We start from the raw sequence: 72,089 nt of genomic DNA, 5'->3' as shown, positions 1-72,089 counted from the left end.
ACTAACCCGGTATGACACCATCTTAATTTAACTAATTATATCTGCAAAGACCCTATTTCCAAGTAAGGTCACATTCTGAGGTTCCTGGTAAATATACATTTATAAGGACATTATTCAACCCACCACACTAAGTATTTCATTTTTTACATAAATAATTTTTTAAAGAGATGTGTAGTTTAAAGATGTATAGAGTTTATAGAGTTTAAAGATTTAAAGAGATATATAGATATAAAGATTTTGTAGTTTAGGGATATAAGTTTTGGGAACAAATTTTCTGAAATTTTTGGAATGTTTCTCATTCTTAAAAAAATATATGTATACATGTATGTGTGTGTGTGTATATATATACATATATATATATATATATGATTTTGGTTTTTTCAAAAAAGCAGATTTTTCCTCTGTAGCCTGAGTGTACTCTTTCCTTTCTCTCTGCTCCTACATTGTTTCCCCAGGCTCCATGCTGCTTTTTTTCTGTTCTTTTGGCATGGAATCATTGGAAAGCTGGTCAGGCCTGGCTTACCTGGGCACAGGTGTGGACTGGCCATGGTTCCCCTCACTGTCTACCTGAATGCTGTCAACATCCTCCCCTCAGATCTTAAGGACAGAGAATGAGTACCGTGCACCTCACTTGGCCGAAATGGTGGCCCCATGTGAACTGTACTGGAATCTTCTCTCACTACAAGGATGGCTGAATAACTACATACAGTTATAGCGTTGGGTCATACCAATGAATCTGTCATAATTCTTGTGTCAGCAATAGTAAATATATAATTGCAGTCTTCGCAACACCCTTCTCCAATGGTCATTCCTGGCTCAGTCTCATTTCCAAATCTCTCCTCTAGGAAGTGATAATTTACACTCCAGCTGGTGATCGATCATCTCAGAATGGTGCATGAGGTGAGCTGACAACGGCAGCCAGGGGAAGGAACGCGAGGGCCCAGGATGGAAATGAGGTAGTCTAAATTTTTACTTCTTACCTATTAAAAAATTTTAAAATATTCAAATAAGAGTTATGTAAATATTTGTCTTCATCATTTCAAAATTTCTTGGCCTCAGTTTTCAGAAGGCTTCATGGTTAAAGTTGGAACATAATGGCAATTCTAAAACTGCTCTAAAGAGGTTTTCTTTAGGTCTAAGGATGTGAAAGTGTCCTTTGCATTTATTTTTTGTCTTTATTTACTTTGGATATATATATTCAAGCACACACATATTCTTTTCTAGCTATTGAATTAAAAAAATTTTCAATCTATGTCATATAGCAGTAGTTTCTCATTTTCATTGCAGTATATTATGTATATTACTCAATTTTATGTACTATGGTTTGAATGTGTCCCCAAAGTTCATGCCTTGGAACTATTTTTTTTGGTGTTCCATACAAATTTATTGAATGAATACATAAATGGTCCAGTTGGAACACGATTTTGAAATCACAGTGGATGCCATGTTGCCCTACCCTTATCTAACCCCACCCACTCCCATTTAGTATGCAGTACTTACACTCCCAACAGCTTACGGTTTTCATGGGCTTCCCGTTTCCAGGGATTGCCCATGCCTGAAGAGGGATGCCTCCCCACCAAGCTCACACTCCCTATTCAGGGCCCACATCTCCATGACTGGCCAACGCAGAGGTATAAACTGTGGCCTCTTTCCCCCAAAAGGGACAATTCAGCAGAGTTATCATAGCTCGGAAGCCCTCAGTGGGATTGGCAGAGGCCTTTGTTGTGACTGCCTCAGAGCCCACTTCTCTCGCGGCTCAATCACATTCCTTTTGCCCCCTCTGAGATGTTATTCCCAAGAGCACCAACATGAAATTCACTGAACACAACTCTCCATCTCAGAGACTTGTCCCCAGAAACTCAACCTGCCACAGGGGTGCATAGTTTCCAGACTTAACATGATTTTTCATCTAGTTTCTAGGATAAAGGTCAGACTATGAGGTAGAATTACAAAGTAGAAGGAAGTGTCCAGGCTGGGTGCAGTGGCTCATGCCTGTAATCCGAGCACTTTGGGAGGCTGAGGCAGGCGGATCACCTGAGGTCAAGAGTTCCAGACAAGCCTGGCCAATATGGAGAAACCCCGTCGCTACTAAAAATACAAAAATTAGCCGGGTGTGATGGTGGGCACTTGTAATCCCAGCTACTCGGGAGGCTGAGCTAGGAATTCAATCTGAGGGGCTCAATCACTTGAACCCCAGAGGTGGAGGTTGCAGTGAGCCAAGAGCGAAACTCCGTCTAAAAAAAAAAAGGGTCCATTGATTGGTACCATTCTATTTTTGTGCTTCTCATCCATCTACTGTCATTTTTTCACCCAACCTTCTAGAATAACGACATCTTCCTACTATCCAGAGAGTCCCAGTCCCTTGAAGCACCTAGAGTCAGTTTTCCCACAACACCACAGACTCCTATGTCACAAGTATTAAAAAGGCAATCAGATTCAACTCCTTCATGCTAACATGCTAGTGAAAACCCACTCCCTTTCATCTTCCCATGGAATCTAAGGAAGGAGGAATTGAAGGATTTCAACAGAAAGTGAAATGTCTCTCCTGATCCCCTGATAGAAACAAAGATGTTGGGTCACCTAGAATCAGGAAGATTTTAAAAGAACCTCACTATGGCCTTTCTTCCCCAACCTTCTGTGACACTGGCCAACCCATTCCTAATCTCAGCCTCTTCACCTCAGTTGTGTTCTTTTGGGTTTGGAATGATGGTAGAAACAGTGACAAGGGCAAATGTGTTCTCCAAGGTAAGACCAAACCATTCATTCCAAAAGTACTTGGGTGTATACTATGTGTCAGCCTCCACACTAAGTACTCATGAGGATATCACAGTGGCAACAATAAACAAAGCCCTAAGGAACAGATAGAGTCTGGTTGAGGACAGAATTAAGGCTGTGAGCCTCAGGAGTCATGTCCTGAAATGGGCTATCAAAGTGATAACAGGTGCTACAGGATCAGCTAGCAGGGTCACCTAATCTAGCTTTGGGTAAGAGAAATTTATCAATTAAAAAATAATTTAAGTTCTTTTTTTCATCACAATTCAGTCTTTTTTTTCTCATATGTATTTGCAAAATAATATTTACCTTTTTATGTGTGATATATGCTAATACTTTCTATTTTTTATTTAACATATATTGGTTGTGGCCAGGTGTGGTGGCTCACGCCTGTAATCCCAGCACTTTGGGAGGCCAAGGCAGGCAGATCACCAGAGGTCAGGAATTTGAGACCAGCCTGGCCAACATGGCGAAACCCCATCCCTAATAAAAATACAAAAAAATTAGCTGGGTGTGGAGTTGCACTCCTATAATCTCAGCTACTTGAGAGGCTGAGGCAGGAGAATCGCTTGAACCCAGGAGCCGGAGGTTGCAGTGAGAGATCACACCACTGCACTCCAGCCTTTGTGACAGTGACAAAGTATGACTCTGTCTCCAAATATACATATATTTGAATCACAAAATTAAGTAAATCTCAACATATATATATTAAGTAAATCTTATATATATAAGTAAATCTCTCTCTATATATATCTATATATCATATATATCATATATACATATATGATATCATATCATATCATATATACATATATGATATCATATCATATCATATATACATATATGATATCATATCATATCATATCATATCATATATATGATATCATTAATTTTGTGATTCATTAAAGGATTGCAATCCATAGTTTGAAACAGTCTTTCCTCTTTTCCAGCCTTTGGAGTGGGAAAAGGCCCTACAGGTTAACAATTCAATAAAATGTAGAGAATTGTTGAGGGCACATTCATTAGTTCTTCAGAATACTATCCTACTACACCATTTAACATTTGGAAAAAGATGAGAAATTTTTGAAAATGATTTCTGTAAAATTATGTGGCTTAATCACACTCAATGGCTCAGTTTATTAAGAGAGGTGAGACATTTTTCCTGAACTGATGATTGTTTACAAACCATACTTTCTCACATGGCAATGTGAAAAATATTTTCTGAAAATTAAGAAAAAGTGATAAATAATAGTTATATTAGTCATCTGTTGCTGTGATAATACTGTGTGACAACTCTGGAATCTTAGTGACTTACAACAACAAACATTAGTTTTCCTCCTCGGTAGATCTGCAGGGTGGCTGGAATGGTTTGGCTTTAGGCTATGGCTTAGGTTTTCTGGGGAGGTCATTAAAGGCCTCTGCTCTGTAGTAGCACACTCTTACTTCATCTGCATCCGTTGGCCAGGGCAAGTCGTGTGGCTGAGCACAACATCAATGGGTGGGGAACTAAACTTCTGCTGAGAACAATAGGAAGGGTGAGGAAGGAAGAATCCTGAGCCAATAATACATTCTATTACACTAGCCAATAGTTCCAGAACCCTGTCTCTATTGCATTCACTTATTTCTGAGTCATGACAGTCACTGCTCAAAATAGGAAACTGGGCCGGGTGCAGTGGCTCACGCCTGTAATCCCAGCACTTTGGGAGGCCGAGGCAGGCGGATCACGAGGTCAGGAGATCGAGACCATCCTGGCTAACACGGTGAAACCCCGTCTCTACTAAAAATACAAAAAAATTATCTGGGCTTGGTGGTGGGCGCCTGTAGTCCCAGCTACTAGGGAGGCTGAGGCAGGAGAATGGTGTGAACCTGGGAGGCGGAGCTTGCAGTGAGCCAAGATAGCGCCACTGCACTCCAGCCTGGGCGGCAGAGCGAGACTCCATCTCAAAAAAAAAAAAAAAAAAGAAATTGGCTTTTTCTTTCATTACAAAACATTGTTCCTTGATAAAAATAATTCTTTTTTTAAGAGGTTGCATTTGCACTGTGCAGTATATTCAGTTGAAAATTGTACAAAAAGAGACACAAAATAGTTAGGGAAATGTACCTTTTGATAATTTTGTACATTGCATATTGTGGCATCAGTGTGTGCTTCACATCTTGTAGTAAATAACCAGCTGTGGATGAACTCAGAAAAATATGACAGCACTCACTTAGGAAAAAAGCACCTCTTTCTTAATTCCTTTATGATGAAGTTCTTGCTTTGACTGTATCATTTCTTTCCCCTTGGAGTCAGCACAGTTGTTTAATTCATAGAAGTTCCAAAATTGCTGAAATTATTTTATTCTCATGTTTTGATTCCTGTTCTGAATGCAGCTGTAGAAAAATTTTTCAGAGTAATGAACAATGTGTACATGAATAAATGAAGCTGCCTGGTGAGGGAAATTAGTACAGAGTCAATTTTGTTTCCTCTTCTGTGCTCTATACCAGGGGTTGGAAAACCATGGCCCATGGCCCAACACTTAGTTTTGTAAATAAAGTTTATTTATTATCTATGATTGCTTTTGTGCTATAACAGCAGGATTGAGTGCTTTTAACAAAGATCATATGGTCCAGAAAGGCTAAAATATTTACTATGTGGTCCTTTATAGAAAAATTTGTTGTCTCGGATTCAGAGGAACATGGCAGATGGGAGGCAGGACTAGATTGAAGCTCTGGACAGAGCAGCATGCGGGGGCTCACATTGTGAATTTTAGCTCCAGATCTCTGCAAGAACAAACCAGCAATCCAGAAAGGACCCACAGACCCTCTGAAGGAAGTGGACTGCTTCTGCAGGACCGGGGAGACACCCCAAATAGTGGGAAAGGGAGACCCTCCTCTTCTGAACACACACCCCAACTGGGGAAGCTGAAGGTCTGTTTGGGGGAGAAGTTTCTGACTTTACCTGGAGCTCTGTCAAGTTAGAGAGCCGACTGAAATACAGGGGTGGAGGAAGCAGCAGAAAGGCCCTGGGAGCTCGCTGGGTTCCCATGCAGCCCATTCCTCCCTGGCACCACAGGGATCCATTGGGAGGGTGGCCAGAGGAGCAGGGGGTAAAACTCCACAGGGAGAAGGAATTCTTTAGCTGAACTTGGGGGAGGGAGCCAGTTGGTAGTGCAGACTTCATAGGCAGGGAAAGAACTAAAGCCCCTTTCTTTCACAGCTGGGAGGTGAATAGCCTCAGGCAAGTTCTCAAGCCCATCTCACCCTCCACGTGGAAATAGACTCGGGGCTGTTGGGGTGGTTGGTGGGGAGGCACTTGGTGTGGAGGCACGGTGGAAGTGAGACAGGTCCTTTGGTTTGCGTGGGAGCTGGGTGAGGCCTGTGACTGCCGGCTTTCCCACTTTCCTGACAATCTGCATGACTCAGCAAAGGCAGCCATAATCCTCCTAGGTACACAACTCCAGTGACCTGGGAATCTCATCCCCATCCCCCACAGCAGCCACAGAAAGACCTGCCCAAGGAGAATCTAAGCTCAGACACGCCTAGCCCCACTCCCACCTGATGGTCCTTCCCTATCCACCCTGGTAGTGGAAGACAAAGGACATATAATCTTGGGAGTTCTAGGGCCCCACCCACCGCCAGTCCCTCTCCACACTACTGCAGCTGATGCTTTCTGGAGAGTGCCACCTTTTGGCAGGAGGCCAACCAGCACAAAAACAGAGCATTAAACCACCAAAGCTAGGGACCTTCATGGAGTCCATTGCACCCTCCACCACCTCCACCAGATCAGGCATGGGTATCCATGGCTGAGAGACCCATAGACAGTTCACATCACAGGGCTCTGTGCAGACCTGCACTAGCCCAGAGCCAGGTAGACTCGTTGGGTAGCTAGACCCAGAAGAGAGACAATAATCACTGCAGTTCAGCTCACAGGAAGCCACATCCATAAGAAAAGGGGGAGAGTAATAAATCAAGGGAACACCCCATGGGACAACAGAATCTTAACAACAGCCTTCAGCCCTAGACCTTCCCTCTGCCAGAGCCTACCCAAATGAGAAGTAACCAGAAAACCAACTCTGGTAATATAATAAAACAAGGCTCTTCAACCTCCCCCCAAAAATCACACTAGTTCACCAGCAACAGATCTAAACCAAAAAGGACTCCCTGATTTGCCTGAAAAAGAATTCAGGAGGTTAGTTATTAAACTAATCAGGGAGGGACCAGAGAAAGGCAAAGACCAATGCAAGGAAATCCAAAAAATGATACAAGAAGTGAAGGGAGAAATATTCAATGAAATAGATAGCTTAAAGAAAAAAACAATAAAAAGTTCAGGAAACTTTGGACACACTTTTAGAAATGCGAAATACTCTGGAAAGTCTCAGCAATAGAATTGAACAAGCAGAAGAAAGAAATTCAGAGCTTGAAGACAAGGTCTTTGAATTAACCCAATCCAACAAAAGAAAAAAGAATAAGAAAATATTAACAAAGCCTCCAAGAAGTCTGGGATTATGTTAAATGACCAAACCTAAGAATAATCAGTGTACCTGAGAAAGAAGAGAATTCTAAAAGCCTGGAAAATATATTTAGGGGAATAATGGAGGAAAACTTCCCCAGCCTTGCAAGAGACCTAGACATTCAAACGCAAGAAGCACAAAGAACACTTGGGAAATTCATCATAAAAAGATCTTTGCCTAGGCACATTGTCATTAGGTTATCCAAAGTTAAGACAAAGGAAAGAAGAGCTGTGAGACAGAAGCGTTAGGTAACCTATAAAGGAAAACCTATCAGATTAACAGCAGATTTCTCAGCAGAAACTGTACAAGCTAGAAGGGATTGGGGACCTATCTTTAGCCTCCTCAAGCAAAACAATTATCAGCCAAGAATTTTGTGTCCAGTGAAACTAAGCATCATATATGAAGGAAAGGTACAGTCATTTTCAGACAAACAAATGTAGAGAGAGTTCGCCATTAACTAAACAACCACTACAAGAACTGCTGAAAGGAGCTCCAAATCTTGAAACAAGTCCTGGAAACACATCAAAACAGAACCTCTTCAAAGCACGAATCTCACAGGACCTGTACAACAAAAATACAAGTTAAAAAGCAAAAACAAAAAGCAAAAATCAAAGTACACAGGCAACAAAGAGCATGACAAAAGCAACAGTACCTCAAATTTCAATACTAATATTGAATGTAAATGGCCTAAATGCTCCACTTAAAAGATACAGAACCGCAGAATGGATAAGAACTCACCAGCCAACTATCTACTGCCTTCAAGAGATTCAACTAACACATAAGGACTCACATAAACTTAAAGTAGAGAGGTGAAAAGGGCATTTCATGCAAATGGACACCAAAAGTGAGCAGGGGTAGCTATTCTTACATCAGACAAAACAAACTTTAAAGCAACAGCTGTTACAAGAGATAAAGAGGGACATTATATAAAGGTAAAAGGCCTTGTCCAATGGAAAATATCACAATCCTAAACATATATTCACCTAATACTGGAGCTCCCAAATTTATAAAACAATTATTAATAGAGCTAAGAAATGAGATAGACAGCAACACAATAAGAATGGAGGGCTTCAATATTCCATGACAGCACTAGATAGGTCATCAAGACAGAAAGTCAACAAAGAAACAATGGATTTAAACCATAACTTGGAACAAATGGACTTAACAGATATATACAGAACATTTCATCCAGCAACTGCAGAATACACATTCTATTCAACAGCACATAGAACTTTCTCCAAGATAGACCATGTGACAGGCCATAAAATGAGCCTCAATGAATTTAAGAAAATTAAAATTATATCAAGCACTCTCTCAGACCACAGTGGAATAAAACTGCAAGTTAACTCCAAAAGGAACCTTCAAAATCATGCAAATACATGGAAATTAAATAACCTGCTCCTGAATGAACATTGGGTCAAAAATGAAATCAAGATGGAAATTAAAAAATTCTTTGAACTGAATGACAATAATGACACAGCCTATCAAAACATCTGGGATACAGCTAAGGTGGTGCTAAGAGGAAAGCTCATAGCCCTAAATACCTACATCAAAAAGTCTGAAAGAGCACAAACAGACAATCTGAGGTCACACCTCAAGGACCTAGAGAAACAAGAACAAACCAAATCCAAACCTAGCAGAAGAAAGGAGATAACCAGGATCAGAGCAGAACTAAATGAAATCAAAACAAACAAACAAATACAAAAGATAAATGAAACAAAATCTGGTTCTTTGAAGAGATAAATAAAATTGATAGACCATTAGCAAGATTAACCAAGAAAAGGAGAGAGAAAATCCATATAACCTCACCAAGAAACTAAACAGGAGATATTACAACTGACACCACTGAAATACAAAAGATCACTCAAAGCTACTAGGAACACCTTTATGCACATACACTAGAAAACCTAGAAGAGATGGATAAATTCCTGGAAAAATACAACCCTCCTAGCTTGAATCAGTAAGAATTAGATACCCTGAACAGACCAATAACAAGCAGAGAGATTGAAATGGTAATTAAAACAGTACCAACAAAAAAGTCCGGGAGCAGACGGATTCACAACAGAATTCTACCAGACATTCAACGAAGAATTGGTACCAATCCTTTTGACACTATTCCACAAGATAGAGAAGGAACCCTCCCTAATTCATTCTGTGAAGCCAGCATCACCCTAATACCAAAACCAGGAAAGGACATAACCGAAAAAGAAAGCTACAGACTGGTATCTTTTATGACCATAGATGCTAAAATCCTTAACAAAATACTAGCTAACCAAATCCAACAACATATCAAAAAGATAATTCACCATGATCAAGTGAGTTTCATACCACGGATGCAGGGATGGTTTGACATATGCAAGTCAATAAATGTAATACACCACATAAACAGAATTAAAAACAACAATCACATGATAATTTCAATAGATGCAGAAAAAGCATTTGACAAAATCCAGCATCGCTTTATGATTAAACTCTCAGCAAAATTGGCATACAAGGGATAGATACCTTAATGTAATAAAAGCCATCTATGACAAACCCACAGCCAACATAATACTGAATGGGGAAAAGTTGAAAACATTCCCCCCGAGAACTGGAACAAGACAAGGATGTCCACTTTCACCGCTCCTCTTCAACACAGTACTGGAAATCCTAGCCAGAGCAATCAGACAAGAGAAAGAAAGTGCATCCAAATTGGTAAAGAGGAAGTCAAACTGTCCCTGTTTACTGACGATATGATTGTTTACCTTGAAAACCCTAAGGACTCCTCTAGAAAGCTCCTAGAACTGATAAAATAATTCAACAAACTTTCTGGATACAAGATTAATGTACACAAATCACTAGCTCTTCTATACATCAGCAGTGACCAAGTGGAGAATCAAATCAAGAACTCAACCCCTTTTACAATAGCTGCCAATAAAATAAATACAATACAATACAATACAATACAATACAATACAATACAATACAATACAATACAATACAATACAATACAATACAATACTTTGGAATATACCTAACAAAGGAATTGAAAGACCTCTACAAGGAAAACTACAAAACAATGCTGAAAGAAATCATAGATGACACAAACAAATGGAACATGCTCATGGATGGGTAGAATCAATATTGTGAAAATGACCATACTGCCAAATGCAATCTATACATTCAATGCAATCCCCATCAGAACACCACCATCATTCTTCACAGGATTAGAAAAAAAATTCTAAAATGTATATGGAACAAAAAAAGAGCCCACATAGCCAAAGCAAGACTAAGCAAAAAGAACAAATCTGGAGGCATCACACTACCTGATTTCAAACTATACTATAAGGCCATAGTCATCAACACAGCATGGTACTGATATAAAATAGGCACATAGACCAATGGAAGAGAATAGAGAACCCAGAAATAGACTCAAATACTTACAGCCAACTGATCTTTGACAAAGCAAAGAAAAACATAAAGTGGGGAAAGGACACCCTTTTCAACAAATGGTGCTGGGATAATTGGCTAGCCACATGTAGGAGAATGAAACTGGATCCTCATCTCTCAGTTTATGCAAAAATCAACTCAAGATGGATTAAAGAGTTAAACCCAAGACCCGAAACTATAAAAATTCTAGAAGTTAACCTTGGAAAAACCCTTCTAGACATTGGCTTAGGCAAGGATTTCATGACCAAGAACCCAAAAGCAAATGCAATAAAAACAAAGATAAATAGCTGGGGCCTAATTAAACTAAAGATCTTTTGCATGGCAAAAAGAACAGTCAGCAGAGTAAACAGAAAACCCACAGAGTGGGAGAAAAATCTTCACAATCGATACATCTGACAAAAGACTAAAATCCAGAATCTACAATGAACTCAAACCAATCAATAGGAAAAAAACAAGCCCATCAAAAAGTGGGCTAAGGATGTGAACAGACAATTATCAAAAGAAGATATGTAAATGGCCAAAAAACATATGAAAAAATGCTCAACATCACTAATGATCAGGGAAATGCCAATGAAAACCACAATGTGATACCACCTTACTCCTGCAAGAATGGCCATAATAAAATATAAAAAAACAGTAGATGTTGGCGTGAATGTGGTGAACAGGGAACACTTCTACACTGCTGGTGGGAATGTAAACTAGTACAGCCACTATGGAAAACAGTGTGGAGATTCCTTAAAGAACTAAAAGTAGATCTACCATTTGATCCAGCAATCCCACTACTGACCATCTACCCAGAGGAAAAGAAGTCATTATTCAAAAAAGATACTTGCACACACATGTTTATAGCAGCACAATTCACAATTGCAAAATCATGGAACCAACCCACATGCCCATCAATCAACGAGTGGACAAACTATGTTATATATGATGGAATACTATGCAGCCATAAAAAGGAATGAACTAACAGAATTTGCAGTGATCTGGATGAGATTGGAGACTATTATTCTAAGTGACATAACTCAGGAATGGAAAACCAAACATAGTATGTTCTCACTGATATGTGGGAGCTGAGCTATGAGGATACAAAGGCAGAAGAATGATACAATATACTTTGGGGACCTGAGGGGAAGAGTGGGAGGTGGGCCAAGGATAAAAGACAACATATATGGTGCAGTGTATACTGCTCAGGTGATGGGTGCACCAAAATCTCACAAATCACCTCTAAAGAACTTAGTCATGTAAATAAATACCATCTGTACCCCAATAACTTATGGAAAAATAAAATAAAATAGAAGAAAAATTTACCATCTCTTGCTCTATGTAGTTATTATTTAACAAAAGAATTGTTTCAAAAATGCAAATGTTTTCAAATGTAAATACTTCTAATTTCTTAAAAAGTGAAATGCATATTTTCTATCCTCACATCCACTGGGGGATTATATTTTGATTGAGGAAGATCTGGCAACCCTAGCTTAGGAGATATGAATGCAAGTCAGCATGGGCTAGGTTATGCTGCAGTAACAAACAAACCCAGCTCTCAGTGCCTTAACATGATAGATTTATTTCTCACTCCTGCTGAGTGTCCATCATAGGTGAGCAAGGTCACTCCAAGACCCAGGTGGTTGGAGCAGCTGCAATCTGGAGAGCATCTGACCACTTTAGCAGAGGGAAAAGAATAAAGGTACTCATGCACTGGTGTTAAAACTTCTTTCCAGAAGTGACACATACCACTTTTATCTGGCCAAAGCAAGGTATATGGTTATACATAATCTTAAGGTGGTGAGAAGTTTAATTCTGTCATATGCTTAGGGGAGAGAGAGAGAGAGAGAGAGAAATATTTGGTAGATAGCACTAATTACTACTAAAGTAAGAAACAAACAATAGCCATTTCAGAAAGTGGCTTCATTACAGCAGGAGAGTGGCCACAGCTTTACAGGCAGCAAAGCCTGTAATGTCTCTGAAATGGAGATTTGCAGTGATGGGAAGTGGTACAGAAATCCCTTTTAACTTCCTTTCTCTGCTCTTCTGCTCCAGGGCTTCATCTGGAACAGATGCTCTGGTTGGTATAAATTCCTCCTGGAGAATGTTAGATTATTAATTTTCTGTTTACAGTGTTACTGTAACTTTGGATATTTTTGCTTTCATAGGTATTTGATTTATTGGTTGGGACCGTTAGATCTAATCACCAGCTGGTTTCCAACCTAACTTGGAAATTCTGCACTTTTTTTTTTAAGTGAACATTATGCCAAACTAAAAATATTTTAAAGTGCGTAGAAAAAGCAAACCAACAAAATCTACCATCTAGGTGCAAATTTTCAAGCTGGTACCACAAATGAAGCTTTTTACTTATTTTTTTTAATCCCAAACTATCATTCGTGGATAGAGACAGTGCATCAAAACTGCTGGAAATGGAAACTGAACACGAGTCAATCTGCTGTTTCAATTACTTGAAACCTCTGCTTTAAAAGCATTTTGTTTTGTTTTGTTTTTCTCTCTAATCTTCTAAATGGTTCTGGAGGGAGCACAGCCATGGTGGACATAATGGGTGCATCCAACATCACCACAGAGGGAAGGGGACACAGGTGAGGTTTCAGCCTAGAGGAGAGAATGGAAAGTTGCTGAGGTTACCTTGACCATTTTTGATGGTGGAAGCCAGTGAGAGTCCATGAAAGAGGCTGTGACAACTGAAATTCCTATATTTTTTGTGTTTCTGTGCCTACTTGTCATTTACTACTTTTTTCTTTTGAACCTGATTGATTTCTAGAAAGTTCTGATTGATTTCTAGAAAGTTCCATAGGCATTTATACGCAAATCTCCTTCTCTTTTCTTCCTTTTTTTTTCCCCTTTCCGAGGCAGAGTCTCTGTTGCCCAGGCTGGAGTGCAGTGGCTGCTCTCCTCTCACTGCAACTTCTGCCTCCCAGGTTTAAGCGATTCTCGTGCCTCAGCCTCGTGAGTAGCTGGGATTACAGGCGCACACCACCACACCCAGCTAATTTTTTGTATTTTTAGTAGAGAACAGGGTTTTATTTACCATGTTGGCCAGGATCGTCTTGAACTCCTTCTTGATGATGGAATTGACAGTTGAAGCTCAAACACAAAATCATGTCAGCACCAGGCTAGTCAGAACCCATCTGAGAAAAGCCAAGATTCTAACATCAGGAAATCAGGAATAAATCACACGGTGAGCTGCAGGGCGTTGGCGGGGGCAGAAATTTTTGACGGTTGTGCCTGGCACATAACAGACACTCAAAAAATACCTTCTGAATAGACAAGCATCAAAGTGCAAGGCAGGAGTGAAGTTGGAATGGAAGAGCAAGGAAATCTAGGAAAAGAGGTATGGAGGGAAGAAGGACTCCAGAGTGTTTACTGTCAATACAGAGTATTGAAAAGAAAAGAAGTCCAGAGAGGAGGTGTCTGCAGCTAGCCTGTGTGTCTTGGACTCAAAGAGTGTCAGGCAGGCTTCAAAGGCCAGAGGCAAGGCAGATAAAACAGATTTTTAAAAATTGAAGTGAAAAGAAACAGATTTTATTTTGAGAATTTATACACTGAGAGTAGGCAGCACTGATGTAAAGTGAAAAAGGATTTTTTTAATGTCATGCCTTCATTTGTACACCACCTACAGCTTCAAAATCCTTTTATATGTATCCATCTAATCCTTGAGGTGGGTATGAGCCTCTTTTGGCGGTCGGCAAGGATGGGAAAGATGACATGATTTCACGACTCATAAAGAAAGTGATGGAGCTGTAGCTTGAATTCTTTTACTTCAAATCCACAATGCCATGCCTTGCTCCAGTGAAGGACGGACTGCTGTTCTGTCTCCTAAAACCCACACAGCTCGCCTGGGTAAGTCTCCAGTGAAGTGTGCCGAAGTGAGTTCCTTGTTAGTGAGCTCTGTTTTTCTCCTGGTGCTCCGTCGATAAAGGAGCAGTTTGGGGACTGCTGTTCTGTGATCTGAGGAATAACAGCAAGGATTTTCTGGTTTTTCTAAAGGGAGCCACTTATGGGAAAGCAGAGATGGTTTAGCAACAGCTGTGAAATATGGTTTCATAATTAATACTTCGGGGATGGAATGAATATGTTTAGTATTTTTGTTTTTCTCACTGTTGAGAAGAGGTGAAGAGAGATGGTGGGAGGTGAGGTCCTAAGTGTACAGGGGATGTTGAGAACTGATCTAAAAGCCATCCTGGCCAGTATGATCTCGGTGGCAATTTGAGTGCAGTATAATCGAGACAGTAGCTACAGGGCTGGTGTTTCCTGGCAAGGGATGCATTTTAAAATTGTCGTGGGTGACTGATTTGACCTGCCTTTGCTGGTGCTTAGTTGTTGAACAGTGAGGTGGAGACGAAGATTTTCAGCAAACCTTCAGGGACTTACTCGTTCTGAAATGAGTGAGCACTCAAGTACCGTTTCCTCCTGGATAGATGTGACTGAATTTGGGCTCAATTATTAAGAGGCCTCTTTCTTATGTCTGTTTTAAAATTTATGGAGGGAGATAAAACAGGGAAAGAAACACCCCATTTTTGGTATAGAGGCTTTTCTTTATATCCCTCTTTCAATCTCCCTGCCCTCTTAATCATCCAGAAGGCAAGACTTTCGAGCCTCATGAAGCCAGCTTTATCTGACAGGATGGACAGGGAAAGGCCCTGGGCATGTTGGAGGGGATGAGGGCACAAAAGGATGGCAGCTGGTGCTTTTTTCAGAATTTTGCTTGTATCCTCTGGTCATTTTTATTCACTTTTGTCATTTTGCCATTTTTGCGCAGTGATGAGTGTAGGACAAGCAAGGAGGTGTTGCAGCCGTGTGGGCTCTGGTTGGAGCTCCGCCCCCTCAGGAGGGGAATGTCCTACTTGAAGATTAGGGAGAGGCAGGCTTCTTCTAAAGTGTGAGTCCCTTGGTCAAGAGGTCCTAGAAAATAAGGACCAATACTAGGTAAGCCTGTAGGTGTGCTTCTGGCACCCTGATACACTACCTGTAAAACACTGACAATTACACAGGGTCAGATAAACTTTTTAAAATACAAATTTAGGCCAGGTGCAGTGGTTCACACCTGTAATTCCAGCACTTTGGAAGGCTGAGGCAGGCGGATCACTTGAGGTCAGAAGTTCGAGACCAGATGGGGTTTAAAATACTAAAAATACAAAAATTAGCCAGGCATGGTGGTGTGTGCCTGTAGTCCCAACTACTCAGGATGCTGAGGCACAGAAATCGCTTCAACCCGGGAGGCAGAGGTTGCAGTGAGCTGAGATCATGCCACTGCACACCAGCATGGGTGGCAGAGGGAGACTGTCTCAAAAAAAAAAAATTAAATGTAAGTTCTTCCATATTTTATGGGCCTGCAGAGTGCATGCCATGAAACTTACTCAGGTGGAGTGGATTCTGCTCAGGAAAACAGAGACCTTTTATTTCAATTAGGATATGATGTAAAAATCGCACATATAGTAGAAAAAGCAATTACATACATATATGCTGCCATTGAAGACTTTCTTTCCCATACGTGAAGGTAATAGCTAACTCACTTTATGTCTTATTTTCCTATGTTCCCTTCCCCACCCACACTTCTATGTGCGTTACCTGAATTTTGTCTGGATATTTCTGATGACAACATCGTCTCTTCCTAATCAACCCATATTATCGCTTCCGATATCCACTATGCTTTGCATGTGTCCTAAGATGTAGGGAATTTTCTTTGTAATGAATGATTAACTTTTGTTCATTGCTTTCTGTTCATTGGAATTACATGTGGAGTATTCACAAATGAAGATCACCCTCTGTTTCTCTAGGATAACATGTGGGTCAGAGATCTTAGTTGAAAGCCCTAGAAGCCATCTCTGGCTGATGTAAGCAGAGGAATATTGGGCAGATCACAGAATTGTCTTAATTAGAGTGGGTCCATGAGCCTGACCTGAAAAAATTTAGACAGCAAGTCAAAGGGAAAGAAAGCAAAAGCTTCAGAGAGGTACAACCTGTTTTATTTTGTTTTGTTTTATTTTATTTTATCTTATTTTATTCTTTTTGAGACAGGGCCTCACTCTGTCGCCTAGGCTGGAGTGCAGTGGAGTGATCATGGCTCACTGTAGCCTTGACCTCCCAGGCTCAAGTGATCTTCCCACCTCAGCCTCCTGAGTAGCTGGGACTACAGGTGCACACCACCATGCCCCGCTAATTTTTGCATTTTTGTATTTTTTGTAGAGATGGGGTTTAGCCACGTTGGCCAGGCTGGTCAGGAACTCTTGAGCTCAAGCGATCCACACACCTCAACCTCCCAAAGTGCTGGGATTTTAGGCATAAGCACTGTGCCCGGCCTTGTGTTATTTTTTTGCAAGACCTTTCCTTCTGTCATTGGTTTATTGAGTGATTAATTTTTTAGGCATGATTTATACATGCTGGGAATCTACGTTCTCCAGAAAATGTGGGATAAATTCATTTCTGCTTGATGCCTTTGGCTTCTCTCAGTCTGATAATGAAGGGGTGAAGCTAGCTAGGGCTCCAATAATTGGTGCTCTGTGAATATTAAACTCTTCCTGATGATGTTTACCTTTTTATTCTTGTCCTCGAGTGTGTACAGGAAAGGTGAAGACTCTGCATTCATTTTTCATTGCAGCTGTAACAAATCACCAATAATTTAGCAGCTTAAACACAAATTATTTTACAATTCTGTAGGCTGGAAGTCTGACACAGATCTCAGCAGGCTACAATCAGGTGTCACAGGGCTGCGCTCCTTTCTGTAGGCTTCAGGAGATCCTGGATCTCTGTTCCCCTGCTGGCTATCAGTTGAGGTCTACTCCCAGCTTCTAGAAGCTACTTGAATTCCATGGCTTGTAGCCTTTTCCTCCGTTTTCAAAGCCGGCATTGGTGGGCTGACTCCCTCTCATGCATTGAATCTGTCTTGATTATTTTCCTCTTGTCTCTGACCAAAGCTAGGAAAGATTGTCCAATTTTAAGGACTCCTGTGATTAGACTGGGCCCACCTGGATCATCTAGGATGATCTCCCACTCCAAGATTTATGCCTTCAATTATATCTGCAAAGTCCCTCTTGCCACAGCTTCCAGAGATCAGGGTGTGACATCCTTGGGAGGGGGAAGATTATTCTGCTGGCCACAGATTCTACTGGGGTTCGTTCTGAAAATCATTGGCACGTGTATCTGTAAATCTTCTTCACCCTCGAGCAGGCAGATGCGCTGCCTTTGAAAGTGCTTAGATGTTATAGTCACCTGTCACGAGCCCCGAGCTCTCGGGAGCCGGCCTGTGCACAGCACAACGTGGAGCCAGCCTGTCCCCAAGGTCAGCTCTTGTTATCTATTAAGCAAAGGAGCCAATAACCAGGCCAGTTAGGGTGTAATCTCACTCTGGTCCACGGAGTCCCCTTTACTTTCTACGTAAAATCCAATGAGATACTTTCTTGGGTGTTTGATGCTTTGCTGATTTGAAGATGCATCCTTCTCGGGGCAAGGCCAGCATTTCTCGGAAGGGGCTCACATGTCTGTTCTTTGGAGCTGTGGGCAAAGAGCCTATCTCTTCAGGTAACGTAAGCAGTTACAGATGTTTGCTGGGGCTCTGGAAATTGAGCGAGCAGAGCCACATGAGTGAGTGCTCAGTAGTAACAGTTGATCTTTGGCTGTTTCCCAGAATATTTCTACGTGTTGTGAAAACCAGTCATTGGTGCTTGGAGAATGACTGTTGCCATGGATACCTGGTTATTCTAATCGGTCCCACGAGCTAACTGTTTGTAGGAACAGGTCTTCTCCTGCCCCAGCCATGTGGCTCTGCTGCCCTGCCCACCTGGGCACACCTGATTATCAGAGCATAAGCAGCTGATGAAACTGGACCAATGCATCTGTTCCTGTGTGTCTCCTGACTTTGCACCAGTGACAACGTTTGGCCAGTGTCTCTCTTCAGTGCTGAAACGGTCAGAGAGAAAGCCCAGAAGCTGATGGCAGTCACCTTCTATGGAAAAAGCCTGCCACAGCAAGAAGGATGCACACACAGAGGGAGAGCTTACCTGGCTTTGTGGGGCCAGATCCTAGTCCTCCTAGGACCCAGGCACATTTTCTTGTCTTACTTTTTTTTTTCTTTTGTTTTATTATACTTTAAGTTCTGGGATACATGTGCAGAACGTGCAGGTTTGTTACATAGGTACACACGTGCCATGGTGGTTCGCTGCAGCCGTCAACCCATTATCTACATTAGGTATTTTTCCTAATGCTATCCCTCCATTAACCCCCAACCCCCTGACAGGCCACGGTGTATGATGTTCCCCTCCCTGTGTCCGTGTGTTCTCATTGTTAAACTCCCACTTATGAGTGAGAACATGTGGTGTTTGGTTTTCTGTTCCTGTGTTAGTTTGCTGAGAATGATGGTTTCCAGCTTCATCCATGTCCCTGCAAAGGACACAAACTCATCCTTTTTTATGGCTGCATAGTATTCCATGGTGTATATGTGCCACATTTTCTTTATCCAGTCTATCATTGATGGGCATTTGAGTTGGTTCCAAGTCTTTGCTATTGTGAATAGTGCTGCAATAAACGTATGTGTGCATGTGTCTTTATAGTAGAATGATTTATAATCCTTTGGGTATATACCCATTGATGGATTGCTGGGTCACATGGTATTTCTGGTTCTAGATCCTTGAGGAATCACCACACTGTCTTCCACAGTGGTTGAACTAATTTACACTCCCACCAACAGTGTAAAAGCATTCCTATTTCTCCACATCCTCTCCAGCACCTGTTGTTTCCTGACTTTTTAATGATTGCCATTCTAACTAGAGTGAGATGGCATCTCACTGTGATTTGATTTGCATTTCTCTAATGACCAGTGATGATGAGCTTTTTTCTATATGTTTCTTGGCCGCATAAATGTCTTCTTTTGAAAAGTGTCTGTTTATATCCTTTGCCCACTTTTTGTTGAAGTTGTTTGTTTGTTTTTGTAAATTTGTTTAAGTTCCTTATAGATTCTGGATATTAGCCCTTTGTCAGATGGATAGCTTGCAAAATTTTTCTCCCGTTCTTTAGTATGCCTGATGATATCCTTGGGAGGGGATCACTCTGATGATAGTTTGTTTTGCTGTGCAGAAGTTCTTTAGTTTAGTTAAATCCCATTTGTCAGTTTTGGCTTTTGTTGCCATTGCTTTTGGTGTTTCATTCATGAAGTATTTGCCCATGCCTATATCCTGAATGGTATTGCCTAGGTTTTCTTCTAGGGTTTTTATGGTTTTAAATCTTACGTTTAAGTCTTTAATCCATCTTGAGTTAACTTTTGTATAAGGTGTAAGGAAGGGGTCCAGTTTCAGTTTTCTGCACATGGCTAGCCAGTTTCCCAGCACCATTTATTAAATAGAGGCTCCTTTCCCCATTGCTAGTTTTTGCCAGGTTTGTCAAAAATCAGATGGTTGTGGATGTGTGGTGTTATTTCTGAGGCCTCTGTTCTGCTCCATTGGTCTATATATCTGTTTTGGTACCACTACCATGCTGTTTTGGTCACTATAGCCTTGTGGTATAGTTTGAAGTCAGGTAACATGATGACTCCAGCTTTGTTCTTTTTGCTTAGGCTTTGCTTGGCTATACAAGCTCTTTTTTGGTTCCATATGAAATTTAAGGTAGTTTTTTCTAATTCTGTGAAGAAAGTCAATGATAGCTTGATGGGGATAGCACTGAATCTATAAATTACTTTGGGCAGTATGGCCATTTTCATGATATTGATTCTTCCTATCCATGAGCATGGAATGTCTTTCCATTTGTTTGTGTCCTCTCTTATTTCCTTTAGCAGTGGTTTATAGTTCTCCTTGAAGAGGTCCTTCACATCCCTTGTAAGTTGTATTCCTAGGTATTTTATTCTCTTTGTAGCAATTGTGAATGGGAGTTCACTCATGATTTTCTTCTGTGTTTGTCTATTATTGGTGTATAGAAATGCTTGTGATTTTGGACATTGATTTTGTATCCTGAGACTTTGCTTATCAGCTTAAGGAGATTTTGGGCTGAGACAATGGGGTTCTCTAAATATACAATCATGTCATCTGAAACAGAGGCAATTAGACTTCCTCTCTTCCTATTCGAGTACGCTTTATTTCTTTCTCTTGCCTGATTGCCCTGGCAGAAACTTCCAATACTATGTTGAATAGGAGTGGTGACAGAGGGCATCCTCGTGTGATGCCAGTTTTCAAAGGGAATGCTTCCAGCTTTTGCCCATTCAGTATAATATTGGCTGTGGGTTTGTCATGAATAGCTCTTATGATTTTGAGATACATTCCATCAATACCTAGTTTATTGAGAGTTTTTAGCATGAAGGGGTGTGGAATTTTATTGAAGGTCTTTTCTGCATCTATTGAGATAATCATGTGGTTTTTGTCATTGGTTCTGTTTATGTGATGGATTACATTTATTGATTTGCGTATGTGGAACCAGCCTTGCATCCCAGGGATGAAGCCGACCTGATCATGTTGGATAAGCTTGTTGATGTGCTGCTGGATTTGGTTTGCCAGTATTTTATTGAGGATTTTCACATCAATGTTCATCAGGGATATTGGCCTGAAATTTTCTTTTTTTGTTGTGTCTCTTCTGGGTTTTGTTATCAGGATGATGCTGGCCCCATAAAATGAGTTAGGGAGGAGTCCCTCTTTTTCTATTGTTTGGAATAGATTCAGAAGGAATGGTACCAGCTCCTCTTTGTACCTCTGGTAGAATTTGGCTGTGAATCCTTCTGGTCCCGGGCTTTTTTAGTTGGTAGGCTATTAATTACTGCCTCAACTTCAGAACTTATTGATCTATTCAGGGATTGATTTCTTTCTGGTTTAGTCTTGGGAGGGTGTATGTGTCCAGGAATTTATCAATTTTTTCTAGATTTTCTAGTTTATTTGCGTAGAGCTGTTTATAGTATCCTCTGATGGTAGTTTGTATTTCTGTGGGATCAGTGGTGGTATCCCTTTTATCATTTTTTACTGTGTCTATTTGATGCTTCTCACTTTTCTTCTTTAGTCTGGCTAGCGGTCTATTTTGTTAATCTTTTCAAAAAATCAGCTCCTGGATTCATTGATTTATTTCAAGGCTTTTTCATGTCTCTATCTCCTTTTGTTCTGCTCTGATTGTAGATATTTCTTGTCTGCTGCTAGCTTTTGAATTTGTTTGCTCTTGCTTCTCTAGTTCTTTTAATTGTGATGTTAGGGTGTCAATTTTAGATCTTCCCTGCTTTCTCCTGTGGGCATTTAGTGCTATAAACTTCCCTCTAAACACTGCTTTAGCTGTGTCCCAGAGATTCTGGTATGTTGCATTCTCATCGGTTTCAAAGAGCTTATTTATTTCTGCTTTAATTTCGTTATTTACCAGTAGCCATTCAGGTGCAGGTTGTTCAGTTTCTATATTGTTGTGTGGTTTTGAGTAAGTTTCTTAATCCTGAGTTCTAATTTTATTGCACTGTGGTCTGAGAGACTGTTTGTTATGATTTCTGTTCTTTTGCATTTGCTGGAGAGTGTTTTACTTCCAACTGTGTGGTCAATTTTAGAATAAGTGTGATGTGGTGCTGAGAAAAATGTATATTCTGTTGATCTGGGGTGCAGAGTTCTGTATCTGTTAGGTATGCTTGGTCCAGAGCTGAGTTCAAGTCCTTAATATCTTTGTTAATTTTCTGTCTTGCTGATCTGTCTAATATTGACAGTGGGGTGTTAAAGACACCCACTACTATTGTATGGGAGTCTAATTCTCTTTGTAGGTCTCTAAGAACTTGCTCTATGAATCTGGGTGCTCCTGTGTTGGGTGCATACATATTTAGGATAGTTAGCTCTTCTGGTTGCATTGATTCATTTTCCATTATGTAATGCCCTTCTTTGTCTCTTTTGATCTGTGTTGGTTTAAAGCCTGTTTTATCAGAGACTAGGATTGCCACCCTGCTTTTTTTTTGCTTTCCATTTGCTTGGTAAATATTCTTCCATCCCTTTATTTTGAGCCTATGTGTGTCTTTGCACATGAGATGGTTCTCTTGGATACAACACAGTGATGGGCTTTGACTCTTTATCCAATTTGCCAGTCTGTGTCTTTTAATTGGGGGATGTAGCCCTTTTACATTTAAGGTTAATATTGTTATGTGTGAATTTGATTCTGTCAATATTATGCTAGCTGGTTATTTTGGCTGTTAGTTGATGCAGTTTCTTCATAGTGTTGATGGTCTTTACAATTTGGTATGTTTTTGCAGTGGCTGGTGCCGGTTGTTCCTTTCCACGTTTAGTGCTTCCTGCAGGAGCTCTTGTAAGGCAGGCCTGCTGGTGACAAAATCTCTCAACATTTTCTTGTCTGTAGAGGATTTTATTTCTCCCTTGCTTATGAAGCTTAATTCAGCTGGATATGAAATTCTGGGTTGAAAATTCTTTTCTTTAAGAATGTTGAATATTGGCCCCCACTCTCTTCTGGCTTATAGAGTTTCTGCAGAGAGACCTGCTGTTAGTCTGATGGGCTTCCCTTTGTGGGTAACCTGACCTTTCTCTCTCTGGCTTCCCTTAACAATTTTTCCTTTATTTCAACCTTGGTGAATCTGACAATTATGTGTCTTGAGGTTGCTCTTCTCGAGGAGTATCTTTGTGGTGTTCTCTGTATTTCCTGAATTTGAACGTTCTTGCTAGGTTGGGGAAGTTCTCCTGGATGATATCCTGAAAAGTGTTTTCCAACTTGGTTCCATTCTCCCTGTCACTTTCAGTACACCAATCAAATGTTGGTTTGGTCTTTTCTCACAGCCTCATATTTCTTGGAGGCTTTGTTCGTTCATTTTCATTCTTTTTTCTCTAATCTTGCTTCATGCTTTATTTCATTAAGTTGATCTTTAATCTCTGATATCCTTTCTTCCACTTGATCAATTCAGCTATTGATACTTGGGTATGCTTCACGAAGTTCTTGCGTTGTGTTTTTCAGCTCCTCCAGGTCATTTATATTCTTCGTTAAACTGGTTATTCTAGTTAGCAATTCCTCTAACCTTTTTTCAAGGTTCTTAGCTATCTTGCATTGGGTTAGAACATGCTCCTTTAGCTCAGAGGAGTTTGTTATTACCCACCTTCTGAATCCTACTTCTGTCAATTCGTCAAACTCATTTTCTGTCCAGTTTTGTTCCCTTGCTGGCGAGAAGTTGTGATCCTTTGGAGAAGAGACGTTCTGGTTTTTGGAATTTTCAGCCTTTTTGTGCTGGTTTTTCCTCATCTTTGTGGTTTATCTACCTTCGGTCTTTGGTGTTGGTGACCTTTGGGTGGGATTTTTGTGTGGACGTCCTTTTTGTTGATGTTGACGCTATTCCTTTCTGTTTGTTAGTTTTCCTTCTAACAGTCAGGTCCTTCTGCTGCAGGTCTGCTGGAGTTTGCTGGAGGCCCACTCCAGTCCCTGTTTGTCTGGGTGTCACCAGCAGAGGCTGCAGAACAGCAAAGATTGCTGCCTGTTCATTCCTCTGGAAGCGTCATCCCAGAGGGGCACCCGCCAGATGCCAGCTGGAGCTCTCCTGTATGAGGTGTCTGTCAATCCCTGCTGGGAGGTGTCTCCCTGTCAGGAGGCACAGGGATCAGGGACCCATTTGAGGAGGCAGTCTGTCTCTTAGCAGAGCTCAAGCACTGTGCTGGGAGATCCACTGCTCTTTTCAGAGCTGACAGACAGGAATGTTTAAGTTTGCTGAAGCTGTGCCCATAGCCACCCTTCCTCCAGGTGCTCTGTCCCAGGGAGACAGGAGTTTTATCTATAAGCCCCTGACTGGGGCTGCTGCCTTTCTTTCAGAGATGTCCTGCCCAGAGAGGAGGAATTTAGAGAGGCAGTCTGGTTACAGTGGTTTTGTGGTGTTCCGGTTGGCTCTGCCCAGTTTGGACTTCCTGGTGGCTTTGTTTACACTGTAAGGGGAAAACTGCCTACTCAAGCCTTAGTAATGGCAGACGCCCCTGCCCCCATCAAGCTCAAGTGTCCCAGGTTGACTTCAGACTGCTGCGCCTGCATTGAGAATTTCAAACCAGTGGATCTTTGCTTGCTGGGCTCCATGGGGGTGGGATCCACTGAGCTAGAATACTTGGCTCCCTGGCTTCAGCCCCCTTTGGCTCCCTGGCTTCAGCCACCTTTCCAGGGGAGTGAATGGTTCTGTCTTGCTGGCGTTCCAGGCGCCACTGGGATATGAAAAAAACTCCTGTAGGTAGCTTGGTGTCTGCCCAAATGGCCGCCCAGTCTTGTGCTTGAAACCCAGGGCCTTGGTGGTGTAGGCACCAGAGGGAATCTCCTGGTCTGCGGGCTATGAAGACTGTGGGAAAAGCATAGTATCTGGGCCAGAATGCACCATTCCGCATGGCACAGTTCCTCATGGCTTCCCTTGGCTAGAGGAGGGAGTTCCCCGTCTCTTTGTGCTTCCCAGGTGAGACGATGCCCCACCCTGCTTTGGCTTGCCCTCTGCGAGCTGCACCCACTGTCTAACCAGTTCCAATGAGATGAGCCGGTACCTCAGTTGGAGATGCAGAAATCACCCACCTTCTGCATTGATCTCACTGGGAGCTGCAGACCGGAGCTTTTCCTATTCGGCCATCTTGCCAGCCACTCCTCTTGTCTTACATTTCCTTTAACACTCTAGTAAGTCTCTTTTTGGCCTAGTTCCTTATTTTGTTTGGATTGGGTTTCTGGCTGTTGTCAGCCCTGAGCTTTGAGCTGGTGATGTCTTCTCATGAGAAATTGAGAAGGACTACAGTAGGAGGTCAGCTCTTTGAAGGTAAGGGTAGGGTTCTAACTACTCTGTCATTCCCATAACACAGCTGTGTGTTCCACGAAAGTGAGGTGGTGTTTTTTTGGGTGGCACAGTCCAAGGTCCTCAGAATAGCTCAGGCCACAGAGAAACTTCCTGGTTTCATGTAGTTGAACCAAGACTTGGAGATGACCTCATTTGTGTCACCTGGCAAAAAGGATTGTGAAAGCAGAGTCAAAGTATGAAAGATATGGGTGGAGACTGCTGGTCGCTCCCTAGTTTGCACTTCACCTTCTTCTAGAACCCCTGACTTTAAGCTGGGAACATGGTTGCCCATTATGAAGACTTCGTTTTCCAGTCTCCCTTATTGCTAAGTTGGTCATGTTCCTATGTTCAGGTCCATGGGATATGAACAGAATTGTTGTATGGAAGCTCCTAAAAGCATTCTTTGAAAGGCAGGAAGCTTGCACTCTCCACCGTCCCCACCTCCTTGCCTTTGTCCCTTCTCCATTGTACTTGCTGGAATGCAGTTGGAAGAGCCAGTACTCTAGCTGCTGTTGGTGGACCATGAGGTTGAGCCCAGGCCATGAATGTGTCAGAGTGGTGCTGTCTACCTCTGGAATGTTACTTGATAGAGAAACACTTTTTAATTTCACTTTAGCCATTGGTTTTTCAGGTTTCTATTGCAGCCATACCTAATTTTAACTGATAGCAGACACTGGGCAGAGAACACTCTCCTGCTTCCAGAGGCTATGGGCATTCCATGGGAGCTGTAGTAGGGGAAGAGTGTAAAGGTAATATTCTTCTGCGGATGTGTCTTTGGCTTTTAAAGATTATTAACTCTGGACAGTAGGTTGATTATGGTCATGGATTAAACAAAACATTCTCTATTCTTCTCACTCACTTCCTGCTTTTTAGAGGGCAACTGGATGAACTTTTCAGATATTTGAATAGCTTTGGTGATTTTGTTGACTCAGTGCCCTTAACATACACGGCCATACTCTATGCTGCTTGGCTTCAGTTTTAATGACCATGACTCATTTTAAAAAGGGAAAGCTCTTCAGAAAAGAGGCTTCCCAAACTGCCCAGGCTTCCTTATAAGTGAATCAACACAGAAGTGCTCAGTCCATCAAAATAATGTACAACCTCAATAAAATGCAGTGAAAACAAACACTGTAAAATTCCACAAATGAAAGATATTATTGTAGTTATTATTATAATAATGACAGGACATTCCTGTTCTTTTTAATGTCTACTATGGGGTTACTGATAAAATCACTCAACCTGAAAATGGGTGGTTTGATTTTTAAATAAAGGGTGATTTTCTTCCAAAGCTGGTTTGGCTGAGTTCCTCAGATAGTCCAGCTGTGTGCAACAAACTTTACAGTTTGCCAAAGACACATTCCCTTCGTCTTTGTTACTTTTGTTTAATCCTCACAGCAATCTTTAATCACAAAAGAACAGAGGTTCAGAAAGCTTAAGAAACCTGTTCCAAGTCCTGTGGCTGAGATGGCCAGGATTCCATCCAGACTTTGAATCTGGGAATGTCAGGGAAGGAAGGAGAGGGATGGAGGAGACCTTGCGAATTTCCCTGGGGTTGGGCACTTGTGCAACCCACCTTGGACGATGGATTCAGTCCATCGGGTGCTGGGGAACGAGAAGGAGCCCATTTCAGTCTGAAGCTGTGCTTGTGCCTTGCTTGCCTGGACACACCCTCCCCTGTCAGGGTCGCAGTCCTGACCCACCTCTGACATCCTGGCACATCTGTAGAACTTGCAGGAACAGCCCCTTCAAGCAGCTGAAGTGCAGCCGCCTCTTAGCGGATGGTGGTTAATAATAGGCTTTGTTCTCTAGGTTCTTCTATTTTCAGCTACCGAATACAATTTATAAAGAAAAAAAATACACACCACCATCCCCCCACCCCTTATCAGATCTCTTATAATTATAGAATAAGGTGCCTGCGAACTCCCAGGGAGCTGGTTTCCATGGCAATGACAAGCTATTATATTCTAAAGGCCAAGCTAGAACTCCACCCCCTCGTCCTCGCCACTGCTGTGCGTCTTGTTATTGCAGTGTTCCAAAATAAACTTGCTGCCTAATCGTAAATCCCATATAATTAGAGATGAGCTAATCGTTACCCCGCTACCTTTGTGCGGCCCACTCATCATGCTAGCAGTTTCTAGAACAGCGATGCTGACGGACTGTTTGATGTCAGAATAGACCTTCCTCCTCCAGGAACTGGGTGCAGCATCTATCCATGTATGGCTCAGGACCCTTTCACCGGAAAAGGCCTGACTTACGGGACCTGCCCAGGGTGCTTCAGCAAACGAGAGGGGCTGCTTAGGTAGCGACTGACCACGAGATCTGTGGCTCTCTCCAGCTCTCCATTAAGGATGGGCAGAGAAATCTCCCTGGAGTCGCATAGAGCTCTCCCTCTCACGCTTTATGGTTACCTGCTGGGAGCAGCATCAGGGCAGCAGATGTGACACTGGGAGGAAAGGCATTTGTCACCTCCCTTCTTCTCATTTCTTTTTTACTTATTTATTTATTTTTTTGAGACAGAGTCTCACTCTGTTGCCCAGGCTGGAGTGCAGTGGCACAATCTCGGCTCACTGCAATTTCCCCTTCTAGGGCCCAAGCGATTCTCCTGCCTCAGCCTCCCGAGTAGCTGGGATTACAGGCACCCACTACCACGCCTGGCTAATTTTTTGCATTTTTAGTAGAAACGGGGTTTCACCATGTTGGCCAGGCTGGTCTTGAACTCCTGACCTCGTGATTCGCCCACCTCGGCCTCCCAAAGCGCTGGGATTACAGGCGTGAGCCACCGCACCAGTCCTCTTCCTCCCATTTCTTGCTCTGCCTCCTGCTCCTCCTCTGTAGACTGGAGGTGCGTTTTAGCACATGTTTTGTCTGGCTTGTGTAGTTTTCATCCGCCAGGGATCATTGTCCTGTTTTCAGCAGGTGGAGTCCCCAGCAGGCTTGCATTCAGTGCAGGGGTCCTTAGGAAATCCATCCTCCTGGAAACAGACGATCTGTGAAAAAGGGAACAGGATAATTTCAGATAAGCGCTGGAGGGAAACCCAAATAGGGGTGATGCTTAGAATGTGTTTGGCGTGTGAGGGGCTTGCTTCCTCTAATATCTGAGCAGAGACCTGGAAGACAAAAAGGCTGATTATAGCTTACCTGTTCAGGGGTCCCATTTGCTTCATTTCACTGAAATGCCCCTCATGCACAACCAGGTTTGCAGTGGGATTTTAATGGTGCCCTGGCTCTGGTTAATTTCATCTGTGCTGGCTCCCTTCCTTTGGCTCCTCCAGGTCCACTCTGGGCCATTCTTCTTCTGGGTCTCTACCTCAGATCTTTAGAAGCACCAGCGGGTCTCTGCTAACTGCTTGGTCTTAGCTGGTGCAAGGCACTAGCAGGAGACTGGAGAATGGTGGAGAGTGGCAAGCAGTCAGCTTATGCCTTGACTTGGCTTACTTCCTGCGGGCTCTCTGTGGAGTGGCTGCTGCCCTCTACAAAGGCCATGGGGGCTACCAGGTGGCCCTCTCTAGAGACCTACCCTCTCTGAGTCCTGGTACTCGCTCTCTCCCCTTGTCCCTTTAGGCTTAGGGGGGACAACAGCTTCTGACTGTTGCTAGCCCAAGGATGCCTTTGCCATCCCATGTGGGTGTGGTTTCGTTCCACCTGCTATCACTCTTGCAGACAGTGCCTTTATTAAACCCTGCGCTCATCCCAGGTCGAGTGTGCTCTCCTCTTCCTTCCCAGGCCCTGACTGAGTCCGTTTCCCTCCCCCACCGACACCAGCTTTCTCTGTGTCTTTTCTCTCACTGTGCACCCTCTTTGCTTTCCTTTCTTCCCTCTGCCTCATTTAATCCTACTCATTCAATGTCCAGCTTCAGTCTCATGTCCTCTCACCCACTTCCTGTCTCCACACTCCTGCTTTCCTAAGAATCAGCCCCCTATAGCTTAGCAGTCACTTCCCTGTTATCCTATAGGTTCCTGTCTGTTGATTTAATTTCCCCAGCTAGACTTTAACCTTCTGCAAGGACGGGGACCACAACAAGGTGCTCTTCTGTCTGTGACTCAAGAAGCACTGGGGGCACCTTACCTGCTGGAGAACGTCTCCCTTGTTGGCCGTGTGTCTACTGCTGTCTGGGCCCAGTCTCAAACTGCATGGGTTGCCAGGCTGTGAATATCAGGACAGGGGAACACATTTAGCTGTTTCATCTAGGTGTTCTGATGGGTGGGATCTTGGCAAAATAGCACTACACGGGGATCATATATTTTTTCCTATTTTCTAAGTCATGGTAGGTAATTCCAAAGACCTTGTTCACTTTCCTCAGAATAGTAATGGTAACAAAAGCATAAAAGCTGTTTAGGAAAATACACGGCAGATCCTGTCCACACAGAAAGGAGCAATTAATAAAGAGGAGAATGGGCGACCTGGAAATCCCCATAATGAAAGTTTGTTTAGGAACTAGATACTAAGTGCAACAGGGGCGTGAAAGCGAATAAATGCTTCCCCAAGAGATCCTAGCAACCAGCAGTGGGATCACAGGAAGGGCCGACATCCTAGATTTTTAAACTCTTTAGAATCCCAGGAGACATAAATCAAATAAGCAGATTTGTTGCTTCTTTCAACTGAGAAAAAAACATGGTTGATTTTTTTAAAGTGCTGCTAGAGAATAATGTATTGAAAAAGCAAGAATCGTAGTGTTGCCCAGGAGATTAAAATCAGGGGAGGAAAAACAAAAGGCAAAAACCCCAAAATTCAACCAGATCAACAAGGAGCATAGCTTCCCAACATGCAAATCCAGACCGATTTTTAAAAATTAATCGTCACAATTGTCTGTTAATTGTACCTTTGCCAGTTGATTACGGTATTTCTTAAACAACATCCCACTACTAAGCAGCTTTGCAACACTTGATCCTCTTCTGATACCTGTTCTGTGCTTAGGATATCGAAAGCGAAGTGGGATTAATTCTGGCCTCTGGCAGCTGGGGTAATTTAAGGCTTCACTGGAGTGGGACAGGTCACCGCAGGTTGAGCTATAAAAGCTGCCTCCAGTGTAACTTTGCTCGGGGTAACACACTGCAAAGTGCTTGGATTTTTTTTTATCGAGATTAAAAATGATCTCTTGCTGATATTTTCATTTATTACAGGAAGGCAATTTGTTAGGTGGGCTTTCAGAGGAGAAGATGTTGTTCCGATGATTTTTCTGGATTTACTTCCATGTGGTAGCGGAGAGGAAGGCAGAACTGATTTGGGACCTTCCTGATAGGGTGCAGCAACTCTCCCACTTCAGAGCAGACCAGCACTCGGTTCTGGCCTCCAGAGTCTCCCCTGTGCCAACAGAGGTCCTTGGGCGGGCAGCCATATCCAGCAGCCATGGAAGGAGCCATCAGGAGCAGAACATGGGCCAGCAAAGGATGGTGCACAGTGGGCTGGTGTTCTTAGCCAAAATGGTGCTTATATCTCAAAACTCTAGTGTTTCCACTGGAGAGGGTTGGAGCAGAGGAAGAGGTAAAAATGGCGAATGGTGTGGGTCAGCCTCAGACAATCAGAGAGCTGATAGGACATCGTCTCTGGGGTTCGCTGGAAGGACTTGGAGTTGGGGTACGTTATGAGTTGGCTGAGGCCCATGTTAGCAGATGGGGCAGGAGCCAGAGAAATATGGGTGGCAGAGTTAGGGATCTTAGAATGGGGAGACAACTTGGCTAGTGGGGCAGCACGGGATGTGGTAATACTGAGTTTCATTTTGCTTGTTGATTTTGAAGTCACTTGAACATCTAAGTGACATGTTCTTCGTGTTCTTCATCAGGAAGGGGATGGTTGAATATTTGGAGTTTAAAAATGACATAATTCCTTTGAAAGGGGAGCTGTTTAAACACTAATCAGCCCTTTACACATTAGTATAAATAAAAAGTCTGCAAGTAAGTTTTGATAGAAAGGGAAAAATAAGGAGCCATTGTCAATGCTGATGGGAAAGTGATTATCGCAGGGGAAGAAACTCAGCCACAGCAAGAGCCTGAGGGGTCCACAGTCGGCCGCATGATACAGCCTGGGCCTGCCCTGTGGTGTCTTCTCTCCATCAGATCTATCCCTAATTTCATTCCCAAGCTGATGAGGAAACAAATCTACCCACATCTATCTCCCTTAAACTCTTATATATCACTAGAGTTCTTATTATTCCTTTTGTTTAAATATGTGATTTCTTACATTGTATTTTTATTTTTTTTATTGAGGTATGCTTTACTTATCATAAACCTTACCCATTTTAAGTGTACAACTCAATGATTTTTGGTAACTTTATTGAATTGTACAGGCATTACCAGTTTTAGAACATTTTTATTACCTCAGTAAGATCCCTCATACCACCCCGCCACAAACTTTTTTTTTGTTTAAGACAAAGCCTTGCTCTGTCACCCATGCTGGAGTGCAGTGGTGCAATCTCAGCTCACTGCAACCTCTGCCTCCCGGGTTCAAGCGATTCATCTGCCTCAAACTCCCTAGTAGCTGGGACTACAAGCACGCGCGACCACGCCCAGCTAATTTTTATATTTTTAGTAGACACAGGGTTTCACCATATTGGCCAGGCTGGGCTCAAACTCCTGCCCTCGTGATCTGCCCGCCTTGGCCTCCCAAAGTGCTGGGATTACAGGTGTGAGCCACCGCGTCCAGCCCCTCATACCCTTTTAATGTTCATCGTCATTCCTGGCAGTACCTCTGTTGTGGAAAGTGGGATTACAAGACATGTTCCAGTTTCTTCAGAGAGGTGAGTATTGGAGAAGATTGTCCTTGAGTTCTGGCACTGGGAGGCTATGAGTCCTAATCCCAGCTCTGCTTAGTATTAGTGAGTTTATTCAATCACTCTGGACTTCAGTTGTTCACTTGAAAAATGTAATCAATAATATCTACCCTGCAGGGTTGTTCAGATGATTAGAGATAAGGTATGTGAAGAGCCTGCCACATAGTTCAGTGAAATTATGAAATTATTTCATTACAAATACACAGATGCTTGTAAACAATAGGAATTGATTGGATGCAGAGACTGAATTTTGAGGTCTATTATTTTACTATTTTGTAATTTAATCAGTGGAATGGGGTAGGAAGAAGGAGAAAATACAATTTATTTGTAATAGATATTGGCTGCTTTAAAAAATCAAATGCATTTAAAAAACAATTCCTTTTGATTTACACTGCTCAATTTTCCCCTCTTAAAACTACACAGAGATTTTCTTTCCAAAGAGCTTTTCCAAATGGCTTGACTCCCCTGACCTCCCCCAACCTCAACCCTGTCTTCTACAGTTTTTTTCTTGCTTTCTTCTGAAATAGATTTGAAAAAACAAGACCCTGACTGCAGCTTTTCAGAGCCCGGTAGTGATTTTCTCTTCTGGTATGAAATTTAAGACCCATAAAATGCAGTTGCCATTTCCTGTGGATGTTCCGCTTCTGTGTTCCGATTTGATATTTATTGCCACATGAGTCAAGATCACAATAAGTTGCTCCATTGCCCTGTGTTATTGATGTAGTGCCACCCGTTTACGTGGGGGAGTTCAGCTGCTGGCCGGGTGCCTGTTGCTAAGTACCTGGAAAACTAAACGTGGCCACTAGGGGGTGCCGCTCTCCCAGAGTCCTGACCCGGGTCCCCATTTGGGAAGGGAGAGAGAGCACCGGGAAGGGCTGCTCCAGCGCCCTCCATCTTCCTCCCGAGGGACCCCGCAGGTGAGGAGCACCATAGGCCCAAGCTCTTCCACCTTAGCCAATCCCCACGCTAGGGCAGCTTCCAAGCGGCCAGGGAATGAATGGGAGCTCTCTGCCACTTTGAATTGTGGGATCCCTCCATGGCTTTTTCTGGGGAAAGGCGTTTTAATCGGCTGTGCCAGAGTCACTAAACGGTGCTTGCTAAAGATATAGATTCTTGAATTTCATTCTCTAGACAAAGTGAACCAGAATCTCTGATGATGAGGTTCAGAAATCTCCATTCCCAACACTTGTTCCAGATGACCTCAGTGCACACCAAAGTTAGGACCCCGAAAAGGCAGGCCGTTTCTAAAAATGCTCCTTTTATCAGCTGCTCCCTTCTAAACCCTTCTAAACTCTTCTAAACCAAATCCAAAACCAACCAGAGGTCTTCGGAGCCACTGGAATATACCCTCCCCGGAGGTCTCTAAGTTCACCGTGAACCAATCTGTGGGGAGAGTAATGCCTCCATCTCTGCCAGCCAGCGTTCCGGGACCCTCAAGGACTACTTTGAATTTCAGAAGTGGAACTTCAGAAAAGCAGTGTTGAAAGAATCATTGGTGTTAATTAAAAGATGTAAATAATCTCTTTTAAAGAAATAGACTTGGCTGGGCGCGGTGGCTCACGCCTGTAATCCCAACACTTTGGGAGGCCGAGGCGGGTGGATCACGAGGTCAGGAGATGGAGACCATCCTGGCTAACACGGTGAAACCCCGTCTCTACTAAAAATACAAAAAAATTAGCTGGGCGTGGTGGTAAGTGCCTGTAGTCCCAGCTACTCGGGAGGCTGAGGCAGGAGAATGGCGTGAACCCAGAAGGCGGAGCTTGCAGTGAGCCGAGATCGCGCCACTGCACTCCAGCCTGGGTGACAGAGCGAGACACTGTGTCAAAAAAGCAAGCAAACAAACAAACAAAAAACTTTGTGCTGGTTTCCTAGCACTGCTGTAATAAATGCCGGCAAACTGGGTGGCCTAGAACAACAGATATTCGTTCTGTTGCAGTTGTGGAGGCCGAAAGTTGGAAATCAAGGTGTCGGTGGGACCATGCTCTCTTGAAGGCACTGGGAAAGAGTCTGCCTCATGCTTTTCTCTTAGCTTCTGGGGTTGCCCGCAATCTTGGCCTTCCTTGGTTCATGGCCGCATTTCTCTAATCTCTGCCTCCGTTGACACATGGCGTTCTTCTCCTGGGTGTCATTTTCTTCTTCTCTTTTTGTAACACAGCCATAATGACCCTAATGGCTCACCCTAATGACTCATCTTAGCGCCATTACATCTGCAAAGACCTTATTTCCAAATAAGGTGGGTGGCATATATTCTTGGGGGACAACATTGAAGCCATAACAGTCCTATCATTTCCTACAAGTGATCTATCATCCTTTTAAGTCTCCAAACCCACTGAGTAGCAAGGAAAAAATAAATTTAGTCCAGTCCAATAAACTCAGCCCAATCCAATAATTTAAATAGTCTATTCATTCTCTACAGGCATGACTAAGATACATGCTCAGTCTTTCTTATTTCCTCCCCCTTTTCTTTATATCTCCACAAAATGAGAGCTAGAGGTTTAGAGGGCTGGGTTTCTATGACTTCATGATTGTAGAGGAAGGGGCTGACTCACTCTGTCCTTGGATCCTGGCTGGTCTCTGCTGCAGGATGACAGCCCCAGTTTGTTCTGGAAATCATTTCCACTGAAGAAAGACTGGTCCCATTTAACATTTTGGGATTATATGCTAGTGTCTTCCTCTGGAGTCCCCCGGGATCTTGGCCATCAGTCCCTGAAATTTAGAAATCATTTTTTCATCCCAAAGACTGGCGTTCAGGTGATTATTTTATTAAAGGAACCAGGAAAACGGCTTTGAGGTGCAACATTGGTCAATGACCTCTTTGTTTCTGGTAGCAGTCAACCTTCCCTCCTGGAGGAAATGACCCTCATTGTATAGTTTTCTCTTTGCATGAAAACAAGATACAAGGGCAAATAAAAACCATGTGGTCTATGAGTTAGCTTCTGCTGTGTAACAAAGTATCTCAGAGCTCAATGGCTTAAGCAGAGAGTGGCAAACTGTGGCCTGCAGTATGTTTCTGTAGGACCCACAAGCTGAGAATGGTTTTACATGTTTAAAGCGTTTGGAAAACAAAATAAGATATGCAACAGAGACCATACCAAATATTTAGTAAGTCTAAAATATTTACTATTTGGCCCTTGATAGAAAAAGTTTGATTACCCTGGCTTAAAACAAAAAGCGTTTCTTATTGCGCCCAAGTCTCTGGGTTCTTCAGCTCCTGGATGGTCTCCTTCATGCATCTGAGGCTAGCTGTGGGTCAGGCAGGCAGCTTGGCTGATCTTGGCTGACTTTTCTCACATGTTTAGAGGTTGTTGGCTGTAGGTTGATCTAGGATGGCCTTGGCTGAGGCAAATGAGCTCTTGTCTCTGAGCTCTCTCCTCTTTCCCCAGGCTAGCCCAGCCTTGTTAACACAGTGGAGGTAGCATTCCAAAAAAGAGCAGAAATGAGCAAGATCTCTGAGGTCAGACTTGGATTTGACACACCTTCATTCTGCCACATTGTATTGGCCAGAGATCCCAGCCCAGATCTCAGGGTGGGGAAATAGACTCCATCTCTTGATAGGAGGAGCAGCAAAGTCACATGATAAAGAATGTGGGTGTGGGGAGTGGTGAAGAATTGAGGTCATTTTTAGTATCAGTCTGCCTCATATGGGTAATTTTCTAAACATTACCCCAGTAGCAAAAAAGAGAATTTTATTTATTAATATTTCCTCCAAATATTCCTTATGATCTTAAAATCCACATGTGTAGAAGCAATTTTGATGTGATTTAGAGCACATTAGGAACTTTTGTGCCTTATTAATAGAACTCTTAGGTTCTAAAACCCTAGGGTTAAGATTTTAAAAATTTTACACTAGGGCTGTTTTCTTTTTCTTTCTGTAACATTTTCTCTTCCCATTTCCAGATTTCCCCACCTGAAGACATGTTAGTTTTATTTTGTCAGTTTTTAAATTAACAATAGCTACTGTATTTTCCTGTCCCTTCAGTTCATAACTTCTGAAATCTGAGGTGGTTTAGGGAGTCCTTGAGAGGTGACCCCCAATACCCACCTACCACCTCCCCCATGAAGTTGCTGTTAGCATCTCTTCTCAGGAAATTTGTTTTTTTAACTTCCACATTGGTGCCCAGGAGAACCATCTCAAATTTTATCCCAGCCAACTTCAAGATGAGTTTGCCACCAAACTTCCCTTCACCCAGTCTCCAAACCCTGTGATTCATCTTTCCCTTTGTTGGGAGCCCCATGACTTTTGCTTGATGCTGTTTTAAGAGAGGGAAATGAAGACAAACCACAAAGATCCAAATCATTGACTCTTGGAGACTGAAGGAATGTCCAGCGTTTCTCTGATACGTTGCACTCTATTGTCTTTAAGAAGTGACCGGCCAACTTCTTCCTGGCTGTCTCCGATGTCAAAGAGCTCACTACATATGAAAGAAGACAGTTTTGACCAATGTAGACTCTGCGTATAGCTCCAAGATACCCTAAGAAATATCCATGCCATGGTAGCCACAGATTTTTACAGCATGACTTAGGGGCCAGCATCTAGTTGTCAAAATAAGAAAACCAAGCAAATTGAGGGCCTGCTGAGGGATTGGTGGCTGGCTCTCACTCTGTTGGAAAAATGCTCTGCCCTTGGGCCTTCTTTCCAAATTCCAGTTGTAAAAATCAAGCCCTTTTCAAAGCTCTAAGAACAAGGCCTGGAATATAAATTCCTTGGTGGTTTTCTTAAAGGGCTGGTGGCTAGTGGAAGGAAGTGGGTATGCAGAGGACAGACACCTGGGTTTGTTTAGCCTCCTGTATTCTGTTGTAGGGGGCAGGAGGGAGAAGCTGGGGCTGGGGGAAGGAGAAAGCTTTGTTCATTGAGAGGCCTGTGCACATGGAGCGGGCTATCCAAAATTGTGTGGGGCCTGGTGGGTGTGAAAAATTTTTTTCAGGGTTGTTATATGTAACAAATTGCATATTACCAATCCAACCTGCCAATGTCCAATCTCCCCTTCTTCTTTAAGAACAGAACCCCATTTTGTTGGGGGAAGCTCTGGGCCTAGCTAAGCATGATCGCTGTCTCAGACTCCCTCACAGCTGATGGTGGCCATGTAATACAGCTCAGGCTGATGAAATGTGAGAGGACATCTGCAAAATGAAAGCAAAAGCTTTCTTCTTACAGGTTCTGCCCCCTTTTCCTTTCCTCTTACTTCTTTCTGCCTGTCATGTGAATGTGAGGCCAGGGGATGCAGCGTCTCCGTCTCTATGGCAACTGCAAAGCAACAAGCATGGATGGAAGTCCATACCCTTGGGATTTACCCCCTGGGAAGCTGCACCAGCTCGGGACTGCATTCCTGGGCTTCTGCTGTGTGAAAAATAAACCCCCAGTGTTTAAGAAACATGGGTTGAGTTTTTCTGTTACTTTTGGCCCAGCATAGTTCTTACTGATTGTTGTGGTCTGTTTTGTGCTGCTATAACAGACTATCTGAGACTGGATAATTTTTAATAAGTAGGAATTTATTTGCTAACTATTCTGGAGGCTGAGAAATTTGATATCAAGGTGCTGGTATCTGGCAAGGGCCTTCTTGTCTCATGGCAGAAGGCGGGAGAGCAAAGAGAGAGAGCTGCTCTAAAATGCCTTTTAATTAAGGCGTTAAATCATTAAACGCACACTGAGGGTGGAACCCTCATGGCCTAATCACTTCTTTTTTTTTTTTTTTTTTGAGATGGAATCTTGCTCTGTGATCTCTGCTCACTGCAACCTCCGCCTCCCAGGTTCAAGCAGTTCTCCTGCCTCAGCCTCCCAAGTAGCTGGGACTACAGGTGCACACTGCCACGCCTGGCTAATTTGTTGTGTTTTAGTAGAGATGGGGTTTCACCGTGTTGTCCAGGCTAGTCGTGAACTCCTGAGCTCAGACAATCTGCCCACCTTGGCCTCCCAAAGTGCTAGGATTACAGGCGTGAGCCACCGCACCCGGCCCTAATCACTTCTTAAAGAGCCCACCTCCCCTTACTCTTACATTGCAATTAAATTTCAGCATGAGTTTTGGAGGGGTCAAATATTCAACCCATAACACTAATGTAGAGCACACACTATGCAACATGGCTTCTGTTTTTTTTTTCTTTCTGAGATAGGGTCTTACTTTGTTGCCCAGGCTGGAGTGCAGTGGTGCAATCATAGATCACTGCAGCCTCAAACTCCAAGGCTGATCCTCCCCACTCAGCCTCCTATGTAGCTGGGACTAGAGACAAGTGCCACCACATCCAGCTATTTTTTGTTGTTGCACTTGTAGAGACAGCATCTTTGTATGTTGCCCAGGCTGGTCTCAAATTCCTGGGCTCAAGTGATTCTCCCAACTTGCCTCCCAAAGTGCTGGGATTACAGACGTGAGCCACTGAATCTGACCCAATGTTGCTTCTTGAATGCTCTTGCCTCTTAGCTTGATACCTGAGACTAAAGTGTTAACATCAGGCCTGGGTGACTTGAGAGGCAGACTTTTTTCCCCAGTGCTGTTCTGTGGAAATGGCAGTTAAAACAAATGAGGGATGTTGTGTCTGTGAAGTCTCTGACCTGGGAGACTTCATCCGGGCTGGATGAGCTCTGAGTTGGCATGTGGGCCTGGGGCCTGCTGATCAGCATGGTATGAAAGATTGGTGGGAAATTGGGGTGGCTGTGCTGCTCTGTGTCGGATGACCCCCACCCTTTGGCTCTCATCCACACCAGCTGTTCATGTCCCATGTGGGTGAGGAGGTAAAAGAAGCTGCATCCTTGGGTAGCTGCTGGGCTTCTCATGAGCTGGGAATGCTACATCTGCTGTATCTCCAGTTCTGTGGCCTTCCATAAGGCTAAGTCAACATGGGAGAAGATGAAAGCTTATTTGCATCTTGTGAGCCTGCTTGCCAACTCAGACCCTTAACAACTTCTGTGCCAGACCCAAAAGATTTTATCCACACTACTTAGCAACATTTTATTCTCCCATCTGCAATAATTATTTTCTTACCCGTGTATATGGTCTCTTTGTGTTGCCTCAAATACGTATATATTTTATATACATATACATTATGGGTTCAGATGTAAATAATTTCTATAAATACAACTAAAAAGCTTTTCTCATCAGTGGCAATGGCTGCCTCTTAGAACCTCAAATGCTAGTCTCCAGGAGGAGTTGATGGTCACCCTCTCTGCAGTGGGCTGAGAGGTAGCTCTGAGGAATGAAAAGAGCATGGGCTTTGAAACCAGGGAAACCTGAAGTGAAATCCAGATGCTACCACTAGGCTTTGAGGTCTTGGGGGATTTGTTTACCTTCCTGAGCCTCAGTTCCCTTATTTGTATATTGGGAATAAGTCTCTGTGCAGAATACATGAGATAATATAGATATGATGTCAAACCTCATCCTGACCCAGGCCTAGCTACAGCCTCCCCGCATTGTTAGTTTCCTTCCTTCTTTTGAGCCTGTAACAACAGCAATAACAACATCTGTGTCATGCCTTTCTGCTTACAGTGCAGTGGGGGTTAAGTGCGTAGACTCTGAAGTCAGACCACCGGGTTCGAATCCTTGTTCTGCACTTCGGGAGCTGAGTGACTTTGGGCAATTGCTTGACCTTCTTCATGGCTCATTGGCTTCGTTTGTAGATGGGCATGGTAACAGGAATGCTTCAGAGGGTTGTTGTGAAGGTTACAGAAGGTGAAGGTAGAGTGGTTTGCATAGTACCTGGCACATAATTAGGACTCAGGTTTTGTCCCCTGGTGAGTAGCACCCGTGGTTGGCAGAGCTGGGGCTCGAAGCCAGGCCTCCAGGCATGGAACTGTTTCTATGCTCGGCACCATTCTTGGCACTAGGAATACGAAGCAAGAGTGAAACGCAGCTTCTGCTAATGATTGCAAGAAGCTCAGGGTCTGCAATGGGTGTTCGGGAAATAAGAATATTGAGGTAGATTTGTAGTTCTTTAACCAGCCACCCTTCTCCCCCATCCACTTGGATTTTACTCTCCCTAAGAGCAGGGAAGGTGCCCCTGAACCTGAGTAGGTGGCTGCCTATGGCCAGGTGGTAGAAGCCAGAGGCAAATCCCTCAGATCCGACTTGCTGTTTTCCATCTCTGTCACATCTATTATGTTCTTGTGAGGTTCTTTCCCTCACAGATTTATGTAACTTATCACCACAGTCACGTCTGTGTGTTTTGTTGATGCCATTTAAATTCTGTTACTATTTAATACCAAGAACATCTAAAAAGAACATTTTGAGGGACTTGAAAAATCCAATTGGTCTCTTGGTAATTTGATTTGTAGGAAATAGGAGAAGATAGTATTCCGAATAGAGTGCTTTTAAATGAATCATCATTGCTTTCTCGTACAGGCAATGGATGGGCTGAGATTGGGAGCCCTGTTAATCTTTCATTAGGTGGGAGATGCAGTCTGTGCTGGTTAGGAAAGGCTCAGCTGTGTGGCAGAAAATCCAAAATAACAGTGGCTTAAGCAAGATGGATTCTGTTTGTTTTTCAGGGGAAAGAAGTGTGGAGGAGAGAGTTCGTAGCTGACAGGTGGCTTTGCAGAATCCCGAGGAGCCAGTCTCCTTTCCTGTCCTTGTTCTGCCATCCTTAGAACATGGTTTCTTCCTTATGGGCCAATAAGCTACCCAAATGTCACCATATACCTGCACCACAACTGCAAGAAGGAGGGGGTGATGAGAGCATTCTTCTTTCAAGGCATTTCCCAGGAGTCCCACATCACACGTGTGCTTTCATACTATTGGCCAGCACTTAGTCACATGGCCACATTTAGCTGCAAGGCAGGCTGGGAAATTTATTCTTTATTCCAGGTTCCTAGGTACCCAGTTTAAATAGGGTTCTATTAGCAGGGAAGGAGGCGAGAATGGATACTGGAACATTATTTTGTGTTGCAGGCTTTGCAACACATTTTTTGGAGATCCAACTACATCCCCTTCTCTGCCAGGGAAAGTTGATTTGTTTGGAGGTCATGTCAGGGATCAGCAGCCGGGAAGTCCCTACTGTAGATGGGACTGCACAATAAGACACAAGAGACTAGGAAAAAAACCCACAGGATTATGAAGCACGCCTAAAGACAGAGTTGAAGAAACCTTGGAAATCATCTAGGGCTGTAGGTCAACTCTCTCATTTTATATAAGAAGCTACTGGGGGATACTGACTACCTTGCTGTGTCAAGGTAGTCAAATCCACACTTAGGTTTGATGATTCAATAGGATGATTCACAGAACTCAGAAAAAATGTTATAATCTTGGTTACAGTTTACTGGAGTGAAGGGATGCAGATTAAAGTCAGCACAAGAAAAGTGCTCATAGGGCAAAGTGCAGAAAAAAACCAAGTCTGAGCTTTTAGTTTTCCTCTCCTTATGTAGTTGGCTGACAGTGTTGAATTCACTCAGCTACAATGTGTGACAACACACACTAACTAGGGAGCTTCAGCTGAACCTTGGTGTCCAGGGCTTTCTTGGAGGTCAGGGGGCAGTCACATAAGCATGAAGTGTCTAGTGTCTCTCACTTGCCCCTCAGAGGTCAAACTGATATAGTGTGGCCCAAGAGTCCATCCATAAATCACATTGTTAGCATAAACTGTCTAACGCAGCCCAGGGCCCCAGGTATACAGAGACACTCTTATCAAGCAGGATATTCCAAGGGCTCAGAGGTGATCTCCCTGGAGCTGGTCAAGGGCCATTCCTGAAGATCTTTAGAATGTGTGGGGTTTGGGCAACTCAGGTCTGTTGAGGCAACCCTTTACTGCACACTTGCCCAAAGCCACACCTCTGTGGCAGAGCAGGTCCAGAATGTCCATCTCCCTAGAAGCCATCGAGGACAACTGGAATGAGTCACCTCACCATGGCAAAGTAAGCTCATCTCCTGACCCTCATCCAGTACAGCAACGGGATTAAGAGCATGATTTCAGACACACTCCTGCATTCAAATGGTCTCTAACACCTAGGACTGGCTGTCCCACTTAAAAAGGCTTCATAACCTCTCAACGTCTCAGGTCACTCATCTGTAACTATGACGAAGATAGTGTTATCTACTCACAGCATTGCTGTGAGGGCTATATAAGTTATAAACATAAGACTGTTAGAACAGTGCCAGGTATATTATATGTGCTCAATAAGTGAAAACTATAATTAGCGTTATGCTTCGCATGATGTTGCTGTTCCTCAAAGCCTCTTCTTATGGCTCCTGGGGAAGGTCAGCTCCCAGCAGCGAGCTGCTAAGGAAATTCTAGGACCATCTGCATCACTGAACACTGAAGTCTGATCTATACTTGGCATTGCCCATATGCAAAGTTCCCTCAACCATTTACTCTAAGCTGGTTTTCTGTAAGGTAAAGCTGCCCTGTATAAATTTCTTTTCATCTGTTTTTAAAGTAGGTGCTCTCTGATCTTTTCTCATTTCCAGAATAATCTCAGATAAGCCTTTCCTCTGGAGTGGTTCTCTGCAATGCTTCAAAGTTCTCTGTGCTCCTCCAGAGAAAGAGTTCCCAATTAGTTTTTGTTCCTTGTTTGGTCAAATTCAGCCCTAAAAGGCAGGATTGAAGGATTCCAGGATCCTTTTCCCTTATTTGTAACTATCAAGCTGTGCAGTTTTAGAAAAGTCACTTAATTTCTCTGGGCTTCAATGTCCTCATCTCTAAATTGAGAGGAAAAGGAGAGACAGTTGCTGTGAGATTCTTCCCATCTCTATGCTTGGATGCTGAATGTGGATGTTTAATTTGTGTCTCAGGCCATTTAGTTGTTGCAATTATACATCCATCGTGTGTGTGTGTGTGTGTGTGTGTGTGTGTGTGTGTGTGTGTTCCTGTGTGTGGGCTTGGGGTAGCTGGAAGATGGGAAAGCAGCAGGAATTCAGTTAATGCATTTTTCCCACAGCTTTTATGTTGCTGAGCAATCCTGAATCATAAGCGTGTCAAAGAGGAGGCTGTTTGTGTTTGGGGTAAAAAACCTTCAGCTTCCGTGCTGCCCCCTCTCACCATGCTGTAAATGCCAATGCACTTGGAAGGGCTGAAGGAGAAAACCTCTGATATTCTGGAAGCTTTGGAATTGCCTTGGGACAAAAATCTTAAAGTTGATCTCTACCAGTCTACTCTTCTGAGAATGCAAGACTGAGTTTTAACCAAGGGCCAGGACTCTGGGCTTATAAAGAATGTGCTGGGTGATGTTTATGAAGAGGCCGACTCCAGGAAGGGGAAGACTTTACCTGCCTTTGTCCCTTCCCTTCTCCTTCCTCTCTCTCAAGGCTGTTCTCTTTGGAAGTTTGCTCCCCACCCTTACCCTGATGGCTTCCTGCTGTCTCTGGTCCTAACATTCTAGAGGCAGTGTCACCCAGAACTACTGAGCGGGCAAGAAGAGCCAGCAAAAGAACTTGCTGTCTTAGTCATCCTGCTCTGTCCGCCAAGCAGGTATCTTCTCTCAATCTTCTTTTTAAAGCGATTTAAAAAAGGAAACAGACGCTCCCCATGAAGCCTGAATAGCAGCATTTCTATCATCTGTCATCATGACATGGGCTGACATGAGAGCAGCCCCAGCAATGGGGCTGACAGTTTGATGGGTTTAATTTCAGGGCAAGGAGACTCTGCAAAGAGGCAGCTGCCAGGAGTACGCCACTGGTGGCTGTGGGAGGGTGAAGGGGAAACAGGCAAGAGGAAGGGACCTAATGATGCAGCCAATCATGACAACAGCCCAACGTGGCTGTCATGATGAGTGCTTCACCCAGCATTATTGTCACTGAGCTCAGGCTGTCAGTGGACTTACTCAGCATCTGCCCAGCTCATTCCTCTCCCTCTGGAGGAGGCCACTCTTTGGTCTCTGTCTGAAAAAGGGAGGCAGAGATCAAATAAATTGTAGTGAGATGAGGAAGTTGATCAAGTTGGTAAAGGATCCTACCATCACTGTTCTTAGTCCTGGGTGGAAATCGCTCTATGAATCAGAATAAGATGGACATTCTTTTGCATCATTTTCCCCTCCACCCTTAACCCCATTTGATGTTCTCATGTGAGGTTCCAGTGCAAACAACAGAGAATTATTGCCAAGAGAAATAAAATACAAAAACAAGGCACGGATCCTTCCCCCAGGCTCCATGTTTCGGTGCCCCTGTGCCTCTCCCCACAGTGGCACGTGAGATCTAACTTGCAAGAGATGGGTTCATCCAACACCCTACCTGCCCTTCTCTGATTGCACAGGCAAGGTTCCTATTTTGTTCCCTTCTGAGCCCTGTGGATTGGGAGGCCTGTGAACAAGCATCGTTTTTTCATTCCACTGACATTAGTTGGTGCTGCATGCTAGATATGTGCTAAGTGTGTGTGTGTGTGTGTGTTCCCGTGTGTGGGCTTGGGGTAGCTGGAAGATGGGGAAGCAGCAGGGATTCAGCAAAACATTTATCCCCTGGTTTTATGTCGCTGAGCAATCCTAAATCATAAGCCCTTCAGGACTAGAACGTGATAAGAAAGACTAATAGGCAAAGAGGTGATCTTTGGAAAGGGAAATTAAAGACCATCTTGTGATGCCATTTTGCACACCCAAGATTGGTCTTAAAAAGACTGAACATATTAAGTGTTGTTGAGGATACAAAGTAACCAGATCTCTTATATACTGCTGGTGAGAGGGAAAATTGATACAAGTACTTGGAAAATCATTCTGCATTATTTAATAAAGAGGAATATGCATATATGCTATGGCAGGGCAATTCTATCATTAGGTTTACACCTAGGAGTCCTTCTTTCACATACACTCACAGCAGCAATGTTTAAACAGTAAAACACTGGAAACAATACAAATGTTCACTAAGAATGGAATGAACATTTCAGAATACTATACAGCAGTGAAAATGAATGCACTGCTATTACTACTACACACGTTGGCATGCATGAATATCACTAACAAATTATAGAACAAGAGAAGCAAGCCACAGAAGAATATGTTGAACATGATTTTGTTATATAAAGGTCAGAACTAACAAAATTAAGCTAAATAGTAAAAATTAAGCTAAATAAGCAAAATAGTAAACTTTCTGCCTGTGTGTGTGTGTGTGTGTGTGTGTGTGTGTGTGTCTGTGTGTGTGTAAGATGGAGTCTCGCTCTGTCACCCAGGCTGAAGTGCGGTGGGATGATCTTGGCTCATTGTAACTTCTACCTACCAGGTTCAAACGATTCTCCTGCCTCAGCCTCCTAAGTAGCTGGGATTACAGGCACACACCACCATGCCTGGCTAATTTTTGTGTTTTTAGTAGAGGTGGGATTTCACCATGTTGGCCAGGCAGGTTTTAAACTCCTGGCCTGAAGTGATCCTCCCATCTCAGCCTCCCAAAGTGCTGGGATTACAGGCATGAGCCACTGCACCCAGCCAGTAAACATATTTTTAAAAACAGCAATAGAATGTCAGCCACAAAACACAGGATAGTGCTTATTACTTCTAGGGGTAGCGGGGCTTCAGGAGGAGCACAGTCAGAAAGTATCTATGGCTTAGCCTTGAACCTGCTGATTCCTACTTATGGAAGGCTCATGCTGTTCAGATGTTTTCCCCTTCATTAAAAAAATTGATATATAATCAAAATAAAATAAGCTCATATACTTAGAGCACACTTTGGTAAGTTTTGACATATGCACATAATCAAGATACTGTACAGGTCACTCACAAAAATTTCTTCCTGCCTTTTGTAATCTCTTCTCTCATCCCCTCCTTGTCAACTGCACCCTTCCGGAAGGTGCCCAGTACATTGATCTAACTTCTGTCTCTATCTGTAAGTTTGCGTTTTCAGGAATTGTATATAAAAGGCAACATACAATATTTCCTTTTATCTGTTTCTTTTCATTCAGCATAGTTATTGTGAGAATTACTCATGTTGCAGCATGTATCAATAGTTCATTTGTTTTATGTTTGAGTAGTGTTCTATTATATGTTATAACACAATTTGTTTACCTGTTCACTTGCTGATGGACATATGGGTTGTTTCTAGTTTGTGGCTATTACAATAAAGCTGCTGTGAATTTCACATACAAGGCTTTGCACTGACATATGCTTTCATTTCTCCTGGGTAAATACATAGCGATGGAATGGCTGATCCTATGTTGAAATTTTTAAGCTGCTGCCTAATTTTTCCAAAATGATTGTACCATTTTTATATTCCTACAAATGGTGTATGAGAATTCTGGTTCTTTCTACATCCTCCCTAATAGTTGGTATGGTCAGACGTGTCAATTTTTAGCTATTATAATAGGTGTGTAGTGGTATTTCATTATAGTTTTGATTTGCATTTCCTGAATGAGTATTGATCTTGAGCATCTTTTTTGTCTGTCTTTTTTTTTTTTTTTTTTTTGACAAAGTCTCACTCTGTCACTCTGTCACCCAGGCTAGAGTGCAATGGCGTGATCTCGGCTCACAGCAATCCCTGCCTCCCAGGTTCAAGTGATTCTTGTGGCTCAGCCTCCCAAGTAGCTGAGATTACAGGGGTGTGCCACTATACCCCGCTAATTTTTGTATTTTTAGTAGAGATGGGGTTTCACCATGTTGGCCAGGCTGGTCTCAAATCCCTGACCTCAGGTGATCCACATGCCTCGGCCTCCCAAATTGTCTTCCTTGATGAAGCATATATTCAAATCTTCACTCAATTTTTAATATTTGTTATTTTATTGAGTTTTGAGAGTTCTTAAATACTCTAAATTTTTACATACTGCGATTTGCAAATATTTTATCTTCACAGTGTTTTATGAAGAATGGGAGTTTTAAATTATGATGACCAATTTATCAATTTGTTCTTTTATAGAGCATGTTTTTGGACACTTACCTAAGAAAAATTAACTGAAAATGCATCACAGGCCTATGTAAAATCTAAATATGAGGGTTTTAAAAATTTATTTATATTTTGTTTTGTTTTGTTTGTTTGTTTTTGCTCATATACATCCAATTAATCTAGGACCATTTGTTGAAAAGACTGTTCATTTTCCACTTTTGCAACTCTGCTGCAAATCAATTGTCTGTATGTGTGTGCGTTTACTTCTGGACTCTATTCTATTCCATTGATTTCTTTGTCTGTCATGTCAATACTACATTATGTTGTTATCTATGGCTGTAATAAATCTTGAAATCAGGCAGTGTTATTCCTCCAACTTTGTTGTTCTTTTTCAAGCTTGTTTTAGCTATTCTAGATCCTTTGTGTTCCCATATGAATTTTAGGTGTAATTTCTTTAGGGTTGAGTACAAAATGTCAAAGTTTCTTTTACAATGGTCTTCTAAGGATACTGGTTAGTGAGTGAGTGAGGAGATGGAGCGAAGGGAGTGGTAGAGACAGAAAGATTTCTAGCACCAAGTAGGTATGAGGTACATTGGCACCAGCATCTGGGACAGCCTGATGCTGTCAACTTTTGATACATTGGGGGAGGGCCAAACCCACTGCCAACCTAGGCCAGCACAGCCAGTGGTGTTCACCTGTGAAATGCTGGGAAGTTCCCCATGTGTCCGGTAACCCAGGCACTGCATGGCACCTTGTCCTGAATACTGCCCTAAATATTTTCTCTGCTGGCCCTTTGAGAGTGGGGTGGTGACAAAACACTGAGAGTCAGATAGAGCCAGAAAGGGGATCCCAATATCCACCTCCAGATTCTTGAGGGCCTTCCTCCTGGCCATGTCTCATGTGAGAACATTATGAAAAGTGAACTGGAAAGCAATCTGTCCCCAAAGCAGGAGAGACCCCTCAGGCCCACCTTCTCTCTGCCTCTATCAGCATCCTTAGAGAGCTGGATGAAGTTTAAAGCTCCTCTCTTTCCCTCAAGTGCACAGATGTAGTCACACATTGGCACTGAATGTCAAGGAGCTCAAGGAGGCAGATGTGGATGACACGTGTCCTCTTTTTGCTGTCTCACATCCAAATCCCCCTCTTCCTTGTGTGGCCTTGTCTCCTGTTGGAGCAATTTGCTATTGTGTATCATCATGGTGGGTGGGCAGTTCCTGGTGATAGCCACTCCCGGCTGCCCGCCACCATGAAAGCTGATGGAAGTCAGATCCTTTGTCCATCTATCTTGTTGGACATGTAGGCACATGTCCTAAGCTTGGCCTGGTGGACACTGGCTCCTGGCACATTGGACCTGAAGTAAAGGAAGCCAAGATGAAGGGAATAGTGGAGGTGAGAAGCAGGGCAGTGGCAGAGCCTGGACCAGGCCTATCTGTTCATGCAAGGTGACATTTTGGTATCCCTTGCTCAGTACTTGCTACATAGAGGATGCTTAGGGAATGTTCAGTGAATCAGTGCATGGATGATAATACTATCAACAGATCTCCTTTCTGCTAAAGAAAAACATTATCTAGAATCACAGACTTGTCAAGTTGGAACAGAGCTTGCCTTCCTTTCTTATCTAATTCAAACCCTTTATTTTGCTGATAAGTAAACAGAGACCCAGGAAGTCTGAGGAACTTGACCAAAGTTGCCTCCCTGCCTCTTGCCACTCCCCAGGCACAGGTCTAAATATTCAGACCTCCAGTTCACTTTCTTTCAGGTGCTCCATTCATATGCTTATAAAGTACATTTAGATATTACCCTGTTTAAGTAGACACACAGAGACATATTTATAGCAGAACCATTGAAAATGATGACAGTAGAGGGCTGCCTTGCCACCAGCCAAAATTGAGGGAAGAGTGATTCAAGGTATTAATTAATAGGGCTGTGGCTGATGTACATATGAGGAGGTCTGGCTTTTCCTACGTGAGGGCTCCACAGGGCTGACTGCAGTACTTGAGTATGTGTGGATTTTGGTGTACGAGGGGGTCCTGGGACCAATTTCCCAAGTATACCTAAAGATGACTGACTGTATTTAGAATTTTTTCGGATCTTAAAACATTCTTTTACTTTCTTCATTTTTCTGACCAGAGTTTGCTTTAAGTTGTCTTTCTCAAGTCACTTAGCTGGTACCTTGGAAACCAGCCAACACCTCAGCTCTCTGGACAGGACTACTGGGTTTGTAGATCCAGGTTGGACTTCTTCTAGAAACTAGAACTGGAACACAAGTGTGTCAGTTTTCTGAAAAAGTGTACGCTGAATGCAGATTTGCTTCAGTGAATGGAACCGGCTAGAAAAAGTCTTTATAGTTAGTTTTTTTGTTTTGTTTTGTTTTTTTGAGACAGAGTTTCGCTCTTGTCACCAAGGCTGGAGTGCAGTGGTGCAATCTCAGCTCACCACAACCTCCACCTTCTGGGTTCAAGCAATTCTCCTGCCTCAGCCTCCTGAGTAGCTGGGACTACAGGCATGCACCACCACGCCTGGCTAATTTTGTATTTTTAGTAGAGACGGGGTTTCTCCATGTTGGTCAGGCTGGTCTTGAACTCCCAACCTCAGGTGATCTGCCCGCCTTGGCCTCCCAAAGTGCTGGGACTACAGGCATGAGCCACCCTGCCTGGCCTATAGTTAGTTATTAAACAAACAGCCTAATGGCCCTCGTCCATGTTTGTTACCAGGTAAATAGAGACCATTCAGACATGCCTAAGCCTGTATTTACCCAAGGGCATTGTCGTCAGTGCTAAATAAACAAATCAGATTTTGTTACATCTCCATGAGGTTTGTTGCAGTTTCTCTGAGTTTGGTAATGATGAGGAAAAGGAGAAGCTCAATTGTTAAAGATCAGGACCTTGGAATCGGTACCTAGGAATCTTCAGTGTAAGACTCTTTATGGGTCCTTCCAAGAGCAGACCCTGAGACAAGGAATTGGGTTTAAGTGGTTTGTTTGAGAGATGGAATGAGGGAGAGGGTGACAGGAAAGAAGGAAGTGGTGTGACAGTAACCTGGGGAGGGCAGCTGGGGTTCAACCTGTCGGGGACCTTTGAGAGACGGTGGAGAGCGTACCTTGATGCACCCTGGTGGGGGAGGAACATGCAGCATCGCTCACCAACCCTTGTCCATCATTGCTTGTGGGTTGCTCCTGAAGTGTCAACTCCCTGGCATTTTTGTCTGCAGGTGACCGCTGAGGTGGGCCAAGCCATGTGGGTGGGAAACCAGTGGCAGATGCTACGCTAAGGAAATGCTATTCCAGTTCTCTGAAGAAAATAGGATCCTTTGTATAGCACTGTACAGTTCTCCCTCTTTAAATATCACCATGACAACCACGACAAAATAGAACACCTAAAGTTAGGAATAATGTAAAATTTCAGGAAATGTGGACTACGAAGATTTGTATTTCCATTTGATAAGAACATTTTACAGGAAAAATTCAATACTAAGTTTCATTCTCTAGCTCTTCATTGTCCATATATTTGCTGTTAGTATCTCTCTCTCTTCCATCTTCCTCTCTTTCTCAACATCTTACGTAATTATAGCATAATATCAAACCAGAAAATTCAGATTGATACAATCCAGTGACCTTATTTTGATTTTACTGGTTTTACACATGCTCATTTGTGTGTATGTGTATATTTAGTTCTAATAATTTTATCACCTGTGTAGACTTCTGTGACCACCACCACAGTGAAGATATGGGACATTTTCACAACGATCCCTTCTGTTATCCCTTTATAGCCACAGATACTCCCTTCCCCTCATGCCCGCCCTCAGCAACCATTAATCTATTGTCTATTATAATTTTGCATTTCAAGAATGTTGTGTAAATGCAATCATACAGCTGCAACCTTTTGAGATGTTTTTTTCTACTCAGCATAACCTTTTGAGATCCATTCAAGTTACTGTGTATAATCAATAGTTTGTTCCTTTTTACTGTTGAGTAATATTTCATGGTTTGAATGTATTACAGTTTGTTTAACCATTCACTCACTGAAGGACATTTTAGTTGGTTCTTTTTTTTTCTTTATTTTATTTTTGAGACAAGGTCTCAATCTGTCACCCGGGCTGGAGTGCAGTGGTGCAATCAGGGCTCACTGCGCCTTGACCTCCGGGTCAAGTGCTCCTTCTGCCTCAGCCCCCCTCAAGTACCTGGGATCACAGGTACATGCCACCATGCCCAGCTAATTTTCATATTTTTTGTAGAGAGGGGTTTCACTATGTTGCCTAGTTTGGTCTTGAAATCCTGGGCTTAAGCAGTCTTCCCACCTCGGCCTTCCAAAGTGCTTGGATTACAGGCATGAACCACTGCGTCCAGCTGGTTTCTGTTTGGGGTTATTATGAATAAAGCTGTGATGAACACCTGTCTACAGGTTTTTGTGTGGATGTAAGTTTCTGTTTCTCTGGCATAAATGTCCAAGAGTATAATTGTTAGGTCATATGGTAAGTGCATATTTCGTTTTACGAGAAGTTGTTACACTCTTTTTCACAGTGGCTATGCAATTGTATTTTCCCACTAGTAAACTAACGTACCAGCGATCAGGTTTCTCTGTACCCTCATCAGCATTTTGAGATAGTAATGACCTCTTTTGTCTTGGATGAGGGGGTCAGGAAGATTGTCTTTGCTTTGGATTGAGAATAGTTCTTTTGTTTGCAAACTTTACAGAAAGTTAGCCCCATTCTGGGCCACATAAAGGATATCTTTTATAATCTTTACTCTTCTGTTTTCTGACTGTTTCTTTTTTAAACTTGAAATAACAATATATGTGGTAAGTTTTAATAGATGAAAACATTTCCCATGATGAACTTCCCTCAGGTTAAAAAACAAAGGGCCAGTCCCCAGTCTGTAGAGAAATAAATGACTCACATGTAGTCTGAATCAATGCAGGAAGATGGAAGAGGGGAGAAAATGAAGGATGGAGAAAACCTGAGGAAAATGATAAAAGAAGTCCATTATTCATAAGATGTGATGAACATTGGAACAATTTGTGAAATAGATGAAATACCCCCAGAATACATAGTAACAAAAGGAAATGCATTTGTAATGACACTGGGCTATGGTCTGATTCAAGGGATGTGTTAGAGAACATAATTTGGGTTGAAAAGGATGTAAGCTACCATCGGTTTAGATGTCATTTGTAGTTTTAGAAATGAGATAATTGATGCCCGGATCAATTAAATTGCTTGTCCAAAGCCACTCTGGGGTCCAGCTGCAGACAGGGGCCAGAGCCCCATGCATTGCACAGTCTGGACATTAAAAAAAAGATTTTCAGCTTGACCTGTGCCAGGCATTCTCATGTCACACCATGCCTTGCTTTCCTGGACATGTCATCTGGTTCCAAGCTGGAAGCTTCTACATTGTTCCACTTTGCTGTCCACACCTATGCATCTTTACAGTGGACACTGGAAGGTGAGTGAAGCATCTCTGTGAAGACCCACCAGGTTCCTTGTTTCCAAATGTCCTCTTATGTCCAGACACGTACAAAGACTCAGAGGTAAAAAGAAGAGCTAGCCGTTTAAAAAAACAGATTAACCAGGGCGAGTTTTAAAATAGCAAGACTTAAAGTGATTCAATGTTAATTGAATATTGAGTAAGGAAGAGGTAGGGAGTTAATTGAATGAGTGAGCTTGGGGTTTCGAATAATTTTTTCATGATGTGAAGGAAATTATTTCAGAGTTGGACGCAGATCAGGGGAGAGAGAGGCTGCATAATCCTTGGAAGCAGTAAATGAAAGCCATTTAGTTTGGTGGGAAAAACATAAGCCTGTCGGTTTGTTTGTTTTTCCTGTAACCTTGTAAAATTCTATTTAAAATATCCAGCATTTGAAAAAATTGTTACAGAAGTTACATGTTATATAAAAAATTTAGAAACTATTGATAAGCAATAAAAATAAAATAAATATCATTCATGATCTCATTATAGATACCGCTGACATTTTAGCTTACTTCCTTTTTGTTTTTTTCTGAGAATAGTCATGCATCGCTTAAGGATAGGAATCCATTCTGAGAAATGCATTGTTAGACCACATCATCATTGTGTGAACATTGTAAGGTGGACTTGCACCAACCTAGATGGAAGAGCCTACTACACACCTAGGTTGTGTGGGACAGCCTAGTGCCCAGGCTGCAAACTGTACAGCATGTTACATACTGAATACTGTAGGCAAGTGTAACACAATGGTCTTTGTGTATTTAAACATATCTACACATAGAAAAGGTACAGTAAAAATATGATATGGTACACCTGCATAGGTCACTGACGCTGAATGGAGTTTGTGGACTGGAGGTTGCTCTGGGTGAGTCAGTGAGTGAGTGGTGAGTGAATGTGAAGGCCTAGGGCATGAGTGTACACTACTGTAGACTTCATAAACACTGGACACTTAGACTACACTAAATTTATTAAAATATTCTTTTCAATAATAAATAAACCTTAGCTTACTGCAAATTTTTAGCTTTATAAATGTTTTAATTTTTTTTTTTAGAAAACTTCTGGCTGTTTTGTAATAACAGCTTAAAACATGAACACATTGTACAGCTGTTCATGTTTTTTTCTTTATATCCTTATTCTATAAAGCTTTTTCCTATTTTTAAAATTTTTTGTTTTTAGAACTTTTTTTGTTAAAAACTAAAATGCAAACATATAAGTAGCCTAGGTGAAGATCATCAATATCACTGTCTTCCACTTCGACATCTTATCCCACTGGAAGGTCTCCAAGGGCAGTAACACATGGAACCATCATCTCCTATGATTTCAATGCCTTCTTCTGGAATACCTCCTGGAGAACCTGTCTCAGGCAGTTTTATAGTTAACATTTTGTTTTTCTGAGTAAGAGTAGGCTCTAAAACAATAATAAAAAATCTAGCATAGTAAATACATAAACCAGTAACATAGTTGTTTATTATCATTATCAAGTATTATATAAGCTCCATAAGTTGGATGTTCTAGAATTTTATACAACTGGCAGTGCAGTAGGTTTGCTTACGCCAGCATCACCACAAACACATGAGAACTGTGAAATGCAATGACATTAGGAAGGCTACGTCATCGCTAGGTGATGGGAATTTTTCAGCTCCATCATAATCTTATGGACCACAGTCAAATGTGTGGTCCATTGTTTACTGAAACATCATTACGTGGTGCATGAGTATACATGTCTTTCATATAGATATATATATGTGGTGTGTGCTCATATGTATATAATGTCTATAAATATAGGATCGTATTGTTTTGTAATCAACCTTAAAATTTAACAGTCCATGAACGCCTTTCCAATATAATTTTAACCTGTCTAGTGTTCTATTTTATAGATGTTCTTTAGTTGATTTACCCCATACAACTTCCCTTTTATAAATGCGCTGTGATAAATGTTATGGTTTCATTGTTGTGCTTATACATTATTGTTTCATTAGATTAAATGTGAAATTCCAATGTCAAATGAAATGTAAATTGTAGGGCTTCTGCTACCTCCTAGTGCTATAGGATCAACCTGGGGAAGTTTGTCTTGATTGCCACTCCTGCAGTCGGTAGGGTTTCCCACGTCCTTCCCAACAGTGGCCTTCAGTATATCTTTTTAAAAATCGCCAACTGGATAAATAAAAAAATCTATATTTAACATTTTTATTTTTTGATTATTGAGGACATTATACTTAAAAAAATAAGTTTATTGGTTATTTGAGTTTCTGTATTTGTAAATGGCCAGACTATGTCCTTTGTTTTTTTTCGATGAGGTGCTGATCTTCTTCTTAATGATTTTTTAATTCCTTTGTATATATTAAATTTACTCACTCTTTGTTTTCTATGTTGTCAAGGATTTTTTTCCTGTTGATTGTAGGCTTTCAATTTTATGTACTTTCCTATGTTAGTAATTTTTATTGCTGTTACTGTTTTTTGGATTTTTTTTTCCTGTTATTTGCCTGACTGCTTTTCGTTTTTAGGCAGTCAGATCCATCACTGTTGTGATTTCTGTCATTGGTCTCATACTTAGAAGGACGAACCCATTCTTAGATTACAGAACTACTTGTCCACATATTCTTCTAGTTCTTTTATCATTTTATCTCAAATCTGCAATTTACTTTGGTGATAGGTTTTATTTCAGGATACAATTGCAAAATATTATGTTCTAATTTATATTTGTAAAACAACTATTAGGATGGTTAATGACCAATTCTGCTGTGTTTCTATAGTGAGTACATTTGCAGTCAACCTGTCTATACTGGCTAAACACTGTTACCCACACCTGGGCCTGGGACCCTCTGTGATCATCACTATTTAATTGCTTAAAAATCAGAGTAGGACTTGGGGTTCACATATATTAAGAATGAGGACCATCACTGTAATACTGGCTGGCACGTTCAAATTTTTCTTTTTTGGTTTGGATTCTCAAACACTTGAAAGTACATTCATGTTTTGTTTTGCTGGAGTCCTATGAGAGTAAGTGTATGTGTTCCAGTCACTGGCCAAAGTCTGTAGCTTGTGAGAAAAGCTGTCCTGGGGGAATGGTGAGAACCAGTGAGTGAGTGACTCTCTCTCCAGACAGTACCTTTCAGCCTCTATCCCAAGATGCTCGCAGCTGGGTGGATTGCTGAGTCCGATACACCTCAGAGCACAAACTGCACTTCCTGCACATTGACTGTCTCTGAATGCCATCAGCTGCACAACAGGTTGCCTCCTACATTAGAGTTAAACTTCAACTTTTCTTTTTCTTTCTTTCGCAGAGCTTCAAATGTGAGAACACATTCCAGCTGCAGGATCAGAGGACTTTTCCTACAGCCCATAAGTGCCTGCAGCTCTATCGGATTTGCAAATCTACAAAAGAGAGCACATCCTATTGTTCCCGGTTTTGAGTTTTTTTAATAGTATGTCTTGTAAAATGCTGGTTGCTGGTGGACAGGGGTGTTTTACAGATAGGTGTGACTCAGGAGGGGAAATGGGTGGGCAGAGACAGCCACAAGGAATTCCACACATGAAGGAAATGCTCCCACTTGTGTTTTCTATTTGTGTTTTAAATTTGGGGAGCGACTCACAGGCACTCAGCAAAAGTAACTAATTATATTAACCTTATCAGTAGTGAGGTTTCCTGGTCTCTCATCAGACACTCAGCTCACTGGCTGGTATTTAATTGGGAGCCTGGTGGCCAGTGAAAACAGTGTGGGATGAGTCACACTTTAACAAGTTTTTATAGTACAGCAACCTTGCTGTATAATAGCCAGACATTATTAAAATTCAGATATGGTACACTGACTTGTTTGTTTTCCTTATTCACATGAAACAGATGCTCAGGACTCATTTTACTTACACACAGTAAATGAGGGTCAGCTGTGTTGAGGGAAGTGAGTACTTTGTTCTGGAAGGATAGATGTTGTAGCAATTGTCTTGCTCTGATTGTATTTGAAAAGAATGAATGTTGTTAGTACAATTTGGTATTCTTCCAATGCCTAGTTGGAGTTCAAGGGATATAAAACTGGGCGCTTGAGGAGTGGGATGGAAAAGGATGGAGAAGGAAGGTCAAATATGGCTTTGAAGGGGATCAGCAGAAGCCAGAGGCCGCAGTGGTGAACACTCCTTGTGAATGGCCCTTTGCACCCACGGCTTGGTGAACCCAGCATGGACCGTGGAGAGAGGACCTGCCTAAAAACCAGAGACGGGGTTTGCCTCTCCGCATCACCACTGGCTTGCTGCATCAAGAATCTGCCTTTCAGCTTCTTCACCTGAAACAAGGTGATTGGGATAGCTGGTTTTATTTATTTATTTTTGAGGCCATTCTAGCACTTTGTAAAGTCCAAGGGGGTGTGGTATTGTAATTCTTGGAATAATACAATGAACATCAGATGCTTTGAAGTTTTCCGTTCGGTGGATTCTGGGATTCTTTTCTGAATGAGTGATTACTAGCCAACAGGAATCTCATGGTTCAACCTCAAACTCAAAAGTTATTTCGGGGATGGAAAATGGTAAGATTGGGGAAAATCCTTCCACCTTCACCCCTGTGAATTAGGAGTCTTGTTAATTAGTATACATGATTAAATATTGAGATTTATAGGCATCAACTTGTGTGACCTGTGACAGTTGGGTATCAAAACACGTTTATCTGCATTTCCACTATCACTTTGCAATTTATTCAGTGGAGCTGTCCAATGATGACAACTGTTATCATCCTTTCTCCAAAAGGTAGCAAACGTCAATAATTTTTTGTCACAAACTGCCTTTATTCGAGTCCCTCTCCCTCTCTCTCATTGCTACAGGGTCAGGGACCCATATAGGTTTTTAAAATCACCTCGTGGGCAAATGTGGACGCTTTTGTACACTATCCATGAGTTATAAGGTTGGTGGTGGTGAGGATGTGAGGCTGGGTCTGGGAACGTGGGACTGTCTCCACACACGGTACAGTGTCATATGAAGGAAGGGAGCCAATGGAGGAGAGGATGGAATTTCAGAAATGCTGGCCAGTGCTCACAGTGTGGCCCTTGGGAGAACTGCCTTTCTTCATCAGCAGTGACATCCACACATACCTGTATGGTCTATAAATATAGTAAAGGAGGGTCTGTGGAATGAGGAATGCAGTGAATTAACTAATGTGGATATATGCTTTGTAATGCATACAAGGTGTTTGCATGTGTGATCTCACTGGCTCTCAGTACAGTTAGGCTTGGGTTCCACCATTATTTACCACCTAGTTTCCATCTACTATTTGGCAACTTAAAAAAGTGAATCAGAGGAGTTAAATGACCTGCCTTGGTCACTAAGCTCATAAGTGGCAGAGTGGAGACTTGAACCCAGGGCTTCTGACCCCTAAAATTTGTACAATTTCCTTCTTTATTATTATATATTTTTTTGAGATGGAGTTTTGCTCTTATTGCCCAGGCTGGAGTGCAGTGGCAGATCTCAACTCACTGCAACCTCTGCCTCCCGGGTTCAAGCAATTTTCCTGTCGTGGCCTCCTGAGTAGCTGGGATTACAGGCACCCACCACCACGCCAGGCTAATTTTTTGTGTGTTTTTAGTAGAGGCAGCGTTTCACCATGTTGGTCAGGTTGGTCTTGAATTCCTGACCTCAGGTGATCCACCCACCTTGGCCTCCCAGTGTGCTGGGATTACAGGTGTGAGCCACCACAGCTGGCCAATTAAAATTCCCTCCTCTTATAAGGACTAGGATAAGAAGTTCAGTGGGTTTGGATGGGGGTTTAGAAGCATGTTACATATTATTTACTTGATTTCTCTGTACTTCATTCTGATCCCCCTCATCAAGTCACTAGGCCAAGACTTCCTCATGAGCATCTGTTTACTCTCTCACTCCCTGCTGCCTTTGTTTGTGAGACATGGCTTGGCTGTGAAGGTGGGAGCAGGGGAATCCTGGTGACCCAATGACTGAAAGAACCATTGAGAAAGGAAAAGCATATTCTTCTTGAGGAAAAATTTGGTCTTTTCAAAACCAAGACCCTCTTGACTCAAGACAGTTTTTCATCTTTCCTGCCAACCTTCTTTCTTTTCAGTTCTCCCACTGGCTATTTTTCTGAGTCATCCAATGAGGGATCTGAACTGCAAAAACAAGTTCCCGCACAGCTTTTCTCAGTCAGTGGCCACCGCATGTTTAGGGAGTGATTGTTGGAAATTTTCAGGTAGAAGCTTGTTTGGGATAAAGGAGAAGGGCCTCTTCTGCAGCTTCTTTCTCTAAGTTAATCACGTTTCCAACACAAGCTGAAAATCTGAATTAAGCCCTAGTGAGGACTCCCATCATCATAGCTTGGCTTTAGCTGTCCAGAGCATGTGTTTGCTCCACACCATTGCCTGACTCAGTCCATTCATGCCTTAGGAAGAAGTGGGGCCTGAAACAGATATTGTTGGTGAGAGAGCAAAATTCAGTGATTCATCAAATGTTCATGGCTCAGTGGCCAGGCGTGGTGGCTCACGCCTGTAATCCCAGAACTTTGGGAGGCTGAGGAGGGTGGATCACGAGGTCAGGAGATCGAGACCATCCTGGCCAAAGTCGTGAAATCCTGTCTTTACTAAAAATACAGAAATTAACTGGGCAAGGTTGCGCATGCCTGTAATCCCAGCTACTCAGGAGGCTGATGCCAGAGAGTCGCTTGAACCAGGGAGTTGGAGGTTGCAATGAGCTGAGATGGCACCACTGCCCTCCAGTCTGGCAACAGAGTGAGACTCTGTCTTAAAAAAAAAAAAAAAAAAAAGACAAATTCATGGCTCAGTAAAGCTTAGTATCTTGTCTGTATTATCTTGATTATATTGTTATTTAGTTTCATTTTTGTTTAGAGAATATAATGTTAATCATCAATTAGTTAAACATTGGTTGAATGGGCCAGTTGCCATTCTTCCATTCAATCTTTGTTTAACAAATATTTATTGAGCACCTACTAAGTGCTGGCATCACATTAAGCATGGTGGATGCCATGCGAAAACAAAACAAAAAAAATCAGACAGAAATTCTGCTCTCAACAATTTACCATTAAACAAATAATCCCATTAAGGATGCGTAATTACAACCAGAAATTCCAAAAGAGCGAAGGCATTTCTGGGGCATGTTAAACAAAGGATCCTGTACTCCTGAGCTGAGTCTTGGAAAAGTTCTCTGAGGCCGAGGTGCCAGGGCTGTCTTCTGAATGAAGAACTGACCAGGAGTCAGCCAGCAAATGGTAGCGATGAGTAAGAGCTTTCCAGCCAGAGGGAGGAGTCTGTGCAAAGACCTCATGGAGGGAAGAAGTAAGGTGCTTTCTCAGAAGTGAAGGTGGGGGCAGCTGAAACTCAAAGGAAAGCTAGGGCAAACTAAGGCTGGAGAGGGGCTGGGGATGGGCCCCATGGGCCTTTTAGGCCATGTTAAATATTTAGATCATGATCACAGAGCATATGGACAGCCACAGAAGGCTTTTAAGCAGGAATGTGTGTGCGTGTGTGTGTGTGTGTGTGGTGTGTGTGTGTGTGTGTTTGAGGGGGAGTTATAATGGTTAGATTTGAAAAGGAAGCCAGCTACAGTGAGGACCTCGCCTGGTTAGCAAGACAAACAAGGAGGCTGTCTTAATCCCCCTGATGAGGAACAGTGATGTGTCTGCAGTGAGGAGTTAAGATGACAACTAGTAGAGAGACATTTAGGCAGTGATGAGTTGGATGTGGAAGTGAAGGAGGGGACAGTGTCAAGGATAATTCCCAGATTCTGGCCTGTATGCTTGGCAGAATGGAGATGTCATTTACTAAGATAGGAGCACTGAAAGAGGGCAGGTGAGAGGAGGTTTCATGAGTTCATTCTTTGTCTGTATATTGGTGGTCAGCTTCAAAGAACAGAAAGACCTACTGGAGTGGCTGAAACAGTTATGGGTGTCTGTGATTCACAACACAGGAAGTCCAGGGCTATGCAATCTAGACCTTGCAGGGTAGCTTAACAATTCAGGGATGCTGCAGGCTCTTTTCAGCCTACTGGTCTACCTACCTTCATGTGTGGACCTTCACCTTTTTGCTCATCTCCTTTTGGTTCAAGATGGTTGCTGTGTGCCTAGTACCTGCACTCCAAAATTGGAGGGAGGGCCAAGGGGTGAAGACTTTATCTTTGTTAAATTTTTCCTTTTTATTTAAGAAGAGACCTTTCCTCAGGAACTTTGCCTGTGTTATATATGCCTGAGCTAAGTTTTATGGCCACCTCTGGCTAAATGGAGGCTTGGAAACATAGTTTTTTAGCTTTCTTCCCTCTACAGGTGGAGGACAGCAAAGGAGAAGGGACATGTGAATAGCTTTTAGGACTAGAATATGTCTACCACAGTCATGTGGAATTTGAGATGCTCTCTGTCATCCAAGTAGAGATGTCAGGAGACAGATATATTGGCTCAGGGCTACTCTTTTTCTTGAGGGGAAAGGGGTAATTTGGCAGTAATTTTAAAGCATGACAACTAAGACATACATCTCAAGTCTTCTCTATTTCCTCAAACAAGAGGAAAGCAGAAACACTCTAGCCAAAATAATGACTCCTTAACTGCTGGGTTATTGAAGGCGGGTGACCAAAGGGACTTTAAAATAAGGACACAAAAACTCTGTGTAGGTTGTGCTTGAAAGTGGCAGGGAATGGGCTTCCTGACCTTGCAATGACCCAGCCAGCCTCTCTGATGGTACGTGAACCTGTAGCATCAGCTCTTAATAATGTGACCACTCTGGAGCACATCATAAACTTTAATGCACCAATTATAATGATGGTAATAACTTTTTTGCTTCATGGGCTGAATCCCATTCCTCCCCGTCCATTTTCTCCTTGAGAGAAGGCGGTAAGAACAAGGGAGCTGCCATTTCAAAGGAGATTGTTACTGATGCGGTGACAGCTGAGCTGAGACTCAAAGGAGGTGAGGGAGTGCCAAAAGAGCCTGTGCCCAGAAAACCCGGTGGTGGAGCAGTTCAGGCAGGGGCGAGGGCAGCCCTAAAGGCCGAAACTGTGCTGAGCAGTTAGGCACTGCACAGAGTGGGTTTATAGGGAAGAGAACCTATACGTTCAGGAGAAAATGGAATATTAACTCCAGAGTTTTTCACTTTTAAAGTTTTAGGTGAATTGTAAAATGATACCCACTTGAAATATAATCCCATCTAATCTTCAAAACCTTATCCTCTGGGAAACAAGTAGTGACTCCAGAAAAAGACTACAAGAAAATCTCAACACAGTGGTAACTTATGTTATGCAGATAATGATAGGCAGCATAGTGATTAAGGGCACATACTCTGGAACATTTGAAATCCTAGTTTCCCAGTTCCACCACTTAGCACCTGTGTGAGCTTGGGTAAGTTACTCAATCTCTCTGGGCTTCAAATGGGGATAGTATAGTAACCTGCTTTCTCGAATTGTTGCAGAGCCTGAATGATCAGTAGATGAGTTAATATGTGTAAGGCATTCAGAATGGTTCACATAAAATATGCTATCTGTGTTAGCCATTATTGTTCTTGTAAGGAAATTTCCAGGTGTCAGAAGTCAGAAACTGTTGGAAACTGGAACAGGAGGATGTTGGGGTTTTGAAGGAAAGGCAGGTCAAATAGGCCATGAAGGCATTTCAGGTGGTGGGCCAGGGCTTTGTTTTTTTAAAGAACAGGCTAAATGCTCATGATAAGTTTGATAAAGTATAGCTAAGAGTTGTTGACTTTTTCAGGCTACCACTCTTCTATTTTCATGTACTTATTGATTTGTTTTTTCTCTCCATCTCTTATTTTGTCCACCATTTCTGTTTCAAAGATATCAGTATCCTCTCCATTATCCAAGTCAGAAGGCTCGGCATGACCATTGTCTTCAAAGGGCGCAGTTGGCCAGGTGTCCACTTCTTCCTCCTTCCCTCACTTTTCTACCCCCACACCCACTGCCATTTTCTTCCTTTGGGTCTTATCTCCAAGGAATCCTGCAGTCTGAATAGAGCCCACCTGCAGTCTCCTTCTCAGCCATTTCTGGAGGTCTCATTAACCTCTCCCCATTTCCCCATCACTCTGTAATCTAGAGCTAAGAGCATTCCTTAATTCTTCTCAGCACTTCTTCAGCAGGGCTCAAATCACCCACCTTCCATCTGAGGCCATGTCTTGAGGAACACCCTCTCAGCTATTCTCTAGTGCATTTGTTCATTTATTTAACAAGCATGCATCTGGCATCATGAGAGGTAGTGAGAAAAAGATGTCAAGTCCAGCCAAAAGCTTTCATCGCTGTCCTCATGGAGCTTACACATTGGCAGGGATATAAATTTAACTAGAAGAACACAAGTAAATTTATGGTCATCACAGTGATGGACATTCTGAAGGAAAAGTATAGAAGAAAATATATTATGGAACTTTCTCTTTCCACGGCCACATTTGAGCCCTGTCCCCTGCACACCATCCCTCCTCATTCAGCTGGCTTCCAGAATCCCATCTGTATCAATGAGAATAAATTGAGTGCAGGTAAGAAACCTTGACTAATGTTTATCTCATATGAAGTGAGGTCTGGAGAAGGAGGGGTCAGGGTTGCTTGAGAAACTCAATGACCTTTCCTTCATGGTAATGACTACAGCAGCCCCAAACATCACTCAGTGGTGCCCCAAGCAGGCAGGAAGGGGGAGGCCAGAAAAGATGCCCTTTACTTTTCCAGCTGTCTTTGTTTATCCATGAAAAAAAGAGCTCCTCAGCTCCTCCACTTATGTCTCATGGGCTGGTACCCAGTCACATGCCCACTCCTAATGATTATCAGCAAATGGGAATGGGGTGGTTATGCTTGACTTGCATGTACTCGATTCATCCCAGGGCCTGCAGGAGGGGCTTAGCTACCTTGAATATGTTGCAGCCAAACCAAATGGGTTTCCATTGATTATAGAAGAAGGAACAATTGCTCTGAGATTGATGAGCAACAGTGCCAGCCCCATGAGCCTATCTATGAGTCCTCCCAAGACTGGTCCTAGAAGAGATGACTGTCTTCTTCTCTTTATTTTGTCTGGACATGGGTCCCCAGTGGTGCTTCTCCTAATCACATCTAGAGGATGATTTTCCCTGTCCTAATTTGGGTGTCTTCAGAAGCTGACCCTGACGCAAAGATTCATGTGCAAGGAGTTTCTTTGGGAGGTTTGGGGAACATTGGCAGGGATGGGAAGGCAGTCAATACAGGTGAATTAGTAAACCAGGTACTGCAGTGAGTGGCTGGAGCTTAAGCCCAGGGGGAAACTGGGAAGTAGTGGAAAGCACATTCCTCAGAACTATTCTACTCAAGAGATGAAGGAGCTGGAGTGTTTATATCCTAACTCCTACAGGCCACTGGGTGAGGGCTGCTCCCCAGGTGTGTGGATTCCCAGCACTCCTGGGCTGCACGTGTGGACAGAATGGCCTTCTATGGCTTTGGAAAAGCTCTCAAGCCCAGAGATGCAGGTAATCCTAGTGGAAGTCATCCAAAGTAGAAAGAGATGATGAGAGGGGCACTGATCACATTTGCTACACATTCTGCCTGTAACACGCATGAGCCCTTCTTTGACGGAATGCTTCTAACTCAAATGTGTAACTTTATCAGTGTTCGCCATCAACCGTATGCTTCTCAAAATAAGGGTGGATTAGACTTGTGTAATTTAATTGGCACAGAATCCTGCACAGTACTGTGTATAAATAACCACTTTCTCACATACATTTGATGGTGTCATATTGAGGATAAGAATAACTTCTTCCATGCCACCACATTTGGGCCAGTAGTTATCATCATGACGAATTTATAACTTCGATACAACTTTCCTAGTCAAGCCAGTGGGTTAAGTGGTAAAGTCTGTATGGAGCATAGCTCTTGTAACACAGGGGCAACCTACACTACACCAAGGGGAGTGGAGATTTGGCAGATCCTTATTAATTTGATTTGAATAGCCAACCCAGTGAAAACATTCAGTACTTCAAATTCTAGAACCTAATCATATGTTAGGTCTAGATATTTTCTTCTGTCTCCTTTGAATCTAAGTGAAAAGAAGCATAACAATTTTTAGTCTTTATAATGGAGCATAAGCTGTTTTTATAAATGTGGAATAATTCATTGAGTATATAAGTAATGTTGAGGAAGCATCCTGAGAAAACCCTGCTTTTGATGTAATGTAGTCAAATGGATTATTTTCTTTCTTCCTGCTCCTCCGCCTCCCCCCCCACCCCATTCATTTTTGTCAAAGTGAGTTTCCATATGTTTCATCTAAATGAGTCACATTCAGAGAAATCATTCAAATTATCTGTGGGCACAGATACTTTTCTTTCATTTGTGGCTGTAAGGTGGGTGGTTATAAGGAGTGGAAATGATGGTGGGCTCTTCTCCAAACCCCAAATCCTTTGGCTTGCTGTGATTCTCTGAGCTCTCTGCATCTCCAACTTTATTCTATACCAGAGGGAAATAGCCATAGTAAATTGCAGAGATTACTCAATTTCAGTCCACTTTAAGTGCCCTTAAAGGGAGACAGCACTCATGACTTCTCAGGGGATAGGCGATGCATCTTGCCACAGATAAAGTGCTGGTTGAGAGGTTTTAAATCACATTTGTAGCTTGGGAGAATAACACTGGAGGCAGTCCTCTTCCTAAAAAGTAATGTCATCTGTGTCCCAGACTGTACAGAGCACAAGCCGGGGAGATCAGAGCCTACTTATTTAAAGCATGATAGAACCACTTAAAGGGTGTCTTTCAAGGGACGTAAACACCTTCCCCAGGTTAATAAAGACTGTCACTGCATTTCGCACTTTCAGCATGAGGGATGCAATTGCTCTTTCCATCTCCCCAGGCTACCTTATATTGTTCACACAATATAGCAATATACTCAAATCTGAATTCAAATGAGGCAATGCACTTGATCCACACCAGAAAAAGAGATCTCTATTGACTGAGTTTAATGCTCTATTTGATCTTCACCCTTCTAATCAAAGGCTATGTTTGTAAGTGAACATTTACAGAACACTCACATCTGAATGGTCTAGCTGTGGAAGGTTTGCTATTGACTTTTCTCCTCATTTGGCTGATGTTTTCAAATGAATGGGTACATTGTAGATTGTTTTGTGGATGTTATTGCTACTTGGGTTCAATAATCTCTATTACTGGAAAAGACCCACTCAACTGATTTCCACACACCCTTATTGAGCACCAGTGCTGGCCTGACTCTGGGATAAGGAACTTTCCAGCCTGTTTGAAATCCTGAACAACTGCTGGGCTCTCCTGAAGACCACCCACTGCTGCATCTCACTGATATCTGGCTCTATCTTAAGAAAGGGAGAGAGGGTGAAGGGAAGGAAGGAAATAAAAAAAAAAAAAAAGAAAAGAAGGAAGGAAGCAGGGCTCTAAACTTTTTAGATCATTTCAAGAAGAAAATATGTCTGTGAAAAGAATGCAATTGAAGAGGAAAATATCTTTCCTTTTTGCATCTGTGAACATCACTCTGTTGGACACATTCCACGTTGTGGGCAGTGTGATACACTCAGACTCCGTCAACCTCAGCTCTTTAAATGTTTCTAAAATTGGTGAATCTGAAGTCCTTCTATGCAGATGAGGTGGCTCTTGTCCAACCCTGGCTGTTGCCTTTCTGCTTAAACAATGACGTGGGCTCGGGTGGGAGTCTGTGTATTTCTCTCGTTTCCTTCTCACTCATTTCTCTTGTGTCTGGGCAGGATTCCCACAGCAACCAACCAGCTAGACCATTAGGTTGACTTATTACATGGGCTCAGGTATATGGCAGCTGATTATGATCTGCATAAACAACAGAGTTGGGAAATAATGCAGGGTCAATGTGTTTGTCATTATTTGTTTTTTAAAAATGTATTTATGACTTAGTTCCTACCTATTTCTAAGGCATCTTTGAAATGGCTTAAAATAAAAGAAACATAAGCAATTAGACTACTTATGGAATAAAAAGTTAAAGCTCATGTAATGTATGAAGTGATAAGCCTAGGCTAATAATAGCTAATATAGTTTCACACTAATTTTAGTAGTGGGTTCCTACGCAATCAAAATTTAAAAACATAATGAGGGACTTAATTTTGGTTACCTGACAAAAGGAAATGTACTTGTTTGTGCATAGGTGAGATTTCTTCTTAGCTCACTGTTAATTGAAACTTATTACATAAATCCTGTATACAGGCAAAGGGTAACTAATGAACACATTTAATGATATTTGTAAAAATATTCTTCCTGTGTCTGTTTCTCACAGTGTGAAAAGAAGTTGGCTGCTTTGTATAAAAGAAATAAAGTACTTTTTAGCTTTTGAGTTTTTCTTTATCTGAACACCATCTTATCTGTGTCAGAAACACAGACATGAGCTTTTTGGCAGGAAGTGTGATCACTGGCCACTCTGTCTTTGGCCAAAGGGGTTTATACCCCAGGCTCTTAAAGGGTTCACCATGTGCTTTTCCCTCAAGGATATGTTGCCAAGCTTCCATAGCTCTGTGGTTTCAGGGTTCAGTCTGCATTAGGAATTCTTAAAATTTTTCTCTTGGCACACCCTCAGAGGTGCTTCGAATAGAAAATGGTAGACCCTTTAGTGCTTAGTTCCATCTGCAGAAATCTTGGATTATTTTCAGGGAAGATTCCAGGCCTACTGAACACCTTTTGCATTCAGTTAAATGCATGGGCCTCTGGTTTGAGAGGTCTTTTGTGATGTAAGCTAAGGCTGAGCTCTGGTGCTGTAGTTGCTCAGGCGATGAGACTCAAGCTTTTGGAGAGCCCCTCAGAACTAGGCACCATCTCATTTCAGCACTCAGTGCCACAATTAATTTCGGTAATCTTCAGTGTTTGACAAAAGTGCTCCTCATCATTAATATTTAGGGCATTTTATTTCTAAAATTCTGCCTAGTGCAATGACATCATACATGAATAATACTGCATATCCCAACTTCAAAGGCTGACAAATAGTTTGATGAAAGCAGCAAATCAAGTCTGGCTCAGAGCCATCCATGCAGCAGGCATAGAACCCAGATGTCAAATGTCAAATATCATTTAAGACTAGAAGAGCACTAAAGCAATGGAAAATTTTACCTGGATAGGCGATACTGTCCCAGTAAACAGACAACACAAGAAGGAAATGATATCAGGGATAAAAACACATGAGAAACATTTAATAACCCTAAGAACATATGGAAATTAATGATATTCAGAGCTTGTAGAATACTGAAGTTTTTCAGCTTAAAATAATCTTCCTGCTGATGCACAGTTACTGGAGGGCTCCCAAAATGCCACAGAGAAAATTAGATGCAAGCAAAAAAAAAAAAAAAAAGCAAAGCTCTGAGATTCAGGACATGGGGTAGAAATAAAGTGTAATTATTTGTGAAGATTTGAAGACATGATGATATGGAGAGAGCCCTAGATTGATACTTGGGCTCATGCCCCAGTTTTCTCCTTAACCATCCTAATTGGACACAATTCTTGTTCTTAATTTCTTTATTTATAAGGAGGGGTTTTACTTTGTTATCTTTTAAGGTACTTTACATTTTAAAAATGGTATATTCTATGCATATGATGGCAAAGGCCTAGTAGCCAGAATGACTTCTATGAGAAGAATCTCTACTGAAGTTGGTAGAGTTGCACCCCAGAATCCCCAGTGTTGGTAAATGTAATAAGAACTCATAGCAGGAAGAAGTGCTCCTCTACTTCCACCCTCAACTACCATGACACCATAACTGCCTCAAGAACAGAGGGAAAAGCTTAGGGAAAAGATGGAAGAAGAAAACAGATAGTTAATCCACCGTAGCCTATATTTGACCACATTATTCATTTATTCTCGTTTCTGCTTGAAATGGGGGCTAAATTGTGTAAAAAAATTTAGCACAACTCAAAATCCCGAGGGTGAGGTTTTTCCAATGACGGGGTTCTCTAGTTTAAAAAAAATAAAGAAAAAAGATGTCCCTAAGGTCTGGGCGGATGCACTGAACAGTGACATATCTGATTCTCTTGTACTCATTTACTATAATTGAATCAGAGCTTCAAAATCCTTGAACTCTGTCTCCCATTTAACCCCAAGACCTTGCCGGCAAGCAGGATGCCTTCTAGAGAGAGGACAAAACCAAAAAGCTTTTAGTCAATGCTAGACTCAAGAGTGACAGACTTTCTTCAAAGAGCTCTGAGGCCTGCAAAAATCACATGAGTGTTGGGAGGTCACCAGTAGATTTTTGAATTATTAACACATGTTTAACAATTAAAGAAAGGAATATTGATAGGCTATCTAGGCAATTAATTATTTAGCTGTACAAAGTAAAGAGTGGAAAAACAAAGATTAAGTGCAGTGGGTGTGAATCTCAGGCCACAAAGACAGGTATGCGTGGAAAGCCTGTCGTAAAGCTTTGTTTACCTGATATCAGATCGCATCTAGCTTCAAGGCCTATTCTACGGGGCTGGTGTGAAATTTAATCTCATGCTTTTTAGCATTCTTTTTTCACCGTTCTCCAGAATCATGCAAAAGTCCTTATCGAGAAGGGGTAGATCCTTCATAAACTCTTGCTTGGGATGTCTTTCTCTGATACTTTAGTGCAGGTTGAGGTTCTAGGGTCTCTGAAATTCTGAGGTATGTTTGGGGGCAGGACAAATTGTATTTAAGGATTGGACTTCTTGGATGTATCCCATGCCTCTCCAGGCATGTGAAGGAGCCAGCTGTGGGTGGAGCCCCAGCAACCCTCCACTGCTTTAGCAAACTCAGGCCATAGCATTTCCCCTCTGCTGTCCCTCTTTTCCAGCAAAGGCATTAACTTCTTCACCACTCCCTTTGGAATGCCTGCCACTATCCCCTCTGAACTGCCTATGTCACTCTCCTCAAGGACTCAAGATTTCATAAAAGAGAGGAGGAGAGGCTATCTTCAGGAAGCTTCTTTTTTTTCCTACCTGGCAATACAAATTTCTCTCCACACAGGAAGCACAAAACCTCAGCTACCTGCATGGAAATGGAGGTGGGAGTTGGAGAGGGAATGAATGGTCACTGCAAGGACAAACTCCAACTAACACTTCAACTCATCATTCCATCCCATTCTCCCATTCTCCCCTGAGTGAATCTTTGGGTTCCTGTAGCTGATATATCTGGGGCCTTATCCTAAGTAATTCCCACACACAAAGCTGGCTGAGTGGATGATATTTCCCCCCGACTTCTCAGGATCTGAGTAGGCAAGCCCAGGTGCCAGGCAATGTTTTTGCTTTCTGGAGTGAGGAGGCAGGTCTGTGTAACAACTCAGAACAGAAGTATTGATTGGGTTTCAGCACAGTTAGGTATTAATGTGTAAAATATGATGAGAAGAAAGAAGGCTATAGTTTAGGCTCTCATTGGCAAGGAGGAATCTTCATGAAAGAATTTGGAAATAACACACAGTATGAATTGATGTAGAATATTGTGGTGCCATGGTGGCCATCTTGGAAGTAACTAATGGCTCCCCTGGCTATTGCGTTACTGAAAATTCTGAAGAAAGCTTCAGAAAGTCCATGTGGTTATGATAATTGAAGTACAAGAAAAACTGCTTAACTAAATTCCTATGCTAGGAAACCTCCTCTCCATCCCTCTAACAAAATTCTCCTGGTCTTGGAGATTTTTTTTTAATGTGTAGCCTGTAGCAAAATAGTAATTTCAAAATTATTGCAATTATTTATTTAAGGTTTGCCTTCCCTGCTATCTCTATAAGGACCAATATTTGAGTTTTTCATCCCTGTATCCCCAGAACCCAGTACAGAGCCTAGTGCATAGTAGATGCTCAATAAATAGTTTGATTGAATGAATGATGATCCAGTTAAAGTTGCATTTTTATTCTAAAGATATTCCTAGCCATGGAACCATAAGAACACCCGCTTTCCTCCTTTAAATGCCAGAAGCACTGATCACTCCCATCTCTCAGCTGTCACTGAACATAAAATGCGTGATAGTGCCCAGTTTTTTAGGACAAATATTCCACATGCCTGCGTTGGCAGTTTGTAAAGTCTTAGAAAGGGGAGATGAAACTCACACTCCGATTCTCTCTAGCAGTAGCACGAGCTTTGGTCTCAGTAGGAACCTGATATATGGTATTTATAGACAAATGCTTTGTTTAGAAATAAATGTTTAGCACTCAGCCTTCTCTTGCAGATGATGTGCTATTCATGTAATGAAAATCCCTTAGCTGGAAAACAGCTGTAGGCACTTCTGCTATTAAAACGCTACATGCATTTCTGAAAAAAGAGCATTTTGCTAAACTGTGCATCAAACATAACAGGGCTTATGGAAAAATTAGGATTAGGTGCAGGCCACTCAAAACCTCTGAAACTCTTGTAACTACAGCCCTTATGAAAAAATAATTGGTACCTGGGGAGAGAACTGAGGCAGAGAGGTGACCGCAGATGGCCTCAGGGGATACCAAAATGCACAAAATCAGTAGAGTAGAGATGCTGGTCTGTGGACACTGAGGCCATGCAGATGGAAGAGCAGGTGCAGACTGTCACAGCAGAGAGTGCTGCAAGGCTGGTAGTGGTGGTGGTGGTGGTAGCAGTGGGAAGTGGGGTTGGCTGGCTGTAGCCACTGATTTTATTAATAAATTTTCTTAAAATTGAACTAAAAGGGCTCCTGCCTACACAGCAGCCAAGCTAAGGGCTCTTTTCTTTGCTGCTGGAGGTTCTTTCTGTTCTGTTCCCCTTGCCTGGGAAAAACTCACCTACGAGCCAACAGAACTGGCTCCTCACATGGATAGCATTCCCTCCTTTAACAGTCATGTGTGAGCTACCCATTGGTGCACAGATGGTGGCAGATAGATTGTACTTGTTTCAATCTCGATTTACTTGTCTTCCAATATTCCAGAATGTAGTTCCACTCAGAACGATTGGCTTAGGTGTTTTATTTTCACATCCTTTACTAAAAATATTAATGATGACAATACCAGTAACAATCATTCCTTTCACACCTACAGCTACTGTGATAAGCATTTTACAGATTCTATTTAGTAGCCAGAGCAACCCTGCAATGAAGATATTCGTGTGCTTTTGTTACTGATGAGTAAACTTCCCCTCGGAGCAGAGCATGCTCTCTACAAGGGTCAGTGGTCATGCCTGGATGCTAAACTGGTTTGATTGTGCCTTCTAAAGCATGATGGGTAGTGAGGAAGGTCTGGAAAAACACTCTATAAACTGACCTTTCTCCAATCTTGGCCTCAATGAGGTTATACTAAGTTTCATAGTAAAGAGTGGCTGATTGTCTTCTTTTTCATCACCCACAGGTAAATGGTTTAGCATAGTGTTGTGGCTTAACAGGCAAATAGTCAAAGTGTCTTCAGATTGGTAAGGTGAATCATCAGTTTCCAAGCCGACATTTCTTCTCCTTCAAGCTTTTTAGTATATGTGCTGCCAAAGCAAGCACATCCTTGAAGCTTTTTGATCCCTTGTTTTGTAGTCAGTCAATTCTGTTGAGAATTTTCAATAAAGATTTTTTCCTTTATTTATTCTGAAAACACTGTTATCAGTCTCTTTCCCTAAGCAATTCTGAACTCACCAGGGGCTGACAGAAATTAAACTTCTTGAAGGCAAAGTTAATTAAGTTTCTCCTCTAATGCCAAAAATATATTGGAGGATTTTAGACTGTGACTTACAGCTTTCTTTTCGGTTTACCTATCTACCTACAGTGTCTATATGAACATACCTTGTTTTTAATTAGATTATCACATGTCAGCCTTCACTTCTAATACTTTAATAGGAAAACTTGGTAAATTAATATAAGATTGTCAGCTATCCTGGCATTTACTGAAGGGTGCATTG

At 42.3% G+C, this 72,089-nt stretch overlaps 1 long non-coding RNA gene across 1 annotated transcript, besides 4 other annotated features; it reads left to right on the top strand.

Annotated features, from left to right (window-relative positions):
• Positions 1-182: part of an enhancer, noted in NCBI's record as "OCT4-NANOG-H3K27ac hESC enhancer chr9:88073054-88073928 (GRCh37/hg19 assembly coordinates)", that runs on past the window's edge. NCBI's record gives its function as "activates a minimal SCP1, AML or CMV promoter by ChIP-STARR-seq in naive and primed H9 embryonic stem cells {active_cell/tissue: H9 hESC(naive and primed)}" and the evidence as "EXISTENCE:reporter gene assay evidence [ECO:0000049][PMID:30033119]".
• LOC105376121 (uncharacterized) lies at positions 13,939-56,153 on the top strand. Its single transcript, XR_001746810.2, has 3 exons — positions 13,939-14,028; positions 14,317-14,537; positions 55,634-56,153. It is a non-coding gene; the product is annotated as an uncharacterized LOC105376121 (long non-coding RNA).
• Positions 32,962-33,061: a silencer, noted in NCBI's record as "silent region_19986". NCBI's record gives its function as "represses an Ori minimal core promoter by ATAC-STARR-seq in GM12878 lymphoblastoid cells {active_cell/tissue: GM12878}" and the evidence as "EXISTENCE:reporter gene assay evidence [ECO:0000049][PMID:35858748]".
• Positions 37,298-37,347: an enhancer, noted in NCBI's record as "active region_28512". NCBI's record gives its function as "activates an Ori minimal core promoter by ATAC-STARR-seq in GM12878 lymphoblastoid cells {active_cell/tissue: GM12878}" and the evidence as "EXISTENCE:reporter gene assay evidence [ECO:0000049][PMID:35858748]".
• Positions 42,336-43,535: an enhancer, noted in NCBI's record as "CDK7 strongly-dependent group 2 enhancer chr9:88029701-88030900 (GRCh37/hg19 assembly coordinates)". NCBI's record gives its function as "activates an origin of replication core promoter dependent on BRD2, BRD4, P300/CBP, MED14 and CDK7 cofactors, with strong dependence on CDK7, by STARR-seq in HCT116 cells {active_cell/tissue: HCT116}" and the evidence as "EXISTENCE:reporter gene assay evidence [ECO:0000049][PMID:35650434]".
• Positions 56,154-72,089: the final 15,936 nt, after the last annotated feature.

The sequence above is a fragment of the Homo sapiens genome, chromosome 9 (assembly GCF_000001405.40).
Source record: "Homo sapiens chromosome 9, GRCh38.p14 Primary Assembly".
Classification (NCBI taxonomy): Eukaryota; Metazoa; Chordata; class Mammalia; order Primates; family Hominidae; genus Homo; species Homo sapiens.
This window is presented reverse-complemented; position numbering and strand designations above follow the sequence as displayed.